Source organism: Crocodylus siamensis, chromosome 8 (genome assembly GCF_052110815.1).
Source record: "Crocodylus siamensis isolate JL-2025a chromosome 8, ASM5211081v1, whole genome shotgun sequence".
Classification (NCBI taxonomy): domain Eukaryota; kingdom Metazoa; phylum Chordata; order Crocodylia; family Crocodylidae; genus Crocodylus; species Crocodylus siamensis.
In genome coordinates this window covers 68,431,607-68,500,424 of record NC_143402.1, presented here as the reverse complement: position 1 = coordinate 68,500,424, position 68,818 = coordinate 68,431,607, and the positions used below count along the sequence as shown (strand labels likewise).

Sequence of the window (68,818 nt, the reverse complement as noted above, 5' to 3'; positions counted from 1 at the left end):
GGAGATGAAAGTGGGAAGGAGCAACCAGGGGCTGGCAGTCCCCTATATCATGGCAGCTTTTAGAAGATGTCAGTTTTGCAACACTCCAATACTTTAAAACATTTAATGTATTTCGCAGTTGCTGGCTTTGGCAGAAGCAAAAACAACCACCCTACTAGAGCAATGAAAAAGAAAGTCAACAGCCTCCTTCTGGCCACTGGTTGCAAGTCCACATGCCCAGGTCCCAGCTCTCTGGACACCTCCCCTTCCCAGCCATCAAGGAAAAGAGCCGGACTTTTTCTTGTCCTGTTTTTGGTGCAGAAGGAATTAATGCAGTTATTCAGCACAGACATTATTGGACTAAGGGCGTTTCTGAGACACTGCTCTGCTGGAATTATTTCTGTGAATTTTCTCCAGAAAGGAGGGCCGCGGAGAAACAAGGGGGAAGAAATAATTGGGTGGAGCAGTTCCAACAGGGAGAGCTAAAGTAAAACTGCTGGAAGGAAGAACCACTCACTCCCTTCTGGTGGCTGGTGGGGGCCTGACCCCTCATTCTTGCAGGCAAGGTGTTGCCCCCCAGAGTCCTCTGTTTTTTGGGGGGAGGAACAAGAGTCCTCCCCAAGAGCAGTAAACAGCGTGGTTGACTCCAGGGATTTCATACAGGTGTAACTGAGAGGAAAGCGAGGTTCAGGCAGTAGCTGTAGATGGTGAGCACAAAGCAGGGGGAGACCTCCTTCTGCTGGTCCAGGTCCATCCCTAAGCTACAGAAGGAGATAAATGATGAGTGACCTAGGTGAAGGTTTGGGTCAACCTGTAGCTTAGACAGTGTGGGACAGGGTGTAGGGGATGGAAACTCTGTCACTCAGACCTTGAGGAAAGTCAAAGTCTCTTAGCACAGGTGATAGTGAAGGGTTCAGAGTGGGTGAAGCAATGGCTTTGGCTCCCAAAATGCACCTGGCAGCATAGCTGGGTTTAGCCACCATAAAGACTACACCGCACTGGGCAGAGACCCAGCCGGGACTACTCTACAGCTGGACCCGTAGGGAGACAAAGGGAGAGGGACTGTAACTTGAGTCGTTGGTGTCCCTCACTGGGTGACCAGAGGAAACACAACCCCTTGCTGCCTGTTAGTCTGTGATCATGGTAAAATCACGCTCGAGTCCCTGGCTCCATTGAGCAGGATGGAGAGCAGGTGCCGGTGTGTGTAATGTCATGGGGTGATCATTGGAAGTTCTCACCATGCCGGTCCCGCACTGTGTCATGGGAGCACAACCTGCATGACACATTCACCCAGACCACAGCAGAAACCATGCACAGGAGGATGGGGAACTGCAGGAGCAGGAAGAAGTTGCTGCACCATGGGCAGAAAGCGGCGCCGGTAACATTTTCTGGAACTGACCTGACTCCTCCCAGTGAAACGTTCTCTGTTTGCTCCCTGTGTGATAATGGGCAACGACATTTCATTTTGGAGGAGAGAGAACACAGATGGTCACAACCCCACCCCTAACATAGACCCTCCAGACCCAACCTGGGGGACTCATTCATCCATTTAGAGAGACAACAGTAATTAGTTTTGATTGGGCTCAAATGGCTTCTCTGTAAGAAATGCCACCTCCCAGCTTATTATTTCCCAGCTTATTATTCCAGCCTGTTTCCCCCAGATTCTTGCATATTAGACTTCTTTGGGGCTGCTACCACCTGTGAGGGGTTCTTACGTCCATCTTTTTGGGGATGTATCTTGGTAGGTGTCTGGGAAGAAGTGGGATAGTAAAAGAGTTGACCACTGGATAGGGCAGCTTGCACTCACCTTGGAGGAGAAATAAAGGAGGCACTGCCTTCTTCCAAGGTGGCTCTCCATGGAAAGGTGGTTTTTATGGGCCCAGCTAGAGCTTCCCTTCCTGAGGAAGACCAGGTTGCATTTAAATGTAAATGCAAAAAATATGGACCATTCCAAAATCCAAACCCTTCATACTGCATGGCAAGCGCAGCTGCCATGATGCCACACTGTACTCACCGCCTGTGTGAAAATAAATGCCAAACCCTTAGTATCGTAGAGAACAATACTGTGAAACGCTTGTATTTGCAAGCACACACTGGAATCTAAGCCTAGTGTTTTGTTTGTTGAATCTGCTGATAGCAACTATTAACTAGTTTTACTACTTATATTCAATATATATTCCGTGTTGGCCAGGATGGTGACACTCTCTTGCTCTCACCAGTGGCTTGTGTCCTATTATTTCCAGCTGCGCTTGGACACATAAAACAACTAGGACAGGGCCTTACCCTGCCCACCCAGAAACACACCTCACTTTACTCAGGAAATGGATCCCATCACAACTAAACCAGAGAAACACTGACTCCAGGAGTCAGAAAATACAAACCCAACCACCAACACCTTGTCTGAAAGCCCCCCCATGTCCCAGGCCTTGGCCACCCAATGGTTTGAAATCAGGGACCATCCTAGACACCCACTTCTACCACGGTCATCTTAAGGGAGGTGCTTGAATCCGGCTGCATTGTTAACACCCCCCCCAGGTTTTCCATAGTTTCATAGTTGTTAGGGGCTGGAAGGGATCATGAGATCACCGGGTCCAGCCCCCCTGCACTTGGGCAGGGAAGACCACTGGGATCAGATGACCCAGCAAGGTGCGCATCAAGTCACTTTTAAAGTTGCCCAGGGCAGGTGATTGTACCACTTCTGGGGGGAATCTTTTCCAGGCTCAGCACTCAAATCATAAAAAAGTTTCTCCTTATGTCCAATCCAAAGCGAACTTCAAGTGGTTTGTGCCCATTGCTTCTTGTCTTCCCATGGGTGCTCTGGTGAAAGATGCTCTCCCAGGTCCTAATAGGTGCCCCGATGTACTTTTGCAGGCCTCTGGGTCCCGGGGTAGGGCAGGTTCAGCTCTCAGGCTTGACTCCAGGACCCCCACGAGAGCCCCAACACTTCCTCACAGGTTGGCAGCTTGTGCTTCTCTTGGGCCATGTACTGTCTGTGCTGCCCCACCTGCAATCCCAGCACAACCCTCCCTTGCTGCCCAGACCCGGCCTTGGAGCTCCATGCCCTCCCACTGGCAGGGAGTTACCTGAGGACACAGTTCAACAGGGTCCTTGAGCCCCGCTCCAGTCCTGCCTCACCTGCAATAGCAGATGCCAGTATCTGCCCAGTTTAGGTTCCCAGTATTGCTATGAGCATGCTCATGGTGTGGTTACTTGGTCTCATTGCACCTTAGTCACTGATGCGGGGGTTGCAATGAGGTATTCCCTACTGGCACACCAGTGAGACTCCACCTTGCGCCAGTGTTTCGCATACTTCTCATAGCCCTTGTACTGGCATGTCCCAGACACTGGTCCACTTTGGGCACCCATCCCTGTCCCTGGGCCTGCCATGTTCCTGGAGCCCACCACAAACCAAAAGCCTGAAGGAGACAGATGCACAGAGACCATGAGCCCTTCTCCCTGCAGCGATGAACCAGCCCAGCACCCCCCGCAGCCCAGCCTGGATGTGTGGGGTGGGAGCAGGGAGGGAACCAGAAATACGACGTAAGAATCTGATTTGGGGACTAAAACCCTGTCCCTTCGGAAACGTTTTTTGTAGGAAAAATTCAGTGACAACAAAATGTTTTTTCTCTTTGAAAAAGAAAGCCAACAAAGATGCCTCGATGAGGCATGCTGAAATACGTTTTTCATTTTGAATGAAAATGGCCTCTTGTTGCAGTTCACCATTTCCTTTGTGATTTCAGGGGTTTCCCTCAAAAATACCTCCCTGGCTCTTTTTCCTGCCTTCTGATTACTGACTGGTTACATTGCCCTCAGCTCCCTTTTTCATGCTTTTCTCTGCAATCTCAAAGGCTAAACACTCTCCTGATTTGCAGCCAGGCCTCTGACATAACTCTACTCCTCAAGTCTTGCAATTTTTAAGAAAAACAGGAAATATTCCAAGACTTGGTGTAAAATCCTAGCTTGACAACACCAAAAGCTTCCTCGGCGCTGACGGTGCCGTAGATATGGACTTAGTACTGAGATCGTCACTGTCACTTCCTCGCACCCTTGAAAAGCTCCAGCTCCTGTGCAAGTCGTGTTCACGGCTGCAATCCAGCCGGGACGACCGAGTAGCCACGAGAAAGCAGCAGAGCTTGCGGCAGGCCCCAGCCCAGTGACTTCTGTGCACTTCAAGTGATCCCCAAACAACCCATCTTGTACTCACCCGGGAAAAGGATCCAGAGCCAAAGAGGGAGCATCTGCATGGTCCTGGTCCCTCTGAGTGAATCTGGTCTCTCTGTGACAGCCCTGTGACCTGCTTCCTTTTAGGAGAGAGAAAAATGGGGACCTTATTTGTGAGACTCATTGACCACTTCTCTAGTTTGTGGTTTCTCTCACCTGCCTTCCCTTTTTGTGAAAAGGCTGGTGTTTGGCTGCAGAAGGAAGTGGCTCACCATCTTTTCTTCTGGCGATGGCTGTGCCCGGACACTTTGTGAAGAAAGCAGCAGTGTGGTGTGAGATGAAGCTGATTACACCGGCTGGTAGAGCCTATCTGATCCTACAGACTGAGGGCCTTGGGAAGGGGTTGCGGTTTGCAGCAGACTCCGAGGCTGCATCTCATCTCCCCTGAAGACTGACTGGGGTAACTATGGCGCAGACTCTGTTTTGCAAAACTCAAGTCGTCAGAAACGATCAGCTTGCCCAAGTCATGTGAGGGTCATAAATACCCCTTGCACTGCCTCATTTGCACCAAGGATTTGAGCCTCAGTCTCCTACATCCCGAGTGCGTGTCTGAGCCCCCGAGCTATGGCTGTTCGCAGGTATGTGTTGGTGGGGTGAAGGCAGCTGAACGCGGTAAAAAAAGAAGGCACTGAAGAGCTTACAATCCAAACAGTGTTTTTATATTTTTTTTATTTAGAGTCAGAGGACTTTTAAAAAATTCCTGCCTTCTGTGTGCCTCCATATTAATCATAAAATAAAATAAAGCAAATGAAAAGAATTATCAAAGAAATGCCTCCACAATCCTGGGAAGGGAAGTGACCCATTCTGAAAAATATATTTACTTGCATGTATGCTGTTCATCTGCCAGACGGACCGACAGGCCCCCCGAATCCTTGAGGGGACGCAGGCTGCGGTGGACAAGTGCGCCAAAGCTGGGACTCGCGTTGTGTGAAAGCCTTGCTGTGTCTGAACAGAAACCGCTTTGAAAACACGTCTTCTTTTTGAGAGGGACCGTCTTTCCTAGCGCCTCGAGCCACCGGTTGCAGCCCTGCATGCACAAATGCCAGCAGTGTTCCCAGCTGTCCACCAAAGCCTGGACGTGATGCTTTGAGCCGACGACCGAGGCAAGAATGAATTCCAGGGTTCCCGGCCCCCCCTGGAGAAGGCTTGGCCAGGAGCTCCCACCTGTTCCTGAGGTGCCCGCGGTGCTTGTGGGGATGGTATGGACAGCCCCGCGTCCCTTCATCGCTGTGCTAGACCCTGTGGCTTCTGTGGGGTCTAAGCCTGCTGTGTATGTGGTTTGGGAATCGCCGCCTCTTCCCCAGACAAAGTGTTGCTTCCTCTTCGGCAGGCACAGGACTTCCCTGTTCCAGCCAGCTGCTATCCGCAGGAAACGGGGTTTATAGCACAACTGAGTACTAAGGAGTCAGGCCCCAGAGGAAGGTGAGCAGGGACAGATGCAGGCTGATAGCCTGCCCCAGGTCCTGACAATGTAGAGGGTAACAAGGACCGAGAGGAAACAGAGCGGAAAGGGCCCAGCAAGCACATTTGATGTAGGATGCAACTCAGGTGTCCCTCCCACAAGGGTGGTGCGTGATTGGCTCTTTTCCCCTTGCTTTTATCCTGCAAACTGCTCTCACCTCTGAGGCAAGGACAAATCCCCCTTCCCTGAGAAACTTCTGGATCAACTCACTTTCGGGCAGTCCTGAGTGGTAGGTATGTGGCTTTCCTCATTTGCAGGCTCCAGAAGGCTCTGTTCTTCCTCTTTCTCTCCCTGGGTCTGGCTGCAGTCTGCTTCGCTGATCTTACTCTAGATTCACATCAGTGGACACAGGAGGCGACTCAGGCCCAGTCTGCAGGGGCTGGTGCAGGACACGAGGCTGGGGGTTGCCCCTTTCTTCTGCTGGTACCTCTCAGTTCAGAGGCCGGGAAAGAGGCAGGGGCTGAGCTGCAAGGAAGAGGCAGAAACCATTTGTGAGTGGGTGGGAAACACTGGAGGCTAGTGGCTTTTTGTTCACACCCAAAGGCACCTTTCCCCTGTGGTCAGCCATAGAGACCTTGGCCATATGGCCTCTCCAGCGCAACACTGGAGCCCCCGGGGGCTACATTGTGGTTGAGCATATAGGAGGGATCTGGACCATGTCTCGCTCCAACACAAGTGGGGGTCCAGGGCTGGGCAGTGCATGGGGCACTGACTTCCCTTCCCCTGTGGCACTGAAGACCAGCCAAGGACTTGCACTTGGATTACTCCATCCTTGCCATGGACATAATGCCTCGGGCAGGCCAGTGACCTTCCTGGGGTGCTTCTTGGTAACGTAGCACTTTGCTGCCCCTTCCTCAATGTTCCCGGAGCAACCGTGCCTGAGCCCTTGGAGACCAGAACCGGGCATTGGAGGGTGCAAATGCTGGATGCTCTCACCAGGTCTGCCCCGCACTGTGCTTGTGGAGCTCCTCGTGGCGCGCACAGCCACGCAGATCGCCGCAGAGATCAGACCCAAGAGGAACGGGGCAGGGAGGAAGATCACAATCAGGATGTAGATGTTGCTCTGCTGTTCTCTGCACAGATATAAAATGCAACGGAGACTGCAAAGCCTGTCAATGTAGCTCACCTCCTCCAGTCAGCATCACCTGGCTGTTCTCTATCTGTAGGAGCCGGGGTACCGCACAAGGCCTCAGCCTCCACTCCAGCTACATACCCCAAACCTACTAAGGGGGTTCAGCCCCACACTTACGGTGTCACCAGACCTGAAGAGCTTGTGTCCAACAGGTCCATGCAAATAGGTTTGCCCTTGTCTTAGATCTGGAGCCAGCCTGTCTCACCCTGCAGGCTCTTGCTGCTAAAGGCTGTGCTAGTTTTCCCATGGATGTGTGCTAGAAGACAGGATTCATTGTGCTGCTCTGGGGAAGGGGCCCTGAGAAAGGAGAGGGATTCTCCTTTTTCTAAGTTGGCCACAGGCATCATCATGTCCTGTGGACCTGCCCTCACCCTCAAGGAGATGCCCAGGGACGTTCCTAGCAAAGCCTGGAAGAGGAGCCCTTTCTGACAGGTGCCAGTAGGAACAGCTGAGACTCTCTGAAAGCAAAACAGGGCATGAAGGTCTCTGCCCAGCTATGGGCTGTTAGCGGGCAGATCCCACAGACCCACTGGAACTTAAACCCTGCAACATACTGGTCCTGAATGCTCTTGCCGTTGCCGTCCATGGGGCTCGATGCAGACAGCCTGGATGCATCTTCATCAGTCACAGTCCACGTGAAGGCAGAAGCCTCTGGCTGCTCTGTTGCTTTTGTCATCCCTGCAGCTGCATTTGAAGGAGGAGAAGCTGGAAACAGGAAGAGAGACTCAGCCCCGCTGACACCAACCCCTGCCCCTGAACTCCACGTGCCTGTCCCAGAACCTTCCCAAATTAGTCCCAGTCTGCATCAGAGCCCCAGCTTTGCTTTGGGGTCGATGCCTCTTTGCAGCATTGTGGGATGGATTTTTCCTGCTCCGAAGCACTAAAACCTTTATACCAGTGCTTGGAGGGGTGGGAGGCTGTGCCTAGATGTGGGGTAGCGACACCAAGGACAGGGCATAAGGCAAGCTGTCATTGAGCTGTCCCGTGGGCACCCTTGTTAGCTTGGCTGACACCCCTTGCTCCCTACCTAGAGCGACTTAGTGATACAAATCACCTATGTTTTTACATCCCCTGTGACTCTTTAATTACAGATAAAGTTGTAATAAAAGGGGGAACGTTCTGTAACTCATAGTCTCTGTTCTGGTGAAGTCTGATAAAAGATGGACTATCAAACTGTCGCCTCAAGGCACAAAATGCCAGGACATCAGTTGTTCGGGATAGCACAGCCTTTGCCTGCATGGTTAGGGAACGAATTAGTCAATAGTGACTGAAATGGGTTTCAACACATCTCAACCATTTGGTGTCTGACCGAGAGTGATAACGATTATCTCCCCAGAGACCTCAACACATCAGCAGCAAAAGAAAATTGCAAAGGAAATGGGCAAATCGCTCCTGGATTGCTTTGCAGTGCACACAAATCTTGGGAATGAAGAGCAAGGCTGGAGAAGATGAGGGTCATTTGGAGTCGACCTCCCCTACTTGACCATCGGTCTCTGCCCAACGTGCCCCAGCTGCTTCTGCAGTAGATTCCCACCCCTTAACTTTGCCTGGGAGGGTGCAGAGCAGGGGGGTACCTGGAGACACGATCACTTCCACAGAGTCTCTGAGATGGGGCAGCCCAGTCCTTGCCACCCCACATAGGTAGATCCCAGTGTCCGCCTGGGTCAGGTTCTCCAGGGTCACCGTGAACGTGTGCTCCATGTGGTTGTCCAGGATGGAGACTCGGCCCCAGCGCACCTTGGCCTCTGTCCCATTGGTCTCCAGGATCTGACTAAGGGTGCACAGCACGACTTTGCGTTTGCACCAGGATTTCGGATACTCCTCGTAGTCTTCCTCATAGTGGCATGGCACAGACACCGACCCGCCTTCTGGACCATGCACCGTGCCAGGGCCTCTTACTGCCCAGCAGCCTGGTGGAGACAGAGATGATGAAAGTGTTGTTAGGACAGCACCGGCTCACCCCCAGCACCTGGGGAAGTGGAGCAGAGGCTGAAGCCTTTGGAAAGGGTCTGTGGAAGTGGAGAACAAGAGACCAGAAGTGGGAAAATTGGGCAGAGCTGGCATTCCTCCCAGCTGGACTTGTGTCACTCAGACTAGACAGGGGCGTGCAGCCGGCAGGGAGCAGTGCTGTCAGTCGGCTTCTCGGCACTAAGCTGACGTAATCGGCTTGGTTTCTCTTTCCTTCCCCCCTCCTCTTACGTGGGCTTGCACACATTTCACTGCTGCCTGCCGATAACAGGACATCCGTTGTTTGCTTCAGATTGTTCGTATCTAGCTTTTCCTGCCTTAATCCCAAGGTGGTTTCCCCCACGTGTGGCTGAGTTTTCCTTGATCCCACTAAATCAAGATGAATAATTATCTCTGCACTGGCTCTGCTGAGCTTGGCTCCCAAAATATCCCAGGTTCAAAAGTCAGATTCCAGATCACCAGATTTTGCTAAATAATAATTTTCTTGGCTCTACCTCTTGGGGATCACATCTCCAGACTTTTCTGCACAACCAGGAGCACTAGCAATGTAATCTCACTAGATCTGAGGCTGGGATTCTCACAGAATCCCCTGCAAACACCAGCTGCCGTCCTCCTCGAGGTTAGGCTTCATGCTGCTCTGTGGAAGCCAGGGTTTGTGGAGCAACGTACAGAGCCACAGCCCACGGCCGCAGAGCACTGGTGAAGTGCACGAGCCACATGAAAAAGCAGCAGCCTTTGAAGCAAAAGCCACAACAGACACCTGAGCAGATGGTCTTGAATTCAGAAACCTGCTGTGAATTAATATGGGGATTACCTGGCTGTGAAAGAAAGCCGGTGTGCACCCCCTCTCCTAACCAAAAAGTTCCAGTAGTTGGCAACAGCTCATTGCCAACTGCGGGCACCTCCCTGGGGGCCAGCAGCGATCCCGTCCTGAACTCCTTTAACAGTTCTGCGCAGCTCGGAGACTCCATCTCTTGTGCAAACTACGACTGTCTGATGAGATTACTTAGGGTTTTCCTGTTTCAATGGGGGAGCCAGCAGAGCTGGCAGCCTGTGCTGGACCAGCTGTTTTAGAGAGTCTCCAGTGATTCAAAGCATCCATGTGGTACTCACCTAAGAAAAGAAACCAGACCGAAACGAGGGATGTCCACATGGTCCTGCTTTCCTCTGCAGGTCAGTGTTTTGCTGGGAAACTCTGGCCCCTCTGGGATCTGCAAGAGAGCCTCGGCTTCCTACAGCAGCTGCAAGCCCTGAGGCTCACTGACCAGTTCCTCAAGCCGGGGCTTTGGGGCGGCTCAGCTGCTTCACTTCCCCACAAGGAAGCTCCTACTTTGCTGCCAAACTCTCGGTCTCATTTCTTTGTGGGCATTAGTGGTTGATGGGAAATTTTGGTCTTGCACATTCCCTTCCCTGAAACCCTTGGCTGATTTGCATGAAGACCTCAGGCTACGGCAGCGCTGAGGGGTTAGCTGTTGGTGCAGCCACTGAAGTTGTTCATTATTCTTTCTGTGGCCGAGTCTGAGGATTGCCAGCCCCATGGCCAACATGTCTTTCAAAAGTCCCCACCTGAATGAGACTGGTTTTAAAAGCACAGGAGTTAAAAATATCTGAATCTGAGGTTCCCTTTCTTCTTCTGATTTTCAAGAGAGAGGTAACATAATGGCTTTGATGTGGGCAAGCCTGGGGTGAACCTGGAAGTGCCGTGGGGCCAGACTTTGGGAGAGGAATGGGCAAAATGGAGGGAAGAGCAAATTAATTCCTCCCCATCCCAACATCATCAGCCAGGATGGGATGTTACCGGAGGTGTAAGGAGCAGGGGTCCTAATGATGCAGGAAGGAGAATGAGGACAAGAAGGCAAGTGAAGAATGGCCAACCGGGAATATAAGGGAGAAATGCCAACGTTAGCAAGCCTGGTGCTTCCACACGCTGCCTCCTGTATAGGCCGAGGGGGCAGGAAACATACCTAATGTAACAGCTGCAAAGTTCACCTGGCTGCAGGCTAAGTGGGTGATCTCTGCTTCAGGGCTCTGCAAGGAAGGGGCGGCAAAACGTTGTAGAGGGTGCATAAGCCCGACCAGTATGCAGGGTACGTTGCATGCTTCTTACTGGAGTGTTTAAATTGTGACAAAGCCTGCATTGCAAACCAGGGGCTCTGATTACCTGTTACTGAGCCATAAAAGCTGAGGGAGGCAAAAGAAAAAATGGGAAGTAGCAGCTTGAAGGAGGGGGACAAGGAGCAGACCCCAGTCCTGAAGAGAGGCGGGGCAGACTCAGCCCAAGCCAGGGGAGACTGGGAGAGAGCCTGTGTTGTCCGATGCAAAGTTGGTCCCCCGGCGGGGTCAGAGCTGCCAGGGGAAGAGTGGGGACGAGCCCTGGGAGGGGTTGGTAAGCAAGGCTGGTAGCCTCGCTGGGGCTGGGAGAAGCAGCACAGCCCTTAGAGGGTCAGTGATTCAGTTGTGTGGTGTGTCTGGCTAGGACGTTATGATGAAACCTAAACTGGGAGCCTCAAACCACAGAGTCAGGGGACCATCCTTGCTATTAACACCTACAAAACCACAGACTAAGGAGAGGAAATAATGCAGACAATCAACTGGCCCAAGACAGAGACAGTCAGTTGTACAAGCACGCGTTTTGCCTGTCAGCAGCTAGGGGTGCAGGGCCCCAGACCCCCCCTGCACCGATCTCCTCGACAGCTGGCAGGCATCGCAGCAGGGGCCACCATCCCTGCAGCTGTCACCCCGCTGTGCCTGAACACATGCAGTGTCACCCATGGCACGAGTTATGCTCGTCTGCAGCTTGAGGTGCAGTTCCCCGCAAACCCCTGCACCGATCTCCTTGAAACTTGGCAGGCTTTGTGGCCTCACCGGGGCCACCGTCCCTGCAATTTTCACCCCCCTGTGGTGTCACACATACACATGAGTTTTGCTTTCAAGAATTTGGGGTGCAGTTCCCCCCAAACCCCTGCACCGATCTTCCTGAAACTTGGCAGACTTCATGGCTTCAGCAGGGGCCACTACCCCTGCAGTTTTCACCCTCTCTGTGGTATAACACATACACATGACATGAGTTTTGCTTTCAAGAATTTGGGGGCAGTTCCCCCCAAGCCCCTGCACCGATCTCCTTGCAACTTGGCAAGCTTCATGCTCCTGATCAGCAGAGGCTGCCGTCCCTGCAAGCTTCATCCAAATCAGACTAAAAAACAGTGTTATTGATATTTCATATATTCCCCGTTATACTCTATGGCTGGATTCTTGAGGCAGCTCTGAAGCTTCAGAGCTGCTTTAACCGGATCGAAGCGGGAAACTGATCCAGAGCTCCAGATCAGATCGCTAGCATCCAAAGCAGCGGGATCCGAAGCCAGATTGAATAGCTGCCTACTCGCACAGGCGTGCTAATCACTCCTGCTTGCCAGTAAGTGTATTTTCAGAAACAAGCCTGTCTAAAAGGGTTGTAAGTTGTAGCCGTGTTGGTCTAAGGACATAGGCAGGCAAGGTTTTTTGGGTAAATCTAATATCTTTTATTAGACCAACTCAAATAGTTGGAAGCAAAACTGAACACTGTATTCCAGCTGTGGTCTGACCAATGCCACATAGAGGGGAAGTATCATTTCCTTGGCTGTGTTTGTGATGCATCTGCTGATGCCTGTTAAAGTGCTTTGCTGATGATTTCATCACACTGACGACTCATGTTCATCTTGGAGTCTATTTTGACTCCGAGATCCTTTTCCGCTTCTGTGCCACTGAGAGGGTCGCTTCCCAGCCAGTAGGTGTGCTGGATATTTTTGCGCCCTGGGTGCAGCACTCTGCACTTGTCCTTGTTGTACTGCATCCTACTGTGTACTGTCCACTTTTCCAGCCTGTCCAGGTCTGCTTGCAATTGTTCCCTACCCTCCGGAGTGGGCACTTCAACCCCACAATTTAGTATCGACTGCAAACTTGGACAGTGTACACTCTGCCCCCACATCCAAGTCACTGGTAAAGATATTGAAGAGTACAGGTCCAAAGACCGAACCCTGCGGGACCCCACTACCCACCTCCTTCCAGGTCAATACTGACCTGTCTACTACCACTCTGGGTGCGACCACAAAGCCAATTTGCTACCCACCGGACTGTGTGAAACATCTGTGTCACAGCCTCTTAATTTATTTAAGAGAATGGGATGAGATACCGTATCAAAGGTCTTGCTAAGATCCAAGCAAATGACTTCCACCTCTACTGTGTCTAAGCGTGTTGTGACCCTGTCTGTGTTTGGTAACCCTGCATTTTTTTCTATATATAAAAAATATGTTTTTTGTTTATTTTATATTATTTAAATTGGTTGTGTATATTAAAGAGTAATGTATTCATTGGGTTCAGAGTGACTTCCTGGGCAGTGAGGGTGAGGAGCACACCTCTCCATGAGACACCTCAGGCTGTAGTCTGCTTGAGGGGCTCTGAGGCTACTGGCACCCTGAGGACCCAAAATCCGGAGCATGACCTGACCGTAGTGTGCCAGCACAGGGTTACACTAATTTATAATGGAGCTGATGCATTCATGAAGGGGACCAGACCACATAGTTGCCTGCTACCATCAGGGACTCAGTGACCCAGGAGATTCCTTCTGGTTCAATGAAATATTCATACTAAAGCTTTTACATGTCTTTTCTTTACAATTTCCCCAAAGTCAGTGGCCTCTGTGTGGAACAGCAGTGTGTCCTGGGAAATATAAAAACCCTGCAGATTCCCTGAAATGCCCTAATGTCATTGTCGTCTCACCTGGTGCAGCCTGCTGCTCTGTTCTCTCACCTGCCCCTTCCAGTCTTCACAAACCAGGATGCAGGACGAATGGGAAAGAGTGAGTAACCAGTAAGCTGGACTCCACTGCATGCTGGAGGCTGTCAGTGGATGTTAGTGTTTGGTCAATGAAATGTTTCAATAATTTAATTTAAAAAAATATTTCAAGATTTAAAAGACACAAGAGGGCACCAGGCAGCCATCCAGCTACAACCAAATTAGCAAAACAAAATATAATTACAGTCATCACTTCATATCCAGGTAGACAAGAAAACCCTCATGAGATGAATCCATGCAGTTGTCTTATGTAGCCTTTAAGGGTCCACATCTTGCTTGTTGTTCTTGGATATCGTAACTTGTGCATTAAATAATATATATATATATTTGGGGATTTGTAAAGCCTAAGAGGGTCTTTCCAGGGCTCGAGTTGTCTTAGGCAAAAAACAAAGAACACAACCACACTAGCACAATGAACAAGAAATGCAACAGCCTGCTCAAAACCAGGGAGAGGGGAAAAAAGGATGACCTACAAGTACTTGATGGATTATTCAGTCTTCAGATATCCCTGCATAATGCCTGAGGGGATGCTTTGCCAGCTGAGCTTGCAGGACCAAAAGGGGATCCAAGAAAGGTGGAGGCCTACATCTCAGGTGCTGTCTCAGGTCTTATCCATAAAGATCCTGTCTTTAAGGGGAAAAATGAGATTTGATTTATTATGATATCCTTAAACTCTGATTCCACATATGACATACAGATCCCAGTTCTTAGCACCCCTTCACTCCCTGAAGACCTAGGAAAAGACATCTTACTCTCTCAAAGGGCTCTCTCAAAGGACTTACTCTTCTCACAAGGATCCTGGATTTGTCCCAGGGTGAAAGGGCTGTTCCCAGAGGAACTCCTTTGACTTTGCTCCAAATCCATTTCTGTGTAAGGGAGTGGAGAATCAGGTCGAGCACCTGGGAGATGCTGAATGCAAGGCAGGTGGAGGCATTGCTGGTGTGATAGTTCAGGCCCTTCCTGGGCCTAGGAGTGAGGGAGGTCGTAATCCGTAACACGTCAGAGACCAGTGGTGACTGGGGCAGAATTCATAGATTCACAGATTATAGAGTTGGAAGGGACCCAATGGATCGTCATGTCCGACCCCCTGCTGCTGGCAGGAAAAGGACCGAGGTCAGACAACTCCAGTCAGGTGACTGTCAAGCCTCCTCTTGAAGACCTCCAAGTTAGGTGATAGCACCACCTCTCTTGGAAGTCATTTCCAGACTCTGGCTACCCTTACTGTAAAAAATTTCTTCCTAATGTCTTATCTAAATCTACTCTCCACTAGTTTGCACCCATTACTCCTAGTTACTCCCTGGGGTGCTCTGTTAAACAGTGCATCCCCAATTCCCTGCTGTCCTCCCCTGATAAACTTGTAGGTGGCTACAAGGTCACCCCTCAACTGTCTTTTGTAAAGTCTGAAGAGATCCAGATCCCTCAACCTCTCCTCGTAGGGTCTTCCACGGAGACCACTAATCATGCGTGTGGCCTCCTCTGGACCCTCTCCAGGTCCTCGGTGTGCCTCTTGAAGTGCGGCGCCTAAAACTAGACACAGTGCTCCAACTGCAGCCTGACCAATGCCGCATAGAGGGGGAGCATCACCTCCCTCGATCTGTTGGTCATGCATCTGCTAATACATGACAAGGTGCGATTGGCTTTCTTGATGGCCTCGTTACACTGCTGGCTCATGTTCATCTTGGAGTCAACTACGACTCCAAGATCTCTATCAGCCTCTGAGCTGCTGGGGAGGACATCCCCCAACCTGTAGGTGTGCTGAGGATTCCTCCTTCCTAGGTGGAGTACCTTACATTTATCTTTGTTGAATTGCATCCTACTACGTTGCGCCCATTGATTTAACCTGTCCATGTCAGCCTCTATCTGCTCCCTGCCCTCCAGTGTATTCACTTTGCCCCATAACTTGGTATCATCTGTGAACTTGGAGAAGGTGCTGTCCACACCCACATCCAAATCGCTGATGAAGATATTAAATAACACCGGTCCAAGGACTGAACCCTGCAGGACCCCACTGCCCACCTCCTTCCAGGCCAAGAGCCTTTAGCTTCTCTATGAGAATAGGATGCAAAACTGTGTCGAAGGCCTTCCTAAAATCCAGGTAGATGATATCGGCCTCAGCTCCTGTGTCAAGGCAGCGTGTGACCTGGTCATAAAAGGCTATAAGGTTTGTCAGGCAGGATCTATCTGCGACAAATGCGTGCTGGTTTCCTTTCAGCATCATTTCCCCTGCTGGGACTTCACAAATGTGCTCTTTGATGATATTTTCTAGTATTTTCACAGGGATAGAGGTAAGACTGACTGGTCTAAAGTAACCTGGATAATTCCTTCTCCCCTTCTTGAAAATGGGCACCACATTGGCCCTTTTCCAGTCCTCAGGGACCTGGCCAGACCACCATGAGAGATCAAACAGCCATGCCAGTGGCTCAGCAATGACACTGGCCAATTCCTTCAGCACCAGTGGATGGAGGTCATCCAGGCCAGCTGACTTGTACCCATCCAGCCCCTCCAAGTTCTCCTTAACTAAGTCAGCACTAACCTTTGGTGGTCTGGTGCCTTTTGGACATCTGTCTATGCTCAATGTGGGTGAATTGTCTTGGTCAGTATTAAGGAATTGCTTAATGCTGATTGGTTGGAGACAGCAGTCATCTTAATGCAATCTAGCCTGAGATCCTGCATCAAGGACTGCAGAGCAGTGAGACGGTCCCCCTACCTATAATATACACTAAAGTTTGGCCTAACTGTGAAGTGGACAACATGGCTGGGTGTACAGGGTTGGAGATGTTATCATATGTAGATCTGAATAAAATGAGGACACCTCAAGAGACAGGACTTGAGGAGTTTCTCTTGGGTAGGTTGGGAATGGGGGAGCTGAGCTCAGCTCCATGGGGAGTAAACTCCATTGGGCACAAACCTACCAGGGATGATAACCCCTGCACCAGTGGGGGAACGGGGGAGCAGGGGCAGTGTGACTTGAGCAGCTGGTTTCTTGCCTGACTGGATCCAAGGACACACAACGCATGCTGCCCTGGAGTTTGTGATGACCACGTGTTAACTTATGGGACAAATGCCAGAAGCTCTTACCACGTCTGTGTGGCTCCGTGTCACTGGAGCTGCCCCCATAGCGCACGCTCACCCACACCACGGCACACACCATGCACAGGAAGACGGGCACCTTCAGACCGACCAGGAGCAGGAAATGGATGCTGCTGGCCTGGGACCTGCAGATGGAGGACGGTGTAGTGAGAAGACAAGCCCTCTTGGTTCAACTAGACTGCTCTCTTCCTGAAGGTGGGATGGGTGTTCATGAAAGGAAGGGAGCATGAAGGTTTGAGCACCCACCACTGACAGACCCCCAGGACCTACGTTGGGTCTCATTCATGCAATAAAAGAGCCAGCGACAGTCTGGTGTAAACGGGCTCAGTCTGTGACTTCCCAATGCTAACATTTTCCTACATTTGACTGTGCCTAAGTAGACCTCCAAGTAGACGCTGACAAAAGCTGCTTTGTCTGATAATATCACCAAAGGTGTGACCTTACTCATGAAGCTGGGATGGTTGAATATTGAATGCACAGTGCCACAGGGCAGGGAGGTGGGCACTCACTGGAGAAGAGTGTGAGGTACAGGCTTTGCCTCCTGTAGACACGCTCCATGTGGAGAGGGGCTTGCAGGAGCGGGTATGAGCTGGCAGTTTTGTGGTTGATGGAGATCATGGAGATAGCTGCAATGGATAAGAGAGCTTCAGCAGGTGCAAGCTGTGTCTGATGGGCTGTAAATTGGGCAGGCATCTGCCAAATCCTTTGGTAGTTGGAGCAACATCAATCATTGTCTTAGCCAGTACTAGGGGACTCTGCTACATCTGTCAGGGGAGATGGGACTGGACCGAGGAGTCAGTTTGTGAGAGGCTGCTGCAACGGTGGTGCACCGGGGTCTGCAGCCTGACCAGGGGGTGCTCTTTGCTCTGTGGGAACCCAAGGAGAACACCTCGTGTCACTGAGAAAGTGGCCGTGCTTCAGCCTGGAGGGAAGCCACGTGTCTGTGGGAGGACTAGTGTGGGCTGCGGCTCAGCAAGTAGCAGCCAAGTGAATATGAGCCTGGGGGAATACCAGTGAACTAATAATATTCACTGACCAGAGAGCAGGCAGGTGTTCAAGCACGGGGCATCTGTTTAATATGGGCAGCAGGTATGTACCAGGAGATACTCGAGGTTGTGGTGTGGGGCTGGGGGTGTTAACTACTCAAATCCATCTGCAACACAATTCACTGTGACATCAGCCTTTTGGGTTCACGCATCATAAGCTGGGACCTACCCACATTCCCACTCCCAGCTACGGCCCTGCTGGGGGTCTGTAAGATTTGATTTTTCACCCCTCAGTGGCTCTTCCTTCCTCACACTCAGCAGGACGGACACTGCCACCCTCCCTTCCTGCAGCCCCCACAAAGCCGACCTCAGCATGGACAGCTGCTAAGGAAGATGAAGCCGATCTCCCTAACCAACGCCCCACTGCAGCAGGGTGAGTGAGCGCTGTCATGATCGTGGGTGCAGTGGTTTCCTGTCTCATGGCAATTCACACAGTGCAAGGGATCTCTCCCCCTTCAGCTTCTTCCCCCTTCAGACAACAGTGGGCTGCACTGGTAGGAGGGTTGCCAGCAGGTCAAGGGCAGTGGCTCTTCCCCTCTTTCAGCACTGGTGAGGCCACCGCTGGAGTCCTGTGATCAGTTTGGGGCCCCCTCTACGGCCACTTTCTCAGTGATACGAGGTGTTCTCCTTTCTAAGACCAAGGTTCAAACCTAAGTACAGGAAATGATTCTGTTCGCTGCTGCCATAGATTTCATAGATTGCATTGACATTAGGGCTGGAGGGGAAATCGTGAGATCATCGGGCTCAGTCCAAAACTGTTCCAGCAGTTTGTGACCATTAGACCATGTCTTCCCTTGGGGTGCCCTGGGGAACAGATGCTCTCCCAGTTCTCCCCAGTTCCTGATTTACACCCCTTGTATAGTTATTGGCTGCCACCAAGCCACCCCTGAGCCTTCACTTCTCCAGGCTGAAGTGTCCCATGCCTCTCAGCCTCTCTTCATAAGGCCTGTTCTCTTGACCTCTAATCCTGTGCATGGCTCTCCTCTGGACTCTCTCAGACTTCTCCACATCCTTTCTAAAGTGTGGCGACCAGAACTGGATGCAGTACTCCAGCTGTGGCCTCACCAAGACTGTGTAAAGCAGGAGGATGACTTCTTGGGTCTTGCTTGAGATGCATCGGTAGATTCAAGCCAGAGTTTTATTACTAGGGTGTGTAGGGGTCATGAAATCCCTGAAGTCAGTAGGGGGACATTCCCCCACTGTGGGTATGGCAAAGGTGGATTTAGGCTCCCCTCCATCCCTAGCACAGGGGCATGTCAGGGGCAGGCAAGGCTGGACAGAAAAGCCTCTTCATCTTTGGTTCTGGGAAAGCTGCAGCCTGTGGAGCAATACGCAGGAAGCCTGAGCAAATGAGTATGTGATGCATTACAGCAGTCCCATGTGCATCTGCCCAACCAGAATGGACAGCTGGGAAGGTGTCCTCTTTGCTCCCCACCCCCTGGGCTGCACTTTGGGAGGCAGGGCACATAACCTCAACCAGAGCCCCCCTTGCATGGTTAACATGGCAGCATCCAGGGTGCTTGCTCAGTCAGTGGGGCTGGTTCTAGGATTAGAGATGAGCTTCAGCAACTGCAGTGTTTTAGGCCTGTGAGATGATTCATGGTGGGCCTCAAGGGCATGGCCAACAAATGCATATCACTCCATAATGCATGCAGAAGAGCTGGTCCTCACAAAACATGAGGACTCTCCTGGTGCTACCAGACCTTCTTCTTTGGGAACTTCCCCGGTCCTGTCAGCGGTGGGCTTGGCAGTGAGACCCGGCCCCACTCCAGCGCCTGCACCAGGAAAGAGCCCTGTGCCCTGGGGGAGAGTCCCAGGAAGCATCGACAGCCACTGCCTCAGGTGGTCCCCAGAAACCAGGAGTGAGCAACCAGGAGCTCGGTGTGTGAAGCTGAGCCCGCGCGTTCCAGATGGGGGCGATGATGGTGGAGGGATGGGGACCGCCCGGGGATAAGGGCAGGACCCCGTGCCCACTGCTGTGAGACTGCACCTTGGAGACCACCTGGGCAGGAGACCAGGTGCCCCTCAGTGTATTCACCTGCAGTGCCACATGCCCCGATGCCCGCGAGGGGGATTGCTTGGTGAGGCTGTGGTGTTGGGTGGGAGGAGCTGGGCGTGAGTCGAGAAATGCCTTGTCATGGCACTGCCCTCCCCTGCCAGCAGCCACACGCCTGCACGCCCTCCCCATCTCTGTTTGGTTATGTTGCACCGCAGGTGTAATAGGATCTGCATTTAGCAAGCGCAGGGCGCTGACCCCCCGGGTGGTGCGCTGCACCGCAAAGCCCCTGGTGCTCCTATGGATGGGAGCAGGGCAGGGACTTACCTGGGGACACAGACAGCTCCACAGCGTGTGTGGGATCAAAACCAAGTGGCATATTTATCCTGCACAGGTAGGTGCCGGTGTCTGCCATCGTCAGGGTCTCCATGGTCACCGTGATCGTGTGTTGGGTGTGGTTGTCCCGGATGGAGAATCGGTCCCGCCACACCTCCGCCTCCGACTCTGTGGTCTCTATGACGTGGCTGTTGCCGAAGTATGAAACCACGTTGTCTCTGCACCAGAATTTCGGATACTCTTCATAGCCTTTCCCATAGTGGCACATCACAGACACCGAACCACCTTCAGGTCCCGTCACTGTCTCCGGGCCCGTCACTGCGCTGGGATCATTCAGTGTCAAAATGTCTCTTGCTGCGCAGCAGCCTGTGGAGGCACAGACATGGCGAGTCATTTCCATGCCCCCGCAGTGAGGAGTAGTGAAGGGATTGCTTGGCCTCTGATGTGTTTGCCTGCAGGGACAGAGCTGGGAAATGTTGAAAAGTTTGTCATCCTTATCCAGTCTCTATGGGGAAGCAAATAGATAAGAACTCCCCCCTATCTCTAATTAGGGGCAAATTTGCTGATTATGACGAGCATTTGTGGCTCATTAGTCTCTGTTATACCTGGGCATCACAGACCTCAACCTGCCTTCAGGGCCCGTCACTCTCCTGGGGCCCAGCCCCAGATCCTCTCAACACCCAGCCTGTGCAGGAGACAGACACAGGGATCCCTGAGCCTTTCTCCCTGCAATGATGCTGCATCCCAGGGCCCAAGTTAGACAGGGGATGCTGAAGCTTGTGCCCTGCTTGGGTACATGTGGCAGAGGCAGTGCTAGGACTCAAACTTCCCAGCTAAAAATTTTTCCTTGTAGGAACATTTTCTGTAGAAAAACTCCAGCATTAAGAATGGTCAGATCTTTTCAGAGTAGGAAAAACTGGACTGAGACAGAGCCTAGCAATACACAATCTGGATTTGTCAACTTGCAACAACATTTTAAATGTTCCTTTTTGGGGGTTAAAATGCCTGTCTTATACATTTCCATTTTGCCAGAGCCATTTCCCGGTTTTCCATTGAAGATATCTTCATGCTTATTTTCCTGCTTTTTGACAACTGGCTGGGTAAGCTGCCTTCCAGTCACAGTATTAGGGTGACTGTATTTCCAGTTCCAGAAAAGAGGACACCTGTCGCATGGGGGGATGAAGAGGGGCAGGGGACGGTATATGACTGTGGGAGGTGGGCAGTAATATGCTGGTGCCCTGCCCCTGCCCATTCTGTTGCCTGCACTCCCAAGCCACACACCCCCAGCCCTGCCAGTGGCCCTCACTCCCAATCCACAAACCCTGCCACACTGGGCCATGCTGGTGCCCCTCACTCCACCCCACAGCTTCCCCACACCATCCCTGCAGGTGCCCATTACTCCTGACCCTCAACCCCCTGGTGCTGTCAGTGCCCTGCCCCCCTAACCCACCATCCTCTGCCCTGCGGTGCCCCTGACACTCAGGCCACAGCCCCTCCCCAGCCCAGCCGATGCTTCTCATTCCTGACCCGCAGCCCCCTGCTCCCTCTAGTCCTGCCTGGCCACGTAGCTCCTTGTTGCCCCTGAAGTCCTGGCCCTCCAACCCTTGCCCCCTACAGACTTACCTGCATTCAGCTGCCGGGCTGCTCCCACTCCCTCCCTGGCTACATGCTGGCTACTGTGTGTGCGCCCTACTGCCAATCACCCTGCCCTGGCCCCAAGCAGCTCCTTGCTAGGGCAAGGCTGGGAAGTGCTGGGAAAAACTTTGAAGCTGAGCTGACCAAAATCCTGGACATTTTGTCATATTTTAAAAAACGGCCTGGATTGAAGCTGGAAGACCTTAAAAGAGGACATGTCCGGGAAAACCCAGACATATGGTAACTCTACACAGTGTCACCTTCTTTCTGGAATAAGGAAAGTTAAAAATCTTACTCTTTTTTGTGTGAGGCTCAGCTAAGAATCCACCTTCATTATATGCCTACAGGAACTGAATCTTTAAGAAAACCAGCAAATATCCTGACACTCATCAAAAAGCTTGAGCTCACACCACTGAACGGTCTCCACAGAAGGATTCCTCGGTGCAGAGGACGCCGTTGGTTTAGACCGAACACCGAGATCCTTATTGCCCTGTGTAGTTTGGAAGCTCCAGCTGCCGAGTGACCCTCCAAATCCAGCTCTGAGTACGACACACAGCAGCGCGGGCGTCCAAGCTGCAAGGAAGAAGCCAGAAGCACTTGCAGGCTGCCCCAGCCCGGTCACTTCAAGCCATTTCCAGGTATCCCCAAACAGCCCATGTCACGCTTACCTGGGAGAAGAACCCAGAGCCAAAGGAGCACTTGCATGGTCCTGGTCCTACTGTGAATGAATCTGCCCTACGACCCTCTTTCTTTTAGCAGAACTGAAAATGGAGCCGTGACAGCCACCAACCACTTCCATACTTTGCAGTTTCTGTTGTGGTATATGGAACGTGCCTTTAAGGGCCAGCGGTGGGATGACATCGAGCGGTTTGTGGTGGTGGGTAGGTGTAATTCTTCCTGCAAGCTGTGAGCATGTGAGTTGCTGAATCCTGTTCCTAATAAAGCTAAAGCTGTTTACCACCGTACTGGTCTCAAGGGTGACTCGAGGACAGAACCCCACAGGCATGGAGGCCTGAACCCAATGGTGTGGAGTAAAGATTATATGGTGCCGCAAGTGACCCGTCTCTTGGTGGAGTCACCAGCATCCTGCTTCAGTGGGTTACAGCTTTCATTCTGTTAGAAATATTATTAAAAATGTATAGTGAATAGAGTGTTGTTAGAACTGCACAGTTTGTATCTCGTACCTGATAAGCAGAAACACCACCAAGGACATCTCGCTAATTTACTATCTCTTTGTAACACTAAATCACACATACCTTCAAACTCCTCTGCCTCTACTCTTGTAAACTACAAAGGCTGTGATTTAATTGGCTGTGTCCTTGGGAAAGAGAGGGGTTTGAACTTTTGGTAACCTGGAGAGCTTTCTAAGCATGCGTAATTAGCTAATGCATATATGCCTATCCGCCCCGCATACTTAAGTAGTTAATTATAATGCACATGTGACGGATGACGTGACGTCATTTCATATATGTTTGTATGAACCGGAAATGAGTTGTAAGAGTTCCTGCTTCTGCACATGTGCCCAGGAGGGAAGGGATAAAACCCAGCTGAGAGTTTTCCTCGGGGGCAGAGTGTGGTCTTTTGTCTTCACTCTGACCCTATTTGCAAATATACCTTTTGTGTTGCTAATAGCATGTGTCTGAGAGTTCTTCGCCTCCCGAGAAACGAACCGCAACATTTTTGCAACACTAGGACCCTCTTTCTTTTAGCAGAACTGAAAATGGAGCCGTGACAGCCACCAACCACTTCCATACTTTGCAGTTTCTGTTGTGGTATATGGAATGTGCCTTTAAGGGCCAGCGGTGGGATGACATCGAGCGGTTTGTGGTGGTGGGTAGGTGTAATTCTTCCTGCAAGCTGTGAGCATGTGAGTTTCATAGACATAGATTTCATAGACATTAGGGCTGGAAGGGACCTCGGGAGATCATCGAGTTGCTGAATCCTGTTCCTAATAAAGCTAAAGCTGTTTACCACCGTACTGGTGTCGAGGGTGACTCGAGGACAGAACCCCACAGGCATGGAGGCCTGAACCCAATGGCGTGGAGTAAAGATTATATGGTGCCGCAAGTGACCTGTCTCTCGGTGGAGTCACCAGCATCCTGCTTCAGTGGGTTACAGCTTTCATTCAAAGAAAAGAAATGGAACAGAAGCTTCGATTATACCTACCTTGCAGTCACAAAGGCTGAGGAAGAGGCCGAGGATTATAAAATTGCAGTCACGCTTCACTGCACTGGGGGTAAAGCCCTAGAGATCTACAACAATGTGCAAGGGGTGTTTGCAGACCCTAATAACAAAACCCTTCCAGAGGTGCTTGCAGTATTCAAGAACTACTGCAAAACCAGAAAAAACCCCTATCTTTGAAGGGTCTCAGTTCTGGCAACTTAGACACGAGGCTGCAGGCATAGATGATTTTGTTACTGAGCTCAGAAGCAGAGCACAGCATTTTGAATTTGGACTTGCTGAGGATGTGATGTTGAGGGACAAAACTGTCTTCGGTATAACTGCCTGCAAACTCAAAGAAAGGCTTCTGGAAAATCCCTCCCTCACCCTAGCACAGGCTGTGGATATCTAAAGAGCAAAGGTTCTCACAAGTGCTTAGGCCTGAGTTATGTCTGCAGAAGCAAGCTTGCATACAGTTGAGAAAAAGAAAAGCAAAGCAAAAACGAAGCAAGCCAGCAGTGACGTCTGGTCCACAGGAGGGCAATCAAACGAACAAAGACAGAACCTGCAGAAGGTGTGGAAGTGCGCACAAGCCTCGGCCCTGCCCAGCTTTGGGAGAAACGCGTTACAAATGCTTGGGAGCGAACCACTTTGCAAAAATGTGCATATCAAAGGGAGAGGCTCCAATGTCTGCAAAAGGAGTCAGCGCCCCATTTGTCCGCACGGCATTTGCAAAGCAGCACCCACAGACCTTTGAGAACCAGAAGGCCTGGTGTAGCACAGTCGTGACTGGTGGCTTGCTGGTTGATTTTGAGTTAGTTATGGAGCAGAAGCAAACACTATCCCAGCAGATATAGCAAAGGCTTTGCAAGGAAGACACCAGCTTGTGTTACATAGGTTGCATTTGGCAGTGCATGCATCAAACCGCAGGGTGCAATCATTGCACGCTGCAAATCTGGTGCTAATGAATCCGGTGTGGGCAGCGGAGTCCCCCAGGGCTCGGTCCTGGGGCCGGTGCTGTTCAACATCTTCATTAGCGACCTGGACGAGGGTGTGGAGAGCACACTGTTCAAGTTCACTGATGATACCGAGCTGTGGGGTAAAGTGAATACACCGGCAGGCAGGGACCGCATCCAGGCAGACCTGGACAGGTTGGAGAAGTGGGCGGATCTGAACAGGATGCGGTTCAGCAAGGACAAGTGCAGGGCGCTGCACCTGGGGAGAGGGAACCAGCATTATGGTTATAGGTTAGGGGCTAACCCTCTTGGCAGCACAGAGGCAGAGAGGGATCTTGGAGTCAGGATTGACTCCAGGATGAATATGAGTCACCAGTGCGACGAAGCAATAGGCAGAGCATCTGCACCCTGTCCTGCATTGACAGGGGCATCACTAACAGGTCCAGAGAGGTCTTGCTCCCCCTCTAACACTTGGTAGGGTGGCATGCACCACCTTAGACCTTATCAGATGAGTCCCTGCAATGGCTCTGACAGCACTTACAACCAAGGCAGACCTTCTCAAACTATACCCAGATGTTTTTGAACATTTGGGCCAATTTCCTGGTACCCATCACATCTGTGTTGACCCAACGGTACCATCAGTTGTGCATGGGTGTAGAAAAATGCAACCCTAGGCAAGTTGAGGCTGGAAGCAATGGGAGTCATTACAAAAGTGATTCCTCCTTCAGAGACTCTTCGGAAACATTCAGTACTTGGCGTAATATCTGCCACACGAGTCCAGCCTGACGGCCCCACTGGGAGTGCTTCTCAGGAATGACTTTATCTGACAACGAGGACCTGAGCATCAGGCAGCCCTGGATAAGCTCAAGCAAACCATCACAATGACACGTGTGCTTAGATGCTTCAACACAGCGGAGCAGCTGGAAATCCAAGCCGACGTGTCCAAAGACGGCTTAGGAGCATGTCTGCTTCAGTAGACTCAACGAATCGCATATGTTTCAAGGGCTCTAACACAATCCGAGAGAAATTGCGCACAGATTGAAAAAGACCTGCTGGCAATTGTCTTCACCATGACGAATTACCACCAATATGTGTGTGGCGCCCAGGTACGGGTCCAGTCGGACCCCAAACCCCTGGAAGCGATTTTTGCAAAGCCCATAGGAAAGGCCCTGGCACAGCTACAGAGGATGCTGTTGCAGCTCCAAAAATATGACATCCAGATTCACTATACCAAAGGCAAAGACATGTTAGTGGCTGACACACTTTCTAGAGCCACACCGCTCGCTCCTCCTCCTGAACCTGATCTTTTCCACTCAGAAAAGGTGATTCATGGGCTGACAGAAATGGAGCCACTCAGTGACCAGTTACTCCAGCAGCTGCAAGAGCACACAACGTCTGACAAGGAACTACAAGCCCTTAGAGTGCAGCATCTTAATGGATGGCCGAGCAGGCAAAAACAAGTCAAACCTGAACTCGAGACCTACTGACCTCTCATTGACCAAATCCGGATTCAGGATGATTTGCGTATGATTGGGTCAAAAATAATCAATCCAAGTGGTGTGAGGACCAACATGTTGACATTGTTTGACTTGCCCCATCAGGGCATATAAAGGTCAAATGCATGAGCTCGACAGATTATGTATTGGCCTAAAATGAATGCGCACTGTCACAGGGACACTTAGGTGCCCTGTTCCTAGAATAGGAGTAAGGAGCTGCCAATCACTGGGGCAGCTCAGGTGCCAGTTGCTGGGGCAACCAGGCAGGTCACATGGCCAGAAAGGGGGCAGGGCCAGATCTTTATAAACAGCCCAGGCCAGAGCCTGGGAGGCAGTTGCCTCCAGACAGCCGCAGGAGCAGGAGCAGGAGCAGGAGCAGGAGCAGGAGCTCTGTGGGAGAGCCGAGCAGGCCGGGTGGATGGTTGCTGCCTGACCGCGCAGACCGGCTGCAGCGATGCAGGGGTAGAGAGAACCCTAAGAGGAACTTGGAGCAGCGCGAGTGAGTGCAAGCTTTGGGTTATAAGCCGGTAGGCTTCTGGTTTGTGTTGCAGCCGCTTGGCTCATGGTTTTGTTACTGTTTAATACCGGAGGACCGGGTGAGGCTGTAGGGGTGTGAGGAGGCCTCACGGGGGCTCCCCAGTAGCTTGGGGGTTCCTGGGGTCCGGCGGGCACAGTGAGCAGTGCCACAGTGGGCACAGCGTTTTAGAGTGCCGGAGAGGCGTCCGGTGAGTGTGGGGTTGGGACCCCAGCCCGCGAGGGCGGTTGCCTGGTAGGGCGTACGACCCGGAGGTAGGGTCAGGGGGCCAGGCACGGCTATGAGCCACCTAAGCCCCGGGCGCGAGAGGCACGGCGCAGGCCCCAGAGGGGGCAATGGGTGCGAGAGGCGCGGCACAGGCCCCAGACAGAGGGCGCTGGTGGTGAAACCAGCTTGGGGGCGCCAGGTAGGGCACTAAAGTGTAAGGGCATGAGAGCGTCCAGTACAGCTGCGAGGCTTGGGGCGTGCTAAAGGGGACGTTTGGAGGCACGCATAGCCCTCAAGGCTGGGGTGCACCGAGTCACCCTATAAGGCATGGGGAATAGTGCCAACATATTACCGTGGACAAGGGAATCATAGGCAGCCTCCATTACAGAATCATAACAGCAAAGACGTGGCGGGCGAGACAAGAGGCTGCTAGGTCGCCCATGCGACACGATAAGGGGCGCAAGGGGGATCAAGGCCGCCCCTGCGTCCCGCCCCGTGACACGCACATTAAGCAATGGATTATGAATTGTGCACCCTGTCAAGAGCTCCAACCCAGTAATCAGAAAGAGCCCATGATCTCACATAAAATCCCAGACCTGCCTTGGCTAAAACTGGCAGTGTGCATTTTTGACCTACAGGGACAGTCTTATTTGATCCTAATCAACTATTACTTCAAGTACCTTGAAGTTTTGCACCTGCCAGACAAAACAGCTGGCATGGTAGTAGCCAAAATGAAGTCTGTGTTTGCTTGCCATGACATACCTAAAGAAATTGTCTGTGATCACATGCCATTTTGCAAGTCACACGATGAAACAATTTGCAACTGACTGGGGCATAACTATCACCTGTTCTAGCCCAGGTTACCCACAATCCAATGGTCAGGCTAAACGCACAGTTCAGACCATCAAATCAATGTTTAAGAAGACTTTGCAGGATGGCTCTGATCTATATCTGGCTTTACTCAATCTGAGGAACATGCCCATTACCTGTCTTGAATATACTTCAGCCTAGCTGTTGATGGGGAGGCTTTTGCATGGTACCTTCCCTGCTACAACGGCGGCGCTGACTCCTACACGACCATTGATCGCCTTCCACAACTTGCGGGACCTTCAAAGATGCCAAAAGGAGAGCTACAACTGCATGGCTGCATTCTTGCCCCCTCTATGAGAGGGAGAAAGTAAGGATGCAAACAAGTACAGATTGGACACCAGCGTCCGTCACGGCAAAAAGTGATGAACCGCACTCCTACGTAGTAAAACCCCATGGTGGTAATGTCTACGGGAGGAACAGAAGACACTTAAGAAAGGATTACTCATAAGTACGAGCAGGACATGTTGGTGTACCTCAAGAAATGGTAGCAGAACAAACTTGAGAAGAAGAACCAGACCACCTCCAGCAAGAATTTCATCACATTGCAGAGAATCCACCAGTACCCACAGAGGGACCTGATGACACCACGCAAACTAAGAGTGGATGCGTGGTGAGATTGCCTGTGAAGTACAAGGACTGTATAATGGGATAGTGGTAAAAGCTAGAGCCAAGTACTAGCAACCTCTGCGTCCACGATCCTGAAATGTTCCATGTTAAAGTAGCACCTGATTAACATCCAGCTATTTAAGAGGGAGCTCCCGGAGTCAAGAAGGGGGATGTGGTACATGGAATGTACCTTTAAAGGGCTGGCAGTGGGACAACCCAGTCTCCCCCCCGATGCCCTGTCGGTGGGGGTTTTGGTGGTGGGTAGTTGTAGTTCTCCCTACAAGCTGTGAACATGTGAGTTGATGAATCCTGTTCCTAATAAAGCTAAAGCTGTTTACCACCCACCGGTCTCTGCTGAATGGTGACTCGAGGACAGAACCCCACAGGTATGGAGGTCTGAGTGAGTGCCCCATCCCTGAAACCCAATGGCACAGAGTAAACATTGTACCTATCTCTCAACTACTGCCCTTCTTGGTGGAGTGCAACGACAGCAGGAAGTGCCACAGCATCCGTTGTTTTGTAACTGGGAGCTTTTCTTGAAAGCAGAGCAGAGGCCCAGCCTGGAAGAGTGTTGATCCCACAGACCAGTGCCACAGAGAGTCATACAAGTGAGGGCTGGAAGGGACCTCAGGAGAGCAGGCAGGAGGGTGGATGGGAGCCCTCCCAAACCTCCTGGCACCTCGGAACAACAGAGGCAAAGCTGAGATGCAAGACTCTGTGCGGCTGCGTCAGGTCTTACCCAGAAACCACCCGGCTGTAAGGCAAAAAGGAGATCTGATTTTTGTGACAACTCCAGGTCCAGTTTCAGGCTTGGATGCTAGCTTCTTGTACTTAGACAAGGAAAAGAGATGGCCTTTTATTGACATGTCTTCTGTGCAGAAGGCATTGAGGCAAAACAACACGTTACAGATGCAGTTGGGCTAGATGCTGTCTGCTCATGTCTGTGAGACCCTGCAAGAGTTGGATCTTTCCTAGGAGCTCAGTCAGGAAGCAGGATGAGACCCAAGGTGACACAAAGGCAAAATGCCCTGGATGGGGCAAGTGACACCCAAAAAACCCTTTCATACTGAATAACTCTCCAGACACTTTGGAGCTCAGGTGGCCTGTCATCCCTGTACCCAGTTACTTGAGAGGGGTTGTTCCCAGACCCATCAACTTCCAGAAGCAGCAACACGATCCTCCCACAGGAGCGGCCCCCAACTGCTCCCTGGGCCACATCTTTTCTATCCATGGAGAGTCATGCAAAGTCTGGGCCTCACTGTGCTGTCAAGGATCCAGGAGGTGGACCGGTGGAAAGGGGCTCTTTCCAGGGTTGCTCCATTGATTTCACTCCAGTGTAAGGGAGAGAGCAATCGGGCCTGGTACCTGGGAGGTGCAGAACACAGGGCAAAGGCGGCATCGTCGTTGTGGTGGTCCCAGTCCTTCCCAGATCCACGAGGGAGCCAGGTCATGAGCTGTAAGAGACACGAGCGAGATGAGCAGTGACTGGAGGGAATGGCCCAGCTCTAATACAATCCTGTTTGACCCAAACCATGGCTTAGGAAATGTGGCCCAGGAGTGCAGAGGGTGGGGCCATTGTGACATGTAGCCCTGCAGGAGTGGTGGCAGCCTCAAGAAAGCTGCCATATTCCTCAATGACAGGCCAGGAATAGGGTTGGGAGTGGATGAAGCATCCTGGCAGGATAGCCATGCTCAATCCCCACTGGGTGCATGGTCCGCTGGGCAGAGCCCCAGTAGGGATCACTCCACAGTTACCCCGGATCAGTGGGGGGCCCAGGGAGCAGGGACAGTGTCACTGGGGCAGCCAGTTTCCCACCTGGGAGGATCCAGGGGAAGCACACCACCTTGCTGCCCTGCAGTCTGTGATCCTGGTGTTGCCATGATTGAGCCCCTGGGAGTGCAGACCAGGCCAGTGCATGGGGTGGATGCCCGAGGCTCTCACCTTGTCTGTGGCATCTCATCGTTGGAGCTGCCCCTGTAGCGCACACTCACCCACACCACGGCACAGACCATGCACAGGAACACGGGCACCTCCAGGCCGACCACGAGCAGGAGGTAGATGTGTCTGTCCTGGGAGCTGTGCAGTTGGGTGACAGTGGGGATAGGTGAACTCTCTAGATTTGAATACACTCCTCCCACTGACCTACCTGTTCCCTGGCTGCTGTCAGGCTGAAGGTGGGAAGGATGCTTCACCACGAAGAAAAGGAAGCCCCAGGGTTTCAGCGCCTGCCCCTGCCATGGACCCCCTGAACCTCCCCAGGGATTCATTCATGCAGTCACAGAGCCAGCAGCAGCTTGGTTCCCAGTCTGCCCTTTCCAATCAGTGTTGTCCTACCCACAGACTCTGCCTCCAAGGAGCTGCTCAGCAAAGAAGCCCTGTGGGACATTCTCAGCAATGGGGTGTAGTTGGGCTAGATGTCCTCAACCTGGGGTGAGGGTACGGGCACTCACCTTTGGGGGACACTGTGCACAGTAGCAATTCTCCAGTTTACAATGGATGTTGTGAAGTCAGTAGAAGTCGGGGTCTCTATGGTTGATGACACTGGGATGGGAAGCATTGCAAATGAGACCAGAGCTTCATTGGGTGCACCTGATGGCGGGGATGTGCTGCCAGCACTGTTAGGTGACAGCACAACCCAATGTCCCTATGTGACGCAGCCCAGTGCACCTCTGGTATAAGCTCACCATCCAGCTCCTCCATTCAAATGGCGGGTTGAAAAAATTTGGATCCTCCAAAACACACGGGCCTTCATTTCAAGGGGTCCCAAAAGGACCCAGCTATACTTGTATCACATAGTGAATGCAAATGCCAAACCCTTGACAAAGGCAACTCTTCGCGCCCTGGGAATCGGGGATCACTAACCCAAGCACCACTTCACCATGTGGGAGGAGGGAAACTCCCTGTGTCCCAGGGCCTGGCAGCCAGAGCGCTGTGATCAGGAACCAGCCCCACCCTTTGCTCCCACCACATCTGTGTCCGGGGCGTCCCCCTGAGTCCAGCCACGCTCTCCGGCCTCTGGTTTTGCACAGGCATCTGGGTTTCGCTCCTGGGAATGACCCAGCCTTAGGGTCACACGTGGGGATGCTCAGATCTTGGGTGAGATCCGCCTCAACCCAGATCTTCCAGAAGAGGCCAGAGCTGTTGGGGTGTAAGGCCCTGGGGGTGCAGCACAGCAATCTGTGCAGCACGTAGCGCGCACGGGTCTCCTGGGTTGTCAGCTTATGCTGCTTGCTACTCCTTCCCCTCCTCCGACTCCTCCTTATGGGGCAATACTCCCTCTGACACAGCCCCCACTCCCACCCTCTGCTCTCTTTCAGGGCCATCAGGCCATGGTAGCGCTGCTGCCCAGGCCAGGGTGCCTTGGAGGGGGAAGGAGAATCCAGCTGCCATCCTGGGCTGGTCCCGTGGGCTCTGCTGGGTCTGTCCAGGAGGTGGGGACAGACAGAGGAGCGGGGTCCTGGGGAGCCTCTGTAATGGGAGCCCTGGGCGCAGGGCACTGTGGGCAGAGCAGGGGGCATGATGGGGGTGATGGGTGTAGGGGTAAATTTAGTTGGGCTTCTGGCTCTGTCTGGAAAAACAGCCAGAGACCAGAAGTGCTGATACTGCCTATTTCAGTTGCATGTTTTGAGATGAGAAATCCTGCATGTCTTATTAACCTGTGCACAGATGTCCAATTAAGTAAACTTGTTTTAGCTTCTCCAAGGTCGTATTTTTTTCTCTCTTTATCTGTCTTAAGTATAAAAATGCTTGGAAACTTAGAGAGGAGGAGGAGTCCTTTGAAACAGACAAGTGGGCGATTCCCCTCGCTCTGTGAAATCCTCCCTGTGATCACAGCATGGCCCTAAATAAGGAAAAGCTGGCTCTGTCAGTTCTGATTCAACCACAGCGTGAACTTTGATTTCTTTCACCCGGGGCGGATGGTCTTCAGGGTTTAATCTCCCCTTGCATTACTGGGGACCTTCACATTGAGACCACAGCACCCTCCACCCCCTCTTTCCTCTGAGCAGGGAGGAAGGGTAGGAAGTTACCTGGGGACACGATCAGCTCCACAGTGTGCCTGAGATCAGCCAGTCTAGTCCTCACCACCCCATAGTGGTAGGTGCCGGCATCTGCCTTGGTCAGGTGCTCAATGGTAACCGTGAACACACGCAGGCTGTGGTTGTCCTGGAGGGAGAAGCGGCCCTTTCGCACCATAACTTCTGAGCCGTTTGTCTCGAGGATTAACTCCCTGTTCAAACAGCGGCTAGAAGCTCCTTCTCTACACCAGAACTTCCCATAGTCCTCATAGCGCCTGTCGTACCAGCACGTCACAGACACCGACCCACCTTCAGGGCCCGTCGCCGTCCGGGGGCCTGTCACTGCCACGTAGCCTGCAGGAGACACCGACACAGAGAGACCCCGAGCCCTTTGCTTTACATGCCCAGGGAAGACGGGGGATGCCATAGCCTGTGCATGGGGGCAAAGATGAGGAGAAGGGGCAACATGGGGTGTCACATTTTCTGGATCAGAGAACTTTCCCCGAGAGAAACGTTCCTGCCGAAAATCTCCAGTGTGAACACAACAGTTTGTTCTGACTGGGAGCACTGGAACTGAACCCGTCAAGGCAGTGTCTGGCTCTGACACCTCGAAACCAGGCAGGGCTTGTTACTATAACAGGGAGCCCTAGCCCTGTTACTGCAAAGCGGCGCGGCCCTTTTATGGACAGCCTTCAGGGCACGGCCATCTGGCAGAGCAGGGGTTCGGGAGAGTCCAGTATAATTACATGACTCCAGGAGCTGCATCTTTAAGAAAACCAGCAAGTATCCTGAGGCTCAGGATAACATTTTCTTCCCTGGTCTAAATAAGCTCAGCAGTGAGATCCTTATTTTCCATGCATTTGGAGGCTCCAGCTCCTGCATGAGTCATATCCACTGCTGGGGTCCAGTGGTGCTTGCAAGCTGCAATGAGGAAGCCAGCAAAGCCTCCAGCCTGTGTCAGTGCATTTCCAGTGATCTCCAAACCCCCGTCACACTCACCTGGAAAGAGAATCCAGAGCCAAAGAGGGAGCATCTGCATGGTCTCCCTTTGCAGCTGAATCTGGTTGCTCTGCAGCAGCCCTGGGACCTGCTGCCTTTCAGGAGAGCTGATACTGAGCCTGAGACTCTGCTTCTCTAATTTAAAGTCCTGTGTCGGCTACTGTCCTTTCCTGTGAAAATGCTTTTGTGCAACAATAGGAAGTGGCGCAATGTCTACCCTTGTGATACGTATGCGACGTAACGCTGTTTTTAAAATAAAATAGTAGGTCAGTACCCAGCCTTGAAGGGTTTTTTTTTCTTTTCTAGACAGGCCAGTGGACCATCATGGATGCAGAGTTTTAGGGTTGCTTTCTTAAATGTTGCAATTTCACTGATTTCCTCTTTCTTGGCTTTCTGATATCCCTGGATTTGGACAGGCTTTCAATGGATAACCTCTGGTGCTGAGAACCCCTCAGTGAAGCCCCCAATAGCACGTTTGTAGCTAAAAGGTCATCAGACAGTCAGACTCAGATCTTTGGATTATATGATTTTATACAAGGACATGAACCTTTGTGCTCTGGTGTCTGAAAGCTTCTCTCACTTCTATGCAGTCTGCCTGGGTGGTGAGCCGCGTATTCACAAACAGGAAAGGATTTGCCTCGGTAATCCTCCAAGCTGTGGTTGACCCCCGGGGCCAGTTCACTAACATTTTTACAGGATGGGCCAGCAGCACGCTCGATGCACGTGTGTTTAGAAACTCCCTGCTGCCTGACTTGATGAAGAAAGAGGACTATGCACCCAGAGTCCCCGACAGACTGATCCGTGGTGCTCCTGCCCCCCTGCTTATAATAGCCGATGCCGCTTCCCCCCTCAAGCCACGGCTCATGAACCCTTGTGGGGGGCACATTACCGACCCGCAGAAGGTGGTTTTCAACTATCATCTCAGCAAAAGTAGGAGAGCTGTTCAATGTGACTTTTGACCTGAAAGCGCGGTAGAGGGCTCTGAACTCCAGATGGAGCCAGAAAACATAACAGCCTTCATAGTGGCAGCCTGCATGCTCCACAAGATTTGTGAAACCAAGGAGGAAGTTGTCAGTGACTCGTGGGCTGACGAAGTGCAGGAGGCAATGGGAAAGCAGAGACACGGGCAGGCAGTGCATGGCAACCCACCGCGCCAGCCCGGAGATGCTGCTCGGGCGGCCCTCATGTGGGGTTGCCTGGCTGCACATATGATGGACGCTGCGGATAATTAGCACTGACTGGTTCTTCTAATAAAATAAAGTTCTTGTCATTTTACAACAGGAAACATCTGTATCTTCAGTACGTTGTCTGTAGTGTGGGGGAGGAGGTATCGGTGAGGGCAGAGTGGGGGCAAGGATCAGGTGTGATGGGTATAGGGATTACTACTTTGATGGTGGTGCCCCCTGCTATAATCGAGTAGCTAAGACAGCAGCGGTGGATTGGTAAGTGGCTCCCCCTGCTGGAATTTAATGGGAATTGCACATGGGTCATTATTCGTTATAAAGACTGTTACGTGCAAACAGTGATGCAACATTCTAAAATAAACTGTTTTAAATACAATAAACCTATTTAATTTAATGAGGATTTACCCCAATATGTGTACAAGTGCCTTGTGTGGATCAGTAGTGTGTCCTGGGAAGCTTAAAAACCCTGCAGATTCCCTGAAATGCCCTAATGTCATTGTCGTCTCACCTGGTGCAGCCTGCTGCTCTGTTCTCTCACCGGCCCCTTCCACAGTCTTCACAAACCAGGATGCAGGAGGACCAGGAAAGAGCAAGTAACCAATGAGCTGGACTATGCTGCATGATGGAGGCTCTCGGTGGATGTTAGTGTTTGGTCAGTAAAATGTTCCAATAACTTAATTTAAGACATTGTACTTACTCTAAAATTTACAAGACACAGGCTACCATGCTGCCATCCAGCTACAACCAAACTAACACAACAAAATATAATCACAGCCACCACTTCATATCTAGGTAGAGAAGAAAACCCGCATGAGATGAGTCCATGCTGTTGTCTTAGGTAGCCTTCAAGGGTCTGCATTTTGCTTGCTGTTTCTGCCAGGATATTATGGCTTGCAATTTTAAAAAAATTATTTGGAATAATTGGTATTTGGAAATTATAAATTTCTAATACATAACAGCGTCTCTCCAGGGCTCTGGCTGGCCTTGGCACAAAACAAAGAACACAACCACGCTAGCACAATGAAGAAGAAATGCAGCAGCCTCCTCAAAACCAGGACAGGAGGGGAAAAAAAGTCTGACCTATAAGGCCCTAACAGATTATTATTCATTCTCCAGATATCCCTGCATGATGCAATGGGGATGCGCTGCAAATTGGCCTTGCGGGACCAAAAGGGGAGTTGAGTAAGGTGGAAGCCTGCATTGCTAAAGCTGTCTCAGGTCTTATCCATAAAGACCCTGTCTTTAAGCAAAAAAATTGAGATTTGGTTAATATGATAACCTTAACCTCTGATGCACACAAATCCCAGTTACTAGCGCCCCTTCACTCCCTGAAGACCTAGGAAAAGACATCCTGGGCCTTACTCTCCACATCAGGATCCTGGATTTGTCCCAGGGTGAAAGGGCTGTTCCCCGTGGAACTCCATTGACTTTGCTCCAAATCGACTTCCGTGTAAGGGAGCGGAGAATCAGGTCGAGCACCTGGGAGATGCTGAACGTAGAGCAGGTGGAGGCGTTGCTGGTGTGATAGTTCAGGCCTTTCCTGGGCCTAGGAGTGAGGCAGGTCATGATCTGTAACACAGCAGAGAGCAGTGGTGACTGGGGAAGAATTGTTTGACGCTTGTCACTTGGAGACCGCAGTCATCTTGATGGAGTCTGGCCTGAGATCCTGCATCAAGGACTACAGAGTAGTGAGAAGGTCTCCCCACCTACAATATACACTGAAGTTTGGTCTGTCTGTGACCTAGATAATCTGGCAGAGTGTACGGTGTTGGAAGCGTTAGCACATGCAGGCATGAAGACAATGAAACCGCCTCAGGAGACAGGACTTCTTTCCCCTGGGTAGGTCAGGAGTGAGTGAGGCAATGGCTCCAGCTCCCACCATGCACCTGGCAATGGATCCGTGCTCAACTCCATTGGACACAAACCTACCAGGGATTACTCCAACACAATCTCTGGACCAGTGGGGGAACTGGGGAGCAGGGACAGTGTGACCTGAGCAGCTGGCTTCTTGCCTGAATGGCTCCAGAGGATAAACGGCATATACTGCCCTTTAGCCTGTGATGACCACACGTTAACTTTTGCGACAAATGCCGGGGGCTCTTACCATGTCTGGGTGGCACCGTGTCACAGGCGCTGCCCCTGTAGCGCACGCTCACCCACACCACGGCACACACCATGCATAGGAAGACGGGCACCTTCAGACCGACCAGGAGCAGGAAATGGATGCTGCAGATGGAGGACGGTGTAGAGTGAGAAGCCAAGCCCTCTTGGTTCATCTAGACTGCTCTCTTTCTGAAGGTGGGACGGGTGGTTATGAAGGGGGGGTCTTTTAGCTTGTCTCCACTTGCAGCTGAGTCCCCATGAATTCATACTCCCCCTTTGCAGACCCCCTCTTTCTAGGCTATACAAGGGTAGAGGTGCTAAAGAGACTTGCCATGGGACTCAATGGGCGCCTGTACATGCTGTTGACTTTGTGTAGGTAAACATATACTTTGGGGGGGGTTGTGTTTCACAGTGTACCATGCTGGTTCCTGTTACTATTTTGCATGGGTTTAACACTCCAAATTCGTTAATGGGCTATTACAAGTTAATGACTCTAGAGGGCACCTCATAACAGTTTTACCATCCCAAGACTCTACTACTAAATTAGACCGGGGGCAGTGTTGGTATGTGATTTGTGTCATGCTCCGTACCTTTTATTCATAAAATAAATCAACCAATAAACAGTCAATCTGGTGGGTTGTGCGGGACAGGTTTTGGTCGATTTTGGGGGAGAGGGGTGGGTGAGGTGCAACTGGTTTTGCTTCTGGTTGCTGCACCAAATATGCTTCCCTGCACAGCGGCCAGCATATGCCCCCACACCTGAGTACATGCTGCAGGAAGGCACCCTTAGATAGGGTGCCATACATAAAGGAAACAAGCTGCAGGAAGGGGAAGGGATGAGGGTTACAACAGCAGAATCACATGCTGGCTCTGAGCCTGGGGAGCTGCCAACAGTAATACAGGACCTGACTGAGCTTGATATGAGCATGGCTTTTAAGAACTCAGGTTGTCCCACCAAGCTTCAGGAAAGGGCAAGGACTCCCTATTACAGCTGGAAACAGCTTTACTTCTTCCCGGCAGTGCCAAATCCCAGGGGAAAAGATGGAAACTTGACAGAAGGAATAGCAGGCTTTAGTGGTTCAGATGAGAGAGAACAGGTGGAAAGACAGAAAGAAATCAGTCTCCATCGGAGGCATGACACATTGCAGGATCATAGGATCATAGAAAACGAGGGTTGGAAGGGACCTCAGGAGGTCACATCCAGTCCAACGCCCTGCTCAAAGCAGGATTAGCCCCAATTATATCATTTCAGTCAAGACTGTCTAGCCCGGTCTTGAAAACCTACAAAGGTGGAGATTCAACTTCTCTGGGTAACCTGTTCCAGTGTTTTATTACCTTCTTAGTGAGAAAATAGTTCCTAATACCCAACCTAAACTTCCCTTGCTGCAACTTGAGCCCATTGCTCCTTGTTCTGTCCTCTGCCACCACTGAGAACAGTCCCGCTCCATCCTCTTTCGAACTTCCCTTCAGATAGTTGAAGGCTGTTATTAAATCCCCTCAGTTTTCTCTTCCCTGGTCTAAATAAGCTCAGCCTCTCTTCGTAAGTCGTGTCCCCCACCCCCTTCACTATTTTCATTGCCCTCCACTCTCTCCAATTTGTCCACATCGCTTTTGTAGAGGGGGGCCCCAAACTGATCACAGGACTCCAGCGGTGGCCTCACCGGTGCTGAAAGAGGGGAAGAGCCACTGCCCTTGACCTGCTGGCAACCCTCCTACCAGTGCAGCCCACTGTTGTCTGAAGGGGGAAGAAGCTGAAGGGGGAGAGATCCCTTGCACTGTGTGAATTGCCATGAGACAGGAAACCACTGCACCCACGATCATGACAGCGCTCACTCACCCTGCCGCAGTGGGGCGTTGGTTAGGGAGATCGGCTTCATCTTCCTTAGCAGCTGTCCATGCTGAGGTCGGCTTTGTGGGGGCTGCGGGAAGAGGGGGTGGCAGTGTCAGTCCTGCTGAGTGTGAGGAAGGAAGAGCCACTGAGGGGTGAAAAATCAAATCTTACAGACCCCCAGCAGGGCTGTAGCTGGGAGTGGGAATGTGGGTAGGTCCCAGCTTATGATGGACGAACCCAAAAGGCTGATGTCACAGTGAATTGTTGCTGGAGATGGATTAGACTAGTTAACACGCCCAGCCCCACACCACAACCTCAAATAACTCTGGTACATACCTGCTGCCCATACTAGAAAGATGCTTGAACACCTGCCTGCTCTCTGGTCAGTGAAGATGATTCGTTCCCTGTAGTACTGCCCCAGGCTCATATTCACTTGGCTGCTACTTGCTGAGCCGCAGCCCATGCTAGCCCTCCCACAGACACGTGGCTTCCCTCCAGGCTGAAGCACGGCCACTTTCTCAGTGGTGTGAGATGCTCTCCTTTCTCAGACCAAGGTTCAGACCTAAGTACTGGAAATGATTCTGCCGACTGCTGCCAGGGTGTGTGGGACCATGCAATCCCTGAAGTCAGTAGGGGGAAATTCCCCCCCCATGGGCATGGGCTAGCTAGTCTTAGGCTTCCCTCTGTCCCTGGCACAGTGACATGTCGGGGTGGGCAAAGATGGAAAGAAAAGGCTCTTCATTTTTGATCCTGGGAAAGCTGCAGCCTACAGGAAGCCGGGGAAGAAGTGAGTCTGGGACACTTTACAGCGGTCCCGTGTGCACCTGAGTCCAGAATGGCTGGCTGGGAAGCCTGTGCTCTCTGCTCCCCCTGCCTGGGCTTCACCTTTCGGAAGCAGAGCGCATGACCTCAGCCAGAGCCCTCCCTTCAATGGCTATGCTGTGCTTGGTCCCTACAGTACATCCTGCCTTGTTTTCACTGTCTGAATCCCTGTGATAATATCCACCACAATGACCAGATGAGGGCAGGAGGCGGGGGAGAGGAGAAGGGCTGAAGAAATTGCAAATAAATAAAAGGTTTTGCAGGCTGTGGCAGCCTTTCCCTCCTGCTCCCACATCTAGCCCGTGGGGACTCTATACCTGGCAGTTCAATGGAGCAAAGCAGTCCTGCTTGGGGAAGAGCCACAGATCACTGATGCCCCTACAACAGGGCACTGCTAATCCTCTCTTTTGGTGCTCATTTTGAGGGCACTGCCTAGTCTACCTGGGGGTAACATGGCAGTATCCAGGTTGCCCGGTCAGTCAGTGGGGCTGGTTCCAGGTGTAGAAGTAATTGGCTTGCTTGACTAGAAAAACAGACAAAGACCAGACGTGCTGATACTGCTTAATTCAAATGTTCTGAGATAAGGAATCCGCATTCCTGCATGACTTGGGTTATCTTGATATCTTGCCCTATGCATAGATAGTTTGTTTAAGTAAACTTTCTAAGTTTCTGTGTAATTTACTATTGTTTTGTTTCTCCAAGGTGTATTTTTTATCTCTTTCTCTGTCTTTAGTATAAATACGCTTGTAAACTTAGAGAGTCTGAGAAATCTTTTGAAATAGGCAAGTGGGTGATTCCCCTCGCTGTGTGGCATCCTCCCTGTGATCACAGTATAGCCTTAAATAAAGAAAAGCTGGCTCTGTCAGTTCTGATTCAACCACAACGCGAAGTTTGATTTCTTCCACACAGGGTTGAAGCTGGGCTTCAGCAACTGCGGTGTTTTACGTCTGTGAGCTCATTCATTGTGGGCCTCCAGGCCATGGCCAACAAGTGCATATCACTCTGTATCTCAGTTGATCTAAACATAGAAGATGCCAAATTTTAGCTGATTTTGGATTTAAACTTCATTGCTAAACAGCAAGAAAGATTTCTATAGTATAACTCCCTGCTTCCTGCCATCTGATATCGCCAGGGAAGGAATCCTGCCTTGTCTGCACATCAAAGAGCAGCTCACAATCAATCTCGGCACACACACGCTTGCCAAAACTGAAAAATCTGCTCTTTCCAAAGGCCTAAATTTCTATCCAGAAAAATACCCTAATACAATACTTCAGTAAGCCAACTCACAAAGACACTCTCATAGACCCAGAGGAACAGACTTCTGCTTTCAGTTTCCTCTGTGCAAAAATGAAGTTTATTTTCTACCTGTGGGGGCTCTTTACCGTCTTTAATTTTCCCTGAGCCTGAGGAAAGACGAGTGTGCCCGAAGCTTGCAGAAAACTCCTTTTTGGTTGTCATTTCTTAGTTGGTCAGGTATCATCTCTGAACTAAGAGTGCTAGAGGTTTTTGCATTTCTTTTTTGACTCAGACCAACATGGCTACCAAATACAACCCTATCACTCTGTAATGCATGCAGACGGGATGGTAACCACAAAACACGAGGACTCTCCTGGTGCTACCAGACCTTCTTCTTTGGGCACTTCCCCGGTCCTGTCAGCAGTGGGCTTGGCAGTGAGACCCGGCCCCACTCCAGCGCCTGCACCAGGAAAGAGCCCTGTTCCCTGGGGGAGAGTCCCAGGAAGCATCGACAGCCACTGCCTCAGGTGGTCCCCAGAAACCAGGAGTGAGCAACCAGGAGCTCGGTGTGTGAAGCTGAGCCCGCGCGTTCCAGATGGGGGAGATGATGGTGGAGGGATGGGGACCGCCCGGGGATAAGGGCAGGACCCCGTGCCCACTGCTGTGAGACTGCACCTTGGAGACCACCTGGGCAGGAGAACTTGCCCCTCAATGTATTCACCTGCAGTGCCACATGCCCCTGATGCCCGCGAGGGGGATTGCTTGGTGCGGCTGTGGTGTTGGGCAGGAGGAGCTGGGCGTGAGTCGAGAAATGCCTTGTCATGGCACTGCCCTCCCCTGCCAGCAGCCACACGCCTGCACGCCCTCCCCATCTCTGTTTGGCTATGTTGCACCGCAGGTGTAATAGGATCTGCATTTAGCAAGCGCAGGGCGCTGACCCCCCGGGTGGTGCGCTGCACCGCAAAGCCCCTGGTGCTCCTATGGACGGGAGCAGGGCAGGGACTTACCTGGGGACACAGACAGCTCCACAACGTGTGTGGGATCAAAACCAAGTGGTATATTTATCCCGCACAGGTAGGTGCCGGTGTCTGCCATCGTCAGGGTCTCCATGGTCACCGTGATCGTGCGTTGGGTGTGGTTGTCCCGGATGGAGAATCGGTCCCGCCACACCTCCGCCTCCGACTCTGTGGTCTCTATGATGTGGATGCCCGAGCACAATAGCACATCGTCTCTGCACCAGAATTTCGGATACTCTTCATAGCCTTTCCCATAGTGGCACATCACAGACACCGAACCACCTTCAGGTCCCGTCACCGTCTCCGGGCCCGTCACTGCGTTGCGATCGCTCAGTGTCAAACTGCCTCTTGCTGCGCAGCAGCCTGTGGAGGCACAGACATGGAGAGTCATTTCCATGCCCCCGCAGTGAGGAGTAGTGCAGGGATTGCTTCGGCAATCTCTCCGACACGTTTGACTGCAGGGACAGAGCTGGGAAATGCTGAGATGTTTGTCATCCTTCTCCATTCCCTATGGGGCAGCAAATAACCCCCCACACCTCTAATCAGGGGCAAAGTCCCATGAACCGTCTCTTCCTCAGAGCACAGGCTACCTGGGCTCTTGGCTTTCCTGCCTCAGGCTGTTGGATGATGGGGAGGCTTGCCTAACGCAAGGCAGGAGACCCCGGCTAGTGGATTTTTTTATCTCTTATCGTCAGTCAGCTCCACAGCGTGTGTGGGATCAAAATCAAGTGGCATATTTATCCCGCACAGGTAGGTGCTGGTGCCTGGCCTGGTCAGATTCTCCACGGTCACTGTGATGGTGCCCTGGGTGAGGCTGTCCTGGATGGAGAATCGGTCTTGGCGCATCTGGGCCTCTGACCCTGTGGTCTCTAGGATGCAGTTACTGACCACGATAATAGCCAGAATTTCGGATACTCTCCATAGCCTTTCCCACAGTGGCATGTCACAGACACAGACCTGTGCTCAAGGCCCATCACCGTCTCAGGGCCCGTCACTGCGTTGCGATCTATCAGTGTCATAATGTCTATCGCTGCGCAGCAGCCTGTGGAGGCACAGACATGGAGAGTCATTTCCATGCCCCCGCAGTGAGGAGTAGCACTGGGATTACTTTGGCCTCTGGTGTGTTTGGCTGCAGGGACAGAGCTGAGAAATGCTGAGATATTTGTTGTCCTTATCCAGTCCCTGTGGGGGGCAGCAAACAGATAAGAAAAAGACCCCCTCACCCCTCGAATCAGGGGCAAATACCCATGAATAGTCTCTTCCTCAGAATGTGCACCGTCAAACTGACCTCCTTGCTCCCCTCCCTTCGCTTACTGGCCTGATGCCGCCATCGCTGGCTCAAAGTAGGAGACACCAGATGTGAATTTTCTTTCATTTTCTAATTACGACGAGCACTTGTGGCTCATTGGTCTCTGTCATGCCTGGGCATCGCAGACCTCAGCGTGCCTTCAGGGCCCGTCACCCTCCTGGGGCCCATCCCCAGATCCTCTCAATCCCCAGCCTGTGCGGTAGCCAGGGAATCCCTGACCCTTTCTCCCCGCAGTGATGCTCTGCCCAGAGCCCAAGACAGGGCAGGGGATGCTGAGGTGTGTGCCCTGCTTGGGCACGTGGGGTGGGGGCAGTGCTGGGACTCAAATTTTCTGACTAAGAAGTTTTCCTTGTGAGAGCATTTTCTGCAGGAAAACTTCAGCGTTAAATACAGTTGTATCTTTCTGGAGCAGGAAAAGTGGGCTTGGCGTGGAGCCGAGAAGTGCACAGTCTGGACTGGACAACTAGAAACTAAATTTTACATGTTAAATTTTTGAGGTTAAAGTGACCTCTCATTTGTATTTCCATTTCACCTGGGCAATTTACAGGTTTCCCCGTCAAAATCTTTTTGTTTCTTTTTTCTTCGTTCTGAGAACTGACTGCCTTCCAAGCCCAGCTTCAGCTTCACTCTGCAATAATGAAAGCTAAAAATCTTACTCTTGTTTTTGTTGGACTCAGCTAAAAGTCTGCCTTATCACATGACCTCAGGAGCGGAGTCACTAAGAAAACCAGCAACTATCCTGAGACTTGTGATAAAATCCTGAGCTCACACCACTGAACCATCTCCATGGAAAGAGTCCTCAGCACAGAGGACGCTGTTGGTTTAGACCGAACACCGAGATCCTTATTGCCCTGCGTAGTTTGGAAGCTCCAGCTGCCAAGTGACCCTCCAAATCCAGCTCTGAGTACGACACACAGCAGCGTGGGCGTCCAAGCTGCAGGGAAGAAGCCAGAAGAGTTTGCAGCCTGCCCCAACCCAGGCATTTCCTGTCACACTCACCTGGGAAGAGACCCCAGAGCCAAAGGAGCACTTGCATGGTCCTGGTCCCTCTGCTTCCAAATCTGGTCTCTCTGCAACACCCCTGGGACCCACTTTCTACTAGGGGAACTGAAAATGGAGCCATGAGAGTCACCAATCACGGCCTTAGTTGCGGTTCCTATCTCCCAGCTATTGTCTTTCTGTGTGAGATGCTTGGGTGCCACTACAGCAAACACTGCTGCAGTATCTGTTATTTTGGTGATGCTTGTTGTTGGAAGCTTTCTTGAAAGCAGGGCAGTGACCCAGCCCGGAAGGGAGTTGATCCCCCAGACCAGTGCCACATAGCATCATATAAAATTAAGGTTGGAAGGGACCTCCGGAGGTTATCTAGTCCCTCCCCTTCCCTGCACCCCCAGGTGACCAAAGCACGGCCATCCCCAACTAGACATACTGGCTTTGTCGAGCCGGGGTCTTAAAAACCTCCAGGGATGGAGATTCAAGCACCTCTCTGGGTAATCTGTTGCAGTTCTTCACCAACCTCCCAGCGAGAGAGTTTTTCCTAATATCCAATTTAAACTTCCCTTGCTGCCATCTGAGACCATTGTTCCTCCTTCTGTCATCTGCCGCCGCTGAGAAGGGATCTTCACTGTCTCATGGGAACATTCACTTTCTAAAAATTATTCAACATGTGTTGGAGCAAGCACTTAACCCCAGGTCCCCCAGGGCTATTGTTGGAGTTCCCAGGACTTGAAGGCTCCTAGCTGTGTGTCAGGGAGTGACAACACCAGTGACCCCAGCCCCAGATGGTGTGCACGGCAGGGCCACCCCAGATCCTGGAAGGCCAGGCCCGTGAGCAGCCTGGAAAAACCCAGACCAATTCCTTGCATAACAACATGCAGCAGAACATGGAACCAGCTTGCTGTGATCTGAAGCCTGAGCTCAGAAAAAGGTTATTCTTTAAATAAGAGTAAAGCATGGAAGCAAGTGACCATGCCCTCTGTCATAAATTTCAGATATCTTGACTTGGGTAGGAAGTGGATAATGGATAAGCCTAGAGGGGCTGAGCAACATGGGGTTCATAGATTCATAGATGTAGGGTCTGAAGGGACCTGAGCAGATTATCAACTCCGACCCCCTGCCATGGGCAGGAATGAATACTGGGCTCATACAACCCCTGGTAAGTTTAAGCTCATGTGACTCCAGCTTGGTAATTATCAAGCCCTCTTTTAAAGACCCCTAAGGTAGGAGCCAGCACCGCTTCGCTTGGAAGTGGTTCCAGATCCTAGCCGCCCTGGCTGTGAAGTAGTGCCTCCCGATGTCTAGTGTGAACCTACTCTCAATCAACTTGTGGCCGTTATTCCTTGTTACTCCAGGAGGTGCTCGAGGCAGCAGGGTCTCACCCATTCCCCTCTGGCCCACCTGGTAAGTTTATGGATGGTCACTAGATCCCCCTCAGCCTTCTCTTGTGGAGGCTGAACATGTTCAGGTCCCGTAACCTGTCCTCATAGGGCCTGTCCCGATCATGCGAGTGGCCTCCTCTGGACCCTCTCCATGCTGTCCACATCCCTCCTGAAGTGCGGCGCCCAGACCTGGACGCAGGACTCCAGCTGCTGACCAGCTGACCTCACAGAGGGGGAGGACCACCTCCCTGGACCTGCTCGAGATGCATCTGTGGATGCATGACTGCATCCCCACACCGCTGGCCCATGTTTATGTTAGAATCAATGACTCCAAGATCCTTTTCTGCCACCGTGCTTTCGAGAAGGGAGTTCCCCAACCTGTAGGTATGGTGCCGGTTGTTCCTCCCCAGGTGCAGCACCTTGCACTTGTCAGTGCTGAAGCCCCTCCTTTCTCATCCGCCCACCCCTGTAACCTGTCCAGATCCAGTTGTATCCTGTTCCTCCTTTCTAGCATGCCCACCTCACCCCAAATCTTGGTGTTGTCTGCAAATTTAAACAGGGTGTTTTTCACCTGCTCATCCAAGTCGCTAATAAAGAAATTGAACAGCGCGGGCCCGAGGACCAAGCCCTGGGGGACTCACTCCCCACATCCCTCCAGATGGAATATGACCCATCCACAACCACTGTCTGGGTGCGGCCCCCTATCCAACTTGCGACCCATCTGACTGTGTAGGCATCGATGCCACAGTCGCCTAGCTTTTTAATGAGAATGGGGTGGGAGACCGTTTCAAAGGCCTTCCTGAAGTCCAGAAAGACTACATCCACCACAACACCTGCGCCCAATGATTTTGTGACCTGACTATAGAAGGCAATTAGGTTGGTTTGACAGGACCTGCCCCCGATGAACCCATGCTGGTTGCCTTTGAGCATCATCCCCTGTGCTGGTCTCTCACAGATATGCTCCTGGATAATTTTCTAAAAGAGCTTTCCCAGAACCGAAGTAAGACTAACAGGCCTATAGTTTCCTGGGTCCTCCTTCCTCCCTTTTTTGAAAATGGGGACCACACTGGCCCTTTTTCCAGTCCTCTGGCACCTCGCCAGAGCATCACGAGTGCTCGTAAAGCCATGCCAGGGGTCCCGCAATGACCTCTGCTAATTCCCTCAGCACCCTGGGGTGGAGATCATCTGGACTTGCTGATTTTAACATGTCTAGCCCCTCCAGAAGTTCCCTAACTCGGTTCTCCCTGACCCTAGGCCTGGAGGAGCCTAGGGTCCTGAATCTGTCCTGAATCCTGGTGGGGGAAATGTCCCAGTCCCTGCTCAGAAAAATGGAGGCAAAGAATTTGTTAAATAAGGTCTGCTTTTTCATCTGGTGCAACCACCAAATTGCCAAGCGTACCCTGCAGGGGCCCCATGTTGCCTGGTGCCTTCCTTCGACTCCCTATGTATTTAAAATAGGACTTTTTGCTGTCCTTGATCCTTGTTGCTAGCCCTAGTTACATCTCCGCCTTAGCCTTCCTAACAGCCTCCCTACAGACTCTTGCTACGGAGGCATAATCCTCCTTGGTGATAGCCCCTCCCTTCCATTGCATGTACACCTCCTTTTTGGCTTTCAGGCATTCCTGAGTGCCTTTGGCAAGCCAAGGGGGACTTTTGAGCACTCTTGCTCCCTTTGATTCACGTTGGGACTGTCACCCCTTGGGCTCAGAGGATCATCTCCTTAAGGAACGACTGCTCATCTTGGACACCTAGTTTCCCTACTCTCCGGGACTGCAATGCCTCTCCTACCAATCTCCTCAACTCGTTGAAGTCGGTCCCCCTGAACTCAAGGGCTACTGCCTTGCTGCAGGCCCTTGACACTGCACTGGATGGTGAATCCCGGTAGGCGATGATGGCTATCGCCGAAGGGGTCGAGGACCTGGAATCGCCTCACCAGGTTGTCGCCTGTTGCCAGGACTAGGTCCAGCAAGGCATTCCCCGTGGTAGGACTCTGCACCTCCTGGGTTAGGTGGAGGTCTTGCAAGGAACCTCTGTGAGCGGTCAGACCTGGCTGACTGCTCCTCCCAGCAGATGTCTGGGTAGTTTAGGTCACCCATGATGACCACGTCCCTTGACTTAACTGCCTCCGCGAGCTGACCCGAGAATTCCCGGTCCAGCTCTTCCCCCTGGATGGGTGGTCTGTAGTAGACCCCCACCGTTAAGTCCCTTTCCCCACAATCCCCTTGTATCCTGACTTGGAGCACTTCAGCCTGCCCTTGCTCTGACCCCTTGCATGCAGACAGGACTCCCCATGAGAGCCTCACAGTTAGCTTCCCACTCTCCAGCGTCTAGTGGGAGCATCTCGGCTACACGCCGACTTTATGGACATGGGAGATTCCTCCCTAGCTTGCTCCTGTGGCCATACATCTGAGGACAAGTGAAACTCGGGGACATCCAAACCCCAAGCCTCCGGGCTTGGGCCTGCACATAGGATGCCCACCAGGGGATTTGGAAGCATCTAAAGCCCTGGTAAAGCTGGAGGGTGTTTGCTGGTAGCAGGGCCACATTTGGTTTTTGAATGACTCAGAGATTTGGAATTGATTTGGCTGATTTGACTTTGAACAGGAAAGTTAAAAAAAACTTATATAGATGGCTTTGGTCATTTTTTCTGTGTCGCACCAGAGCTCCTGGAGGCTGACCGTCTCTGAGAGCATCCTGTCCCAAGCAGCCTGAACACCAAGCGCAACAGCAGGCAGGAGACTGGTTGGGAGCCCTCCCAAACCTCCGAGCACCTCAGAACAACAGAGTCCAAGTTGGGATTCAAGACTCTGTGCAGCTGTGTCAGGTCTTACTAACAAACCATCCATCTGTAAGTAGAAAAAGAGATCTAATTTTGTGACAACTCCAGTCCCTGGTCCTGGCATTCAAGCCCAGCTCCCAGCCAAGGAAAGAGAGAGCTTTTTATTGTCAGGTTCTCTGTGCAGAAGGCATTGAGGCCCTCCCAAACCCATCTGCTTCCAGGGGCCAGGAACACACTCCTTCCATAGGAACAGCCTCCAGCTGCTCCCTGGGCAACGTGTTTTCTATCCATGGAGAACCATGGAGAGTCTGGGCCTCACTCTGCTTTCAAGGGCACTGGATATGGTTCAGTGGGAAAGGGCTCTTCCCAGGGTGACTCCAGGAATTTCACTCCAGATTCACTCCAGTGTAAAGGAGAGGTGCAAAACGCAGGACAGATGGAGATGTCATCTCTGTGGTGGTCCCAGTCCTTTCTGGATCTCCAAGGGAGGCAGGTCATGAGCTGTAGCAGACCAGAGAGAGACGAGAAGTGACTGGAGGGAATGGCCCCAGCTTTAATACACACCAGAGTTTGACCCAAATTGTGGCTTAGGAAATGTGGCCCAGGAGTGTGCAGGGTAGAGGCTTCATCACATGTAGCCTTGCAGGACAGGTGGCCTCAAGAAAGTTGCCATATTTCTCAGTGACAGGCCAGGAGCAGGGTTGGGAGCAGGTGAAGATCCAGCTTCAACTCCTGCCATGCACCTGGCAGGATAGCCATGCTCAATCCCCACTGGGTGCATGGTCCGCTGGGCAGAGCCCCAGTAGGGATCACTCCACAGTTACCCCCGGACCACTGTGGGGCCCAGGGAGCAGGGACAGTGTCACCTGGGCAGCCACTTTCCCACCTGGGAGGATCCAGGGGAAGCACACCACCTTGCTGCCCTGCAGTCTGTGATCCCAGTGTTGCCATGATTGAGCCCCTGGGAGTGCAGACCAGGCCAGTGCATGGGGTGGATGCCCGAGGCTCTCACCTTGTCTGTGGCATCTCGTCGTTGGAGCTGCCCCTGTAGCGCACACTCACCCACACCACGGCACAGACCATGCACAGGAACACGGGCACCTTCAGGCCGACCAGGAGCAGGAGGTGGATGTGTCTGTCTTGGGAGCTGTGCAGTTGGGTGACAGTGGGGATAGGTGAACTCTCTAGATTTGACCACATGTCTTCCATTGACCTGTTCCCCGGTGCTGTCAGGCTGAAGGTGGGAAGGATGCTTCACCACGAAGGAAAGCAAGCACCAGGGCTTCATCCCCTGCCCCTGCCACCGACCCCCCAGAACCTCCCCAGGGATTCATTCATGCAGTCACAGAGCCAGCAGCAGCTTGGTTCCCAGTCTGCCCTTTCCAACCCGCAGACTCTGCCTCCAAGGAGCTGCTTAGCAAAGCAGCCCCATGGGATGTTCACGGCAATGATGGGATCTCACACTGGTGTTGTGGCCACGCAGCCCTGGGATGAGGGTATGGGCACTCACCTTTGGGACATGTTGTGCATAGCAGGGGAACTGCTGACTTTGCTCTCTGTAGCAATTCTCCAGATGCAAATGGATGCTGTCAACTGAGTAGAAACTGCAGGCTCCATGGATGACAGCACTGAGGACGGAAGCAGTACAGACGAGACCAGAGCTCCTACCACATCTGTCTCCAGCGGGTCATCCCAAGTCTGGCCACGCTCTCGGACCTCTGGGTCTTCAAGGGCCTCCAGGTTCTGGGGCCGGTTGGGACTGGCTCCCGGGAATGACCCAAACTTACGATCACACGTGGGGACTCCCAGGTCCTGGGTGGGCTCTGCCTCTGCCCAGTTCTTCCAGGAGGACCAGGGCTGTTGGCGTGCAGGGCCCTGGGGGGTGGGACACAGCTCACACTTGAGTGGGCAACTTCTGCTGCTCCCTGCTTTTTCCTCTCCTCAAAACCCTCTCATGGGGCAATGTAAGCCCTGCACTGACCCCTACCCTCTGCCCTGTTTCATTATGGGGAAATGTGACCCCCCCCACTGCTACCCTCTGCCCTGTTTCAGGGGGATCAGGCCACGGTAGAGCGCCTGGCCAGGCCAGGGTGTCTTGGAGGGGGAAGGAGAATCTGGCTGCCCCCCTGGGCTGGTCCTGTGGGGCTCTGCTGGGTCTGTCAGGGCGGTGGGGGACAGACAGAGGTGCAGGGTCCTGGGCAGCCTCTATAATGGGAGCACTGGGCCCAGGGCACTGTGGGCAGAGCCGGGGGCTCTTACCATGTAGGAACCCCAGAGGAACCCATCCAGGTTGGGCCCTTCTTGGTTGATGGGGCTGATGGTCTTCAGGGTTTAATCTCTCCTTGAATTCCTGGGGGCCCGCACTTTGAGAGCCTGCCTGACCACAGCATCTGCCCACCACCCCCAGCCCCTTTCCTCTGAGCTGGAAGGAAGGGGGAAGGCAGCTACCTGGGGACACGATCACCTCCACAGTGTGCCTGAGATCACCCGAGAAAGCAATCTGCACCCCGCACAGGTAGGTGCCAGCATCGGCCTTGGTCAGGTGCTCCATGGTAATCGTGAACGTGCGCAGTTTGTGGTTGTCCTGAAGGGATAAGCGGCCCCTTTGCACGTTGGCCTCCGACCGACTGGCGTGTATATTGTGCTCCCAACTGGAACAGTGGCTGGAAGGTCCTGCTCTGCACCAGAGTTTCCCATTCTTCTCCTGACCCCTGTCGTACTCACATGTCACGGACACCGACCCACCTTCAGGGCCTGTTACTATATCAGGGCCTATCAGTGCCATGCAACCTGCAGGAAACACCAGCACAGAGAGACCCTGAGCCCTTTGCCCTGCAATGATTTCTGCAGCAAAGACAGGGGAGAATAGAGACTGTGCCAGGAGAGGGAGGTTGAGGTGAAGAGGCACCGCGTTTCTGAATTAGAGAACTGTCCCCAAAAGACATTTTCCTGCAGAAAAACTCCAGTGTGAACGTAACAGTTTGATGTTCTGATTGGGAACAGTGGAACTGAACCCGGTACGGCAGCGTCTGGATCTGGCATCGTGAAACAAGCCACTTTTTCTTTCATTTTGGGTTAAAATGGCCTCTCATTAGCATTTCCCTTTCATATCACGCATTTTGGGGCTCTTCCCCAAAAATACCTTCCTGCCTTCTTCCCTGCCCTCAGCTTCTCTTCTCAAGCTGTTCTTTGCAACCATGACAGCTAATAAGCCTTAGTCTTTCTTTCTAAGACAGCTGAGAGTCCAACATAATTACATGACTCCAGGAGCTGCATCTTTAAGAAAACCAGCCGGTTTCCTGAGGCTCAGGATAACATCCTGATCCAACAACACTGGATCTTCTGCCCAGTTCCTTATTTTTCAGCCATTTGGAGGCTCCAGCTCCTGCATGAGTTGTATTCACTGCTGGGGTCTAGCTGGGGCTTCTGAGCTGCAATGAGGAAGACAGCAAAGCCTCCAGCCTGTCTCCGTGCATTTCCAGGGATCCCCAAACCCCGTCATACTCACCGGGGAAGAGAATCCAGAGCCAAAGAGGGAGTGCCCACATGGTCCTGGTCCCTCCGCAGCTGAATCTGCAATCTTTGCAGCTGTCCTGGGACCTGCTGCCTTTCAGGAGAGCTGAAAATGAGCCTGAGACTGCTTCTCTAATTTGCAGTTGCCACCTATGTCAGCTACTGTCCTTTCCTGTGAAAATGCTTCTATGCAAGTGCACAGGAAGTGGTGCAACATTGACTCTCATGGTGCGTATGCTATATGACACATTTTTTTTTTTTTTAATAGCAGGTCAGTGTCCATCCTGAAGTTGAGGGGGGAGGCAGGAGAAGGCATTCAGACAGGCCAGTGTAGCATCTTGGATCCACAGTTTTAGGGTCTCTCCGTTAAGTGTTGCAATTTGTGACAGAGTCAAAGGTTACGCCTTCACTGATTTCCTCTTTCTTGGCTTTGTGATATCCCTGGATCTGGACAGACTCTCTGTGAATAACGTCTGGTGCCCCAAACTCCTCAGTCAGGCTTGCAACAGCATGTGTGCAGCTTAAACATCATCAAAGAATGAGATTCAGGTCTTTGCATGGCATAATTTTATACCCAGGACTTGAACCTTTATGCCCTGGTGCCCGAGCATGTCTCTAACATCTGTCCCAGCCATACACTTGGTCCAATAACAGGTATCACCAAAAAGCCCCTTGCTTTTCCTGCAAGTGTCCAACATCTTGGCGAGTGAAGGAGACAGGTAATGGAATAGGCTTGGAGCAGGAGGAGCTGAGCAAAATGGGATGTCAGAGTGGAAGTGACTGCTCTTGAGCCCTTCAACTGGGTCAGTTACTAGCAGTCCCATCCCCTATGCCCACAGAGATAGAGGGTGACAGGGAGCAGCCTGGGGTGAAGGTACGGGCACTCACATTGGAGGCACGCTGTGCACAGCAGGCAGGATGCTGGCTTTGCCCCCAGTAGAAATTTTCCAGGTGAAAATGGGTGTTGGGGAATCAGTAGAAGCCGGGGGGCTCCGTGGCTGGTGGCACCAAAGGCAAAAACACTGCAGGTGAGAAGAGAGGTATATTGTGCGCATGTTGCACCTGATGTGCTGCCATCGCTGTTAGGTGACAGTACAATTAAACGTCCTAACGTGATGCAGCCCAGAACAACTCTAGTATAACGCCCCCATCCAACTCCCCCACTGAAATGGCAGATTGAAAAAAAAGGTTTGAATCTTCCAAAACATGGAAACCTTCATTTCAAAAGCTGCCGAGAGGACCCAACTGTATTTATATCTCACACCGAATGCATATGCTAAACCCTTAATAGATTAGAGAACAACACAGAGCCAAAGACAACTCTTCTGGCCCTAGGAATCAGGAAATGCAACCCCAACCTCCACCTCAATGTGTGAGAGAGAAGGGAATGGTCCCGGGGCCTGGCAGCCAGTGCTCTGTGATCAGCAGCCAGCCCCACCATTTGCTCCTACCACATCTGTGTCCGGAGGGTCACCCTGAGTCTGGCCACGCTCCCGGACCTCTGGGTCTTCAAGGGCCTCCAGGTTCTGGGGCCGGTTGGGACTGGCTCCCGGGAATGACCCAAACTTACGATCACACGTGGGGACTCCCAGGTCCTGGGTGGGCTCTGCCTCTGCCCAGTTCTTCCAGGAGGACCAGGGCTGTTGGCGTGCAGGGCCCTGGGGGGTGGGACACAGCTCACACTTGAGTGGGCAGCTTCTGCTGCTCCCTGCTTTTTCCTCTCCTCGAAACCCTCCTCATGGGGCAATGTAAGCCCTGCACTGACCCCCACCACCACCCTCTGCCCTGTTTCAGGGGGATCAGTCCATGGTAGAGCGGCTGCCCAGGCCATGGTGCCTTGGAGGGGGAAGAAGAATCCAGCTGCCATCCTGGGCTGGTCCCGTGGGGCTCTGCCGGTTTGTCAGGGAGGTGGGGGACAGACAGAGCAGGGGCCTGGGAAGCCTCTGTGATGGGAGCACTGGGACAGAGGCTCTTACTGTGTGGGAACCCAAAAAGCTGCTCATCCGGGCTGGGCCCATCATGGGTGATGGGTCTGATGCAGGCCTGTGCAAAGTGGCTGGTATTCACTTGGATTCAGAATTGGCCAATTTGGGGGGACAGTGATTTGATTTGGTGGTTCAAATCACTGTCCCCAGTCGATTTGGCCAAACCTGATTCGGAGATTCAGCCGCTGCCAAATCAGCTGAATCTTTAAATCAGACTGGCCCCATCCCCCACCCGCTCTCCCAGCCCCATCAATTTTTTTTTTAAGAGCCAGGAGCTGGGGCAGGCAGGGCACCCACAGGGGTGCTGGGGGAGCAGGTGGGGGCTGCGGGGGGCTTGGGGAGCAGGCAGGGGATGGGTCGTGGCGGGAGTCCCCCCATGGTCTCCTCCCCCCTCCTTCAGCTCCCCACCCCCACCCCCACCCCTACCTACCAGCACGGAGTCCGGGTCCAGCTCCCTGCAGCGGCAAGCGAGGACTGCCCAGTTCTCCAAAACTCTCTGAATCTTTTCCAAACTGGTTCAGAGAGCTTCAAATTGATTCAGACCTTTTTATTGGTCTCTTGATTTGATTCGGATTTGGAGATTCGGCTGCTGAATCGGGCCAAATCTCCTCCAAATTGATTCATCACCCAAAGCTTTGCACAGCCCCAGTCTGATGGTTTGCAGGTTTTAATCTCCCCTTGCATGACTGGGCGCCTTCACATAGAGAGCCTGCCTGACCACAGCACTCCCTGCCCCACTCTCCTCTAAGCAGGGAGAAGGGGGAAGGCAGTTACCTGGGGACATAGTCACCTCCATAGCGTACTGGGTTCAGGCAGTCCAGTCCCCACCACCCCACAGTAGTAGGTGCCAGCATTTGCCGTGGTCTGGTAGTTCATGATAACCATGAACGTGCACAGGGTGCAGTTGCATTGGAGGGAGAAGCACCTTTTGCACCTCGGCATGTGACCTTCTGGTTCCCATGATGCGCTCCCCATTGAAACAGCGGCGAGGAGATCCTTCTCTACGCCAGAACTCCCCATACTCCTCCTGCAGCCTGCAGGAGGCACTGAGAGAGAGATACCCCGAGCCCTTTGCCCTGCAATGATTTCTCCAGGAAAGACAAAGGGATGCTTGGAGCCCGTGCCATGGGGCAAAGGAGGAGGCGAAGGGACAGCACAGAGCAGCACATTTTCTGAATAAGTGACTTTTCCCCGAGATAAATTTTCCTGCAGAAATACTGATGTGAACGTGATAGTTTGTTCTGATTGGAAACACTGGAACTGCACCTGGCAAGGCACTGTCTCAACCTTGACGAGAAAGCGGAACTCTTTAACCAATTCTTCACCTCTGTTTTCTTGTGCAGGGACCGGGACTTCCCCGCTGGGATGCCAGATGGACTCAAGGGGAACGCCTCCAGACCTCAGGTTGGGGAGGACTGGGCTAGAGAGCTTCTGGAGGGGCTGGACGTGTTCAAGTCAGCGGGTCCAGATGCTCTCCACCCCAGGGTGTTGAGGGAGCTAGCTGGGGTTTTTGCAGGGCCCTTGGCATGGCTCTACAAGCGCTCGTGGTGCTCAGACCAGGAGCCAGATGACTGGAAGATAGCTAACGCGGTCCCCATCTTCAAAAAAGGGAAAAGAGAGGACCCAGGCAACTATAGGCCCATCAGTCTTACCTCTATCCTTGGAAAACTCTTTGAGAAGATCCTCAAGGAGCACATCTGTGATGGGCCGGCTTCAGGGATGATGCTCAAGGGCAACCAGCACGGTTTCATTAGGGGCAGGTCTTGTCAGACCAACCTGATTGCCTTTTATGATCAGGTCACAAAGGCAATGGATGCAGGTGTTGCCATGGACGTAGTCTTTCTAGACTTCAGCAAGGCCTTTGACACCGTCTCCCACCCCATCCTCATTAAAAAACTAGGCGACTGTGGCATTGATGCCTACACAGTCAGATGGATTGCAGATAGGCTCAAGGGTCATACTCAGAGGGTGGTGGCAGATGGGTCACATTCGACCTGGGGGGAAGTGGGCAGCGGAGTCCCCCAGGGCTTGGTCCTGGGGCCTGCGCTGTTCAATTTCTTCATCAGCGATTTGGATGATGGGGTGAAATGCAACCTGTTTAAATGCGCTGATGATACCAAAATTTGGGGTGAGGTGAGCATGCTAGTAGGGAGGGAAAGACTGCAACCAGACCTGGATAGGTTACAGGGGTGGGCTGACATAAACAGGATGCAGTTCAATACTGACAAGTGCAGGGTGCTGCACTTAGGCAGGAGAAACCAGCAGCACACTTATAAGATGGGAAACTCCCTTCTTGAGAGCACGGAGGCAGAAAGGGATCTTGGAGTCATTACTGACTCCAAGATGAACATGGGCTGACAATGCGAGGTCACGGTTGGCAGGGCTAACTGGACCTTGTCGTGCATCCACAGGTGCATCTCAGGTAGAGCCAGGGAGGTGATCCTCCCCCTCATTGCGGCACTGGTCAGGCCACAGCTGGAGGACTGCGTCCAGTACTGTGTGCCCCATTTCAGAAGGGATGTGGACAACATTGAAAGGGTCCAGAGGAGGCCACCCGCATGATCTGGGGACTACAGGGCAGACCCTACATTGAAAGACTGCGGGACCTAAACCTGTTCAGCCTTCACAAGAGAAGGCTGAGGGGGGACCTGGTGACTGTCTATAAACTCACTAGGGGGGACCAGAAGGGTTTAGGGGAGACACTGTTTCCCCGAGCGTCCCCTGGCATGACAAGGAACAATGGACACAAATTATTAGAGAGTAGGTTTAGATGAGACATCCGCAAGAACGACTTCACAGTCAGGGCGGCTAGGAGCTGGAACCAACTTCCTAGGGAAGTGGTGCTGGCTCCTACCCTGGGGATCTTTAAGAAGAGGCTTGATGACTACCTGGCTCGACTCATTTGAGTCCAGTCTTTTCTCCCGCCCAGACGGGGGGTCGGACTTGAAGATTTATAAGGTCCCTCCGACCCGACTTCTGTGATTCTATGACCTGACATCTCAAAACAAGCCACTGCTTTTTACCTTTTAAAATAGCCCCTCATTTGCATTTCCATTTCATTTTGCTCATTTCTGGGCTCTGCCCCCAAAATCCCTTCCTGTCTTTTTCCCTGCCCTCAGCTTCTCTTCTCAAGCTGTTCTTTGCAACCATGAAGGCTAGTGAGCCTTAGCCTTTTTTCTAAGACAGCCAAGAGTCCATCATAATCCCATTATTCCAGGAACTGCATCTTTAAGAAAACCAGCAATTATCCTGAGGCTCAAGATATAATCCCAAGATGAAATCACTGGATCTTCTCCTCAGCACAGACGTCACTGTAGTGACAGCCTCAGCACTGAGATCCTCATTTTCCAGGCATTTGGAGGCTCCGGCTCCTGTATGAGTTGTACTCAATGCTGGGGTCTAAATGGGGCTTGCGAGATGCAATGAGCCTGTGTCCGTGCATTTCCAGGGATCTCCAAACCCCGTCATACTCACCGGGGAAGAGAATCCAGAGCCAAAGAGGGAGCGCCCACATGGTCCTGGTCCCTCCGCAGCTGAATCTGCAATCTTTGCAGCTGTCCTGGGACCTGCTGCCTTTCAGGAGAGTTGAAAATGAGCCTGAGACTGCTTCTCTATTTTGCAGTTGCCACCAATCTCAGCTATCGCCCTTCCCTGTGAAAATGCTTCTCTGCAAGTGCACAGGAAGTGGTGCAACATCTACTCGTGTGCTATACAATGCTGTCTTTAAAAAAAAAAAGGAATAGTGTGTCAGTGCCCAGCCTGAGAGGGTTTTTTCAGACAGGCCAGTGGAACATCTTGGATCCACAGTTTTATGGTCTCTCTCATAAGTACTGTGATTTGTGATTTCACTGATTTCCTCCTGGCTTTGTGATAACCCTGGATCTGGACAAACTCTCTATGGATGACCTCTGGTGCCCAGAACCCTTCAGTCAAGCCCCAAAAGCATGTTTGTAGCTGAAAGCTCATTGAAGAGTCAGATTCAGATCTTTGTACGATATATTTTATACCCAGGACTTGAACCTTTATGCCCTGGTGCATGAACGCTTCCCTAACATCTGTGCCAACCATAAACTTGGTCCGCTAACAGGTAAATCCAAACAGTCCATTGCTTCTCCAGTAAGTGTCCAGGATCTTGGCCTAAGTTGGAGACGGGTAATGGAATAGGCCTGGAGCAGGAGGAGCTGAGCAAAATGGGTTCTCTGAGTGGAAGGGACTGCTCTTGAGAAACACCCGGCAGCTTGGTCTATTGAACTAGTCCCATCCCCTATGGCCACGGAGATGGAGGATAGCAGGGAGCTGCCTGTCAAAGCAAAGGCTGAAAAGGGATCCAGTTGCTGTATGTAAAATAAGGGTTCCAAAGCAGGGAGAGAAAAGAGCTACTGAGTTACACTTCAGCACTGGTACAAGAAACATGGGTCTAATGTGTCCAGTAATAAATGTATGTGTGCAAGTAGGATAAAAATGGCAAGGTTGTGACGCACTTCCCAGTGGACGCAATGGCTTCAGCGATGGAGTTAGATGCATTTATGAAAGGTGTTGTGAGATATGGTTCCAGGCTGGATTGGATCCCACTGGTCTGTCCCTGTTCCATGTGTTTTGCTCAGTGAAATAAACAAATTTTAATTAAATAATTTGTTTGGAGAGACATGGAGCATGTATGCTCTTTCCAACACTGGCTCATATCTAGCTTATTGTCCACTGTAACCCCCAGGTCCTTTTCTGCAGAGCTGATGCTAAGCCACACAATCCCCAGCCTGCACCAGCACATCACAGGTCCTACAATCTAATAAGTTTTTCTGCTTGTGACAAAAGGTTATATCTCCACTGACATCTTGATGTTACCAACTCTTGGAACTGGATAGGTGCATACTTTACATTACTAATCTCCCATGACCAAGCTTCCCAGCCAGGCCTCTATAGCATGTGCTCAGCTTAAAGGTTGTTTGAGACCCAGGTTCTAGTCCCTGTGTGATGTGATTCACAACAAGGACTTGAATCACAGCATCCCACAACCCAAAATAGTGCCTTGGCCACCAGGTTGCTGGGTAAGCCTTTGGCTGGGAGGGAAGGGTTCTTCATTGTCCGGCGGAAACACTCGCTTTCTAAAAAGCAGCAGCAGCAGGTACTCCCCGCTCCCTGAGTCTCCCAAGGCTATTGTAGGAGTTTCGAGGGCTTGAAGGCACCTAGCTCTGTGTCAGGGAGTGACAATGCCAGTGACCCCAGCCCCAAATGGTGTGCAAGGCAGGACTACCCCTTTGGGTCCTGGAAGGCCAGGCCCTTGAGCAGCCTCAAAAAACCCCCAAACTGATTCGTTGCATAACAGCACCCAGCACAGCATGGACCCCACTCTGAAGCCTGAGCGGAGAAAGTGTTTTTTCTTAAAATAAGAGCAATATATGGAAGCAAGGATTAGCTGTGGCTATGCCCTTTCCTATAAATGTCACGTCTTGACTTGGGTGGGAGGTGGATAATGGATACGCCTTGAAGGAGGGCTGAGCAACATGAGCTCGGAGAGTGGAAATGACTGCTCTTGGAAAACACTCCACAATGTAAACCCAGGGAGTCATGAGGGGTGTGGAAGCTCAAGCTGCATGTCCATGTGGGCATTAATATAACCCTGGCAGCGGTGCTACCTACATCTATGTCCAAATTTTTGGGATCCCAGGGTGCCAATAGGTTTCAGTCAAGGAGGGGTGTGGAAGCTCAAGTTGGCACACATCCATGTGGGCATTAATAAGGGGCTGGAAAATAGACGGCAGCTTCTGTGCCTCGCAGGATGAGGTTTTGGAGTAGCCTCTGAAATGGAGGAGCAACAAGAAATCTAGCTGGTAAAGATGCAGCTTGAGACATTTGCCAAAGGAGTTCGGTGCTTCTGCCTCCAACAGAAAGGGACTCGCATTACTTTTCTTCCTAGTGAAAAACCTCATCTTTTCTTTAAAAGCCCCTGATATTTGTCCGGCACAGGGATCTGCTGTGTGAGCTTGGCACACCCTTCAGCTTGTCTGCCTTCCAGTCTATTCCAGGCATTGTCACCTGCCTGACCGGATGGCTCCCTTCTGGGGCTCTGTTCTCCAGCCTGCCCTTTCAAAACCATGGACAAGCCAGAAGGCAAAAAAATGAAGGAGAAGAGGGCAGGGAACCACTGGTGAGCTACTGTGGACTGTGTGAGGGAAGCTCTTGGGGGACGTTTGTTCCAGCACTTCATTGAAGTCATTCAGGTATTTTGAACATAGGGAAGAGGGAGGGAGATGTCATCACTGTGGTGGTCCCAGTCCTTCCCAGGTCTACAAGGGAGGCAGGTCATGAGCTGTAACAGACCGGAGAGAGACCAGGAGTAACTGGAGGGAATGGCCCCAGCTCTAATACACACCAGTTTGGCCCAAACTGTGGCTAGGAAATGTGGGCCAGAAGTGTAGAGGGTGAAGGCTGTCACAAAAAGCCCTGCAGGAGAGGTGGCGGCCTCAAGAAAACTGCCATATTTCTCAGTGACAGGCCAGGAACAGGGTTGGGAGCAGGTGAAGATCCAGCTTCAACTCCTGCCATGCACCTGGCAGGATAGCCATGCTCAATCCCCACTGGGTGCATGGTCCACTGGGCAGAGCCCCAGTAGGGATCACTCCACAGTTACCCCCGGACCACTGTGGGGCCCAGGGAGCAGGGACAGTGTCACCTGGGCAGCCACTTTCCCACCTGGGAGGATCCAGGGGAAGCACACCACCTTGCTGCCCTGCAGTCTGTGATCCCAGTGTTGCCATGATTGAGCCCCTGGGAGTGCAGACCAGGCCAGTGCATGGGGTGGATGCCCGAGGCTCTCACCTTGTCTGTGGCATCTCTTCGTTGGAGCTGCCCCTGTAGCGCACGCTCACCCACACCACGGCACAGACCATGCACAGGAACACGGGCACCTTCAGGCCGACCAGGAGCAGGAGGTGGATGTGTCTGTCCTGGCAGCTGTGCAGTTGGGTGACAGTGGGGATAGGTGAACTCTCTAGATTTGACCACATGTCTTCCATTGACCTGTTCCCCGGCTGCTGTCAGGCTGAAGGTGGGAAGGATGCTTCACCACAAAGGAAAGCAAGCACCAGGGCTTCATCCCCTGCCCCTGACACCGACCCCCTAGAGCCTACTCAGGGATTCATTCATGCAGTCACAGAGCCAGCAGCAGCTTGGTTCCCAGATCACCTTTCCAATCAGTGCTGTCCTACCCACAGACTCTGCCTCCAAGGAGTTGTTCATCAGAGCAGCCCTGTGGGATGTTCTCAGCAATGATGGGATTTCACAAAGTTGTGTGACTACACAGCCTTTGGTGAGGGTACGGGCACTCACCTTAGGCCCATGCTGTGCTCAGCAGGGGACGTACTGGCTTCTTCCTCTGCAGAAATACACCAGGTGCAAACTGGTGTTGTGGACTCAGTAAAAGCCAGGGGCTCCATGGTCAATGGCACTGAGGTGGGAAGCACTGCAAACGAGACCAGAGCTTTTTTGTGTGCATGTTGCACCTGATGGCGGGGATGTGCTGCCAGCACTGTTAGGTGACACCACAATTCAGTGTCCTAATGTGACACAGCCCAGTGCAGGTCTGGTATAAGCTCACCATCCAGCACCTCCACTGAACTGGCTGGGTGGAAAAAGGTTGGAATCCTCCAAAACACACAAGCCTTCATTTGATGAAATGCCAAGAGGACTCAACTGTGCGGATACCTCCCAGTGAATGTAAATGCCAAACCCTTAATAGGTTAGAAAACGACTGGAGCCATAGGCAATTTTTCTGGCTCTAGCACAAACTTTGAGAAAATTATGCTGGCACACATCCAGGAGGGGCCAGCAGGGGACTGCATGCTTAGGGGCAACCAACACGGGCTCATCAGTGGCAGGTCCTGTCAGACCAACCTGGTGGCCTTTCACGATCAGATCACCAGATCGTTAGACGCAGGGGTAGCAGTGGATATAATTTTCCTGGACTTCCAGAAGGCTTTTGACACTGTCTCTCACCCCGTTCTCATTAAGAAACTGGGGGGCTGTGGTGTAGACACCCACACAGTCAAATGGGTCGCCAACTGGCTGGAGGGCCGCACCCAGAGGGTGGTGGTGGATGGGTCCTTCTCAACCTGGAAGGACGTGGGCAGTGGGGTCCCCCAGGGCTCGGTCCTCGGGCCCGCACTGTTCCACGTCTTCATCAGTGACTTGGTCGAGGGGGTAAAAAGCACCCTGCTCAAATCTGCTGATGACACTAAGATGCGGGGGGACGTGGGCACACTGGAAGGTAGCGTCAGGCTTCAATCAGACCTAGACAGGCTACAAGGGTGGGAGGATGAGAATAGGATGGGTTTCAACACAGACCAGTGCAAGGTGATGCACCTGGGTGTTAGAAATGGAGTATTGTTAGAAATGCACAGTTTGCATCTCGCACCTGATAAGAAAAGAAACACTGCCAAGGACTTTTTTTTTCCTTGGCCAGCCTTGCCACAGTTTTTCTTAAATCACAGACTCTCCCCCAGCCTCCCCCTAGCCTTTCTCATGCAGATTACAGAAGCTGGAATTCAACTGACTGTGTCCTTGAAAGGGGGGGGGTTTAAACTCTTGGTGACCTAAAGAACTTTCTGAGCATGCGCAATTAGCTGATGCATATTTACTTCTCCACCCTGCATACTTAAGTAGTTAATTATAATGTACATGCGATGAATGTAGTGATGTAACCACATATAGTTTCATAGTTTCATAGTAGCTAGAGTCGGAAGGGACCTAGGTAGATCATCTAGTCCGACCCCCTGCCTTAGCAGGAAAGAGCACCGGGGTCAGATGACCCCGGCAAGGTGCTCATCTAACTTCCTTTTAAAAATCCCCAGGCTAGGAGCCTGCACCACTTCCCCTGGAAGCTGGTTCCAGGCCCTAGCCACCCTGACTGTGAAGTAGCGCCTCCTAATATCTAATCTAAACTTACCCTCCGCCAGTTTGTGACCGTTATTCCTGGTCACTCCTGGCAGCGCACGGGGGAACAGGGACTCCCCCAATACCTGCTGATCCCCCCTGACCAGTAGCAGGCCACAAGGTCCCCCCTTAACCTTCTCTTGTGGAGGCTAAACAGGTTCAGGTCCCGTAGCCTATCCTCATAAGGCCTGCCCTGCTGACCCCTGATCATACGAGTGGCCCTCCTCTGAACTCTTTCCATATTGTCCACGTCCCTCTTGAAGTGTGGCGCCCAGAACTGGACGCAGTACTCCAGCTGCGGCCTGACCAGTGCCGCATAGAGGGGGAGGATCACCTCCCTGGACCTGCTCGAGATGCATCTGTGGATGCATGACAGGGTACGATTGGCCTTCTTGACTGCCTCCCCACACTGCCGGCCCATGTTCATCGTGGAGTCAATGACGACTCCAAGATCCTTTTCCGTCTCCGTGCTGGCAAGAGGGGAGTTCCCCAACCTGTAAGTGTGGTGCCGGTTCTTCCTCCCCATGTGCAACACCTTGCACTTATCAGTGTTAAACCCCATCCTATTCTCATCCGCCCACCGTTGCAACCTGTCAAGGTCAGCTTGTAGCCTATTGCACCCTTCTAGTGCACCCACATCCCCCCACATCTTAGTGTCATCAGCAAACTTGAACAGGGTGCTTTCTACCCCCTCATCCAAGTCACTGATGAAGATGTTGAACAGTGCGGGCCCGAGGACCGAGCCCTGCGGAACCCCACTGCCCACATCCTTCCAGGTCGAGAAGAACCCATCCACTACCACCCTCTGGGTGCGGCCCTCCAACCAGTTGGCGACCCATTTGACCGTGTGGGCATCGACACCACAGTCTCCCAGCTTTTTGATGAGGACAGGGTGAGAGACAGTGTCGAAAGCCTTCCGGAAGTCCAAAAAGACTACATCCACAGCAACCCCTGCGTCTAATGATTTGGTGACCTGATCGTAAAAGGCCACCAGGTTGGTCTGACAAGACCTGCCACTGATAAACCCATGTTGGTTGCCCCTGAGCATGCATTCCCCTGCAAGGCCCTCCTGGATGTGTGCCAGGATAATTTTTTCAAAGAGCTTACCCGGAATTGAGGTCAGACTAACTGGCCTGTAATTTCCCGGGTCCTCTTTTTTTCCCTTTTTGAAGAATATATGTTTGTATGAAACGGAAATGAGCTGTAAGAGTTCCTGTTTCTGCACACGTGCCCAGGAGGAAGAAGGATAAATACAGCCTGCAAAAATTCCTTAGGGGTTCGGAGTAATCTGAGTCTTTGACTCTGCTCTGACCCTATTTGCAAATACACCTTTTGTGTTGCTAATGAGTGTGTGTCTATGATTTTGGTGGCCTCCAAGAAACGGACCGCAATCTTTTGCAACATGGGGAGGAACAACCGGCACCATACCTACAGGCTGGGGAACTCCCCTCTTGTCAGCACGGAGGCGGAAAAGGATCTTGGAGTCATCATTGACTCCAAGATGAACATGGGCCAGCAGTGTGGGGAGGCAGTCAGGAAGGCCAACCGCACCTTGGCATGCATCCACAGATGCATCTCGAGCAGGTCCAGGGAGGTGATCCTCCCCCTCTATGCGGCACTGGTCAGGCCGCAGCTGGAGTCCTGCATCCAGGTCTGGGCGCCGCACTTCAGGAGGGATGTGGACAGCATGGAGAGGGTGCAGAGGAGGGCCACTCGTATGATCAGGGGACAACAGGGCAGGCCCTATGAGGAGAGGCTGCGGGACCTGAACCTGTTCAGCCTCCAAAAGAGAAGGCTGAGGGGGATCTAGTGGCCTGTTACAAACTAGTCAGGGGGGACCAGCAGGCATTGGGGGAGTCCCTGTTCCCCCGAGCACTGCCAGGAGTGACCAGGAATAACGGTCACAAGCTGGCAGAGGGGAGGTTTAGGTTAAACATCAGGAGGCACGACTTCACATTCAGGGGGGGCTAGGGTCTGGAACCAGCTTCCAAAAGAGGTGGTCCTGGCTCCTACCCTGGAGGTTTTTAAGAGGAGGTTGGATGAACATCTTGCTGGGGTCGTTTGACCCCAGTACTCTTTCCTGCCATGGCAGGGGGTCGGACTAGATGATCTACTCAGGTCCCTTCTGACCCTAGAAACTATGAAACTATGAAACTCAGCCACCACCACACTGTGCGAGAAAAAATCCTTTGTGTCCTAGGGCCTGGCAACCAGTTTTGTGATCAGGAGCCAGCCCTGCCATTCATTCCTACCACATCTGTCTCCAGGGGATCACCCCGAGTCTGGCCACACTCTCGGGTCTCCAGGTCTTGACGGGCCTCCAGGTTCTGGGGCTGGTTGGGGTTGGCTCCCAAGAAAGACCTAGCCTTAGGTGCACGTGTGGAGGCTCCCAGGTCCTGGGTGGGCTCTGCCTCAGCCCAGGTCTTCCAGAAGGGCCAGGGCTGTTGGGGTACATCTCACACCAGGATGTGCAGCTTATGCTGCTCCCTAATTTTTCCCTTTCTCCAACCCCTCCTCATGACGCAATGTGACCCCAGCCCCGACCCCCACCCTCACCTTCTGCAGTGTTTCTGGGGGATCAGGCCATGGTAGAGCGGCTGTCTAGGCCAGGGTGGTCTTGGAGGAGGAAGGAGAATCCAGATGCCATTTTGGGCTGGTCCTGTGGGGCTCTGCTGGGTCTGACAGGGAGGTGGGGGACAGACAGAGGCAGGGTCCTGGGGAGCCTCTGTAATGGGAGCACTGGGCACAGGGCACTGTGGGCAAAGCATGCAGCTCTTACCCCATGGGAACCTAGGAGGTGCTCATCCAGGCCAGGCCCTTCTTGGATGTTGGGTCTGATGGTCTGCAGGGTTTAATCTCTCCTTGAATTACTGGGGAACTTCACATCAAGAGCCTGCCTGACCACAGCACCCCTGGCCCTTTCCTCTGAGCAGGGCAGAAGGGGGAAAGAAGTTACCTGGGGACACAATCACAATGACTGATTTGGGGACTGGAGGAACCCAGCCCCACTGAACTGAGTCCTGTAAGGCAGCTCCATTGGGGGTGAGGGCTTGCAGGGGGAGAGATACAGCTCCGTATAGAAACACCAGTAACACAAGCAGCACATTAATGGAATTACCAAGACCCTAGCCCTAATAAATGAGCACACCCCAAAGTAGTGGGCAAATCTGGTAACAACCCTATGGCCAAATCATCAAATCTTTTCTGAATCGATCTGGAAGCTCTGAATCAATTCGGAAAACCTAAACCTTCCAGAAATTTGTTTTGGATTCATAGATTCGGCCTCCGAATCATCCAAATCATCTCTGAATCCGAATAGTGATCCGAAGCTTTGCACAGCCCTACTACTGATAGTCTTAGTAAGAGGAAAAATAACCAGTGTCTATCCCTTAGAGATAGCTAGAAAACTAGCTTTTATCACTCCCTAATTTCTAACCTCTTCTGCACCCCTTTAATCTTTTCACAGTGCTTATGAAATCTTCCCTTGTGTTTCAGATCTGGATCTGAAACGCAGCTAAGTGGTTCGCCAAAGGCTGTACCTGTGGAGCCAGAGGTTTCCTCCATAGTGCCAGTGCTGATTTAGGCAGCATTAGGACTTCTTTTGCACTGGTGTACTGGGCCCCCAGGAAGACCTGTGCACTAAGCCAACAGACAAGTCATTAATTTTATTAATTCTATTTTGATCTGGTAGAACTGGTAGCAACTAAGAGCTCCATTGTGTTTAGCATCATAGGACTAAAGAGCAAGATAAAACCTGCCTTTAAGTTCTCAACACACTGCTGCAATAGGTCTAATTATACTTGCTCATCACAGGTGTAAACAAAGACAAGTTCAGATGCAGGATTTACTCCTGCTTCAAAGTGGAGGATACCAAAGCGCAGGAACTATTAGTGGCGTGGCTGGATAAATGTTCCGCATGTGTAGCTCTTTATACACAGATTCTCCTGCAACCATTAGTCCTTGGGAAGTTTATGTGAATTTGGGACAGCTGGAAGAGAAGCTCTGCAGATGAATCCTGATGATAGTCACCAGCTTGTAGGAGTAACTGCTTGCAGACTGTTTTCAGAGGAGCAGCTGAGGATGCCTGGCACCTCCTTTTGAGATGGTCCTTGCTGGTAGACTAACTCTAGTAGCTTAGTGACTTGCTGCTGTTTCTAGATAAAGTTGGAGGAAGTGAACAGGGAGCCCTTTATACAGCCAAAATTTTCACCTCAGTGAAGGAGCTTCTAGGGGCCGAGTGCTCTTGGGAACCTGACTTGCCTTCTCATCTAAACCCCTCAGTCCTGACTCACCAGCTGAATGATAACTAGTTTGCAGGGATGACTAGTTGCAACAGGCTCTGTATGACAGGGTTATCCTCTGACAGCTCCAGAGGTTACTCAAGGTACCAGTTTCAGCCCATCACATCATTAGCCGTACGGGCTAGGAACATAAATTACACATGAATCAGAATAAGTGATCAGAAACCGGTTCAAATCTGTAACAGAAAAGAAGTTCAGTGCACATAAACCGCTTTCAAAATAGCAGAAACCAGCTTAAGATAAACCTGGATGGATGCTGTATCAGATTTATCTATTTAGGTTAAATCAGATTATTCAACTTCTGTCCCAGATTCCCTCCAGATTCAAGTTAACTCACAGTCTCCCAGCATCCCAGGATGCTTTGCACCTCCCCTGCAAACCTCCCCTTGCAGGGTGGGTGGGCTAGCCTTGGCTCGGGCGGCTATCATAGAGGACAGTCCGGTTGTCCTCTGTCCCCTATTGATATGAAATCAGATGCCTTTATCTTGAAGAGAAAATAGAGGACATAAAGGAGGACAGAGTATCAGAAAACTGGAATGTCCTCTATGATGGCCACCCTAGCCTTGGCCCAAGCTGTCTGCTCCAGCCCTGCAGGGAGACATGCTCTAGCATCCCCTGGCTTCTGGCCTGGGCCACTGCAGGCATGTGGCTGCGTTTCAATCAAAAGTGAATGTCTGTTCACTTGCTTATCAGTTCAACCTATGCAGCTTAAAGTAACCTGCAAAGATTGAATCGATTCAGGCTTTTTACCTGTCTGTACTTAGCCATGTAAAAGACCTTCCCTGTTCAAAGCACCTTCCCTTGTCTATATATGCAGACAGGAGGAACTAACCTGTATCAGTGATATAAAAGGAGTTAATATGGTCACCAGGATGGAGAAAACTTTCAAGTTAGAGCACTGAGGAAACAAATGCAGCTCCTCATTTAAATATCACGCATGAACTGAGGGGAGCACAAAGGTAAATTTTCTGCCTCTGCTGGAGCCAGCTCCTTTCTGGATGCTGTTCAACAGTCCCCACCCAGAGTGCTGTGACTCCTAAAAACAGTCCTAATAAGGGAAGGTAAAATGATGTGCTGTTTCTCCCAGAGGTGCAGCCCTCAGATGAAAACTGGAGAGGTGGTTTTAAATCACATTGGCAGTCAATTCTGCCCTCTGGTTTGTTGGCATGCACCTATAAGGCCCAAAAACTCTTCATAACCCTATAACATAGCCCAACTCAGCTTATGAGGAGGATAGTATGGGGCTGGCCCAGTACAGTAGCTATGCTGAGAGACTTCTCCCCAGCTACTTGCAGGGTGCTTATTAGGGCTATATGAAATTTCACAGACTGTTTCATTTCGACACTGCTTCGACTCATTTCAAGGTCAAAAAAACTAAAATTGAAATGAAACAAAGGGCTTCGAAACAGCCTCGAAACAAAATGAGGATATTCAAAACATTTCAAAAGTTAAAACATTTTGACCATAGTGCTGGGGATGGGAAGTCAGTCCAGCTAAGCTGATTTCCCATCCCTGCTGCAAGATCCGGCCGGGCATGGGGGGGCAGCCCTCCCATCCCTGGCGCTAGATCAAGCTGGGGACCAGCTGACTCCCTGCCCCAAGCCTGATTTAGTGAAAGGTTGAAACAGCATTGAAACAGCCTCACTGTTTCGACAAAGCAAAACAGAACAGCCATTTTGAATCAAAATGAAATTCAAAATGGAACGCTGTTTGTTGAAACCTCGAAGCTCTAAGCGAAAGGGAACGGTGCCATTTCACACAGCCCTAGTGCTTATGGTTCCTTAAGGATGCTGGAGTGGCAGAGAAGGGCCTTAGTGTGTCTCTCTCTACATAATCTTGGGATGGAAATGTCAGATAAGGTCTTTGTCAGGTTTGTCAGTATGCTCAGTATG

General features: G+C 51.8%; 5 protein-coding genes across 6 annotated transcripts; all 5 read right to left on the bottom strand.

The window, feature by feature from the left end:
- Positions 1 to 4,398: 4,398 nt before the first annotated feature.
- Positions 4,399 to 10,005, bottom strand: LOC149858978 (CMRF35-like molecule 7). The gene is made up of 5 exons (XM_090059980.1): positions 9,876 to 10,005; positions 8,369 to 8,704; positions 7,349 to 7,499; positions 6,599 to 6,735; positions 4,399 to 6,127 (listed from the first exon to the last, which is right to left on the bottom strand). Exons 1-5 carry the CDS (start codon positions 9,913 to 9,915, stop codon positions 6,093 to 6,095), a joined length of 699 nt encoding a protein of 232 aa, XP_089916106.1. The 5' UTR covers positions 9,916 to 10,005; the 3' UTR covers positions 4,399 to 6,092.
- Positions 10,006 to 10,782: 777 nt separating this feature from the next.
- On the bottom strand, positions 10,783 to 20,460 carry LOC149858977 (CMRF35-like molecule 5). Its single transcript, XM_090061596.1, has 4 exons — positions 20,052 to 20,460; positions 17,221 to 17,308; positions 16,671 to 16,807; positions 10,783 to 10,790 (listed from the first exon to the last, which is right to left on the bottom strand). Exons 1-4 carry the CDS (start codon positions 20,458 to 20,460, stop codon positions 10,783 to 10,785), a joined length of 642 nt encoding a protein of 213 aa, XP_089917722.1.
- Positions 20,461 to 29,384: 8,924 nt separating this feature from the next.
- Positions 29,385 to 33,685, bottom strand: LOC149858976 (CMRF35-like molecule 6). Its single transcript, XM_090060414.1, has 5 exons — positions 33,542 to 33,685; positions 32,555 to 32,896; positions 30,977 to 31,067; positions 30,468 to 30,602; positions 29,385 to 29,979 (listed from the first exon to the last, which is right to left on the bottom strand). Exons 1-5 carry the CDS (start codon positions 33,579 to 33,581, stop codon positions 29,973 to 29,975), a joined length of 615 nt encoding a protein of 204 aa, XP_089916540.1. The 5' UTR covers positions 33,582 to 33,685; the 3' UTR covers positions 29,385 to 29,972.
- A 2,586-nt stretch (positions 33,686 to 36,271) lies between these two features.
- On the bottom strand, positions 36,272 to 44,084 carry LOC149858975 (CMRF35-like molecule 5). Its single transcript, XM_090061595.1, is given in 5 exon segments — positions 36,272 to 36,294; positions 36,830 to 36,989; positions 38,662 to 38,747; positions 41,725 to 42,096; positions 44,042 to 44,084. Coding segments are annotated over 5 exon segments (678 nt in total). The 5' UTR covers positions 44,079 to 44,084.
- A 4,231-nt stretch (positions 44,085 to 48,315) lies between these two features.
- LOC149858974 (CMRF35-like molecule 7) lies at positions 48,316 to 57,276 on the bottom strand. 2 transcript variants are annotated; one of them, XM_090059974.1, is made up of 6 exons: positions 57,172 to 57,276; positions 51,708 to 52,734; positions 50,648 to 50,989; positions 49,710 to 49,827; positions 49,212 to 49,346; positions 48,316 to 48,700 (listed from the first exon to the last, which is right to left on the bottom strand). In XM_090059974.1, exons 2-6 carry the CDS (start codon positions 51,745 to 51,747, stop codon positions 48,694 to 48,696), a joined length of 642 nt encoding a protein of 213 aa, XP_089916100.1. In that variant the 5' UTR covers positions 51,748 to 52,734; positions 57,172 to 57,276; the 3' UTR covers positions 48,316 to 48,693. The 2 variants fall into 2 exon arrangements, with proteins under 2 accessions (XP_089916100.1, XP_089916099.1); XM_090059973.1 differs by lacking the exons at positions 48,316 to 48,700; positions 49,212 to 49,346; positions 49,710 to 49,827 and having other exon boundaries at positions 49,992 to 50,989.
- Between the last annotated feature and the right edge of the window lie 11,542 nt (positions 57,277 to 68,818).

What these genes read in the sequence shown, in the direction of transcription:
- LOC149858978 (XM_090059980.1), bottom strand. Translation starts at nt 9,915, where the DNA reads ATGTGGACATCCCTCGTTTCGGTCTGGTTTCTTTTCTTAG. An exon ending in GGTCTGGTTTCTTTTCTTAG is followed by an intron (nt 8,705 to 9,875) that starts GTGAGTACCACA and finishes TGTCTCCACCAG; the next exon opens with GCTGCTGGGCAGTAAGAGGC. An exon ending in GGAAGTGATCGTGTCTCCAG is followed by an intron (nt 7,500 to 8,368) that starts GTACCCCCCTGC and finishes TCCTGTTTCCAG; the next exon opens with CTTCTCCTCCTTCAAATGCA.
- LOC149858977 (XM_090061596.1), bottom strand. Translation starts at nt 20,460, where the DNA reads ATGGAAATGACTCGCCATGTCTGTGCCTCCACAGGCTGCTGCGCAGCA. An exon ending in GGAGCTGTCTGTGTCCCCAG is followed by an intron (nt 17,309 to 20,051) that starts GTAAGTCCCTGC and finishes TATCCATTGCAG; the next exon opens with CTATCTCCATGATCTCCATC. An exon ending in ATGGAGCGTGTCTACAGGAG is followed by an intron (nt 16,808 to 17,220) that starts GCAAAGCCTGTA and finishes CTCCATCTGCAG; the next exon opens with GTCCCAGGCCAGCAGCATCC.
- LOC149858976 (XM_090060414.1), bottom strand. Translation starts at nt 33,581, where the DNA reads ATGCAGATGCTCCCTCTTTGGCTCTGGATTCTCTTTCCAG. An exon ending in GCTCTGGATTCTCTTTCCAG is followed by an intron (nt 32,897 to 33,541) that starts GTGAGTGTGACG and finishes TGTCTCCTGCAG; the next exon opens with GCTACGTGGCAGTGACAGGC. An exon ending in GGAGCTGATCGTGTCCCCAG is followed by an intron (nt 31,068 to 32,554) that starts GTAACTTCCTAC and finishes TTCCCATCCCAG; the next exon opens with TGTCATCAACCATAGAGACC.
- LOC149858974 (XM_090059973.1), bottom strand. Translation starts at nt 51,747, where the DNA reads ATGTGGGCACTCCCTCTTTGGCTCTGGATTCTCTTCCCCG. An exon ending in GCTCTGGATTCTCTTCCCCG is followed by an intron (nt 50,990 to 51,707) that starts GTGAGTATGACG and finishes TGTTTCCTGCAG; the next exon opens with GTTGCATGGCACTGATAGGC.